Source organism: Rhyacophila brunnea, unplaced genomic scaffold (genome assembly GCF_057557595.1).
Source record: "Rhyacophila brunnea isolate RB1 unplaced genomic scaffold, BYU_Rbru_1.0 scaffold_9, whole genome shotgun sequence".
Lineage (NCBI taxonomy): Eukaryota > Metazoa > Arthropoda > Insecta > Trichoptera > Rhyacophilidae > Rhyacophila > Rhyacophila brunnea.
The window spans coordinates 11,307,584-11,379,672 of record NW_028233361.1 but is presented as its reverse complement, the minus strand read 5'-3'; the positions used below and the strand labels follow the sequence as shown (position 1 = coordinate 11,379,672).

The 72,089-nt window shown below is 32.5% G+C and overlaps 3 protein-coding genes across 6 annotated transcripts; 1 reads left to right on the top strand and 2 right to left on the bottom strand.

The window, feature by feature from the left end:
* Positions 1–19,583: 19,583 nt before the first annotated feature.
* Positions 19,584–22,573, bottom strand: LOC147063260 (mucolipin-3-like). Its single transcript, XM_085959507.1, has one exon. The coding sequence runs from the start codon at positions 22,344–22,346 to the stop codon at positions 20,517–20,519; it is 1,830 nt and encodes a 609-aa protein (XP_085815633.1). The 5' UTR covers positions 22,347–22,573; the 3' UTR covers positions 19,584–20,516.
* A 442-nt stretch (positions 22,574–23,015) lies between these two features.
* On the top strand, positions 23,016–55,691 carry LOC147063259 (lipid droplet-regulating VLDL assembly factor AUP1-like). Of its 2 annotated transcripts, XR_015072166.1 has the most exons (9): positions 23,016–23,165; positions 26,342–26,508; positions 27,364–27,476; positions 31,388–31,485; positions 33,641–33,774; positions 38,289–38,497; positions 39,615–39,837; positions 41,028–41,353; positions 55,330–55,691. XR_015072166.1 is itself a non-coding variant. In XM_085960130.1 (8 exons), exons 1-8 carry the CDS (start codon positions 23,125–23,127, stop codon positions 41,297–41,299), a joined length of 1,257 nt encoding a protein of 418 aa, XP_085816256.1. In that variant the 5' UTR covers positions 23,016–23,124; the 3' UTR covers positions 41,300–43,241. The 2 variants fall into 2 exon arrangements, 1 of the variants encoding a protein (XP_085816256.1); XM_085960130.1 differs by lacking the exon at positions 55,330–55,691 and having other exon boundaries at positions 41,028–43,241.
* On the bottom strand, positions 49,547–69,913 carry PICK1 (protein interacting with PRKCA 1). Of its 3 annotated transcripts, XM_085960129.1 has the most exons (10): positions 64,966–65,066; positions 64,770–64,871; positions 57,861–57,972; positions 56,012–56,140; positions 55,323–55,555; positions 54,313–54,487; positions 53,175–53,368; positions 52,384–52,536; positions 51,002–51,104; positions 49,547–50,144 (listed from the first exon to the last, which is right to left on the bottom strand). In XM_085960129.1, the coding sequence occupies exons 2-10, from the start codon at positions 64,784–64,786 to the stop codon at positions 49,644–49,646; spliced, it is 1,617 nt and encodes a 538-aa protein (XP_085816255.1). In that variant the 5' UTR covers positions 64,787–64,871; positions 64,966–65,066; the 3' UTR covers positions 49,547–49,643. The 3 variants fall into 3 exon arrangements, with proteins under 3 accessions (XP_085816255.1, XP_085816253.1, XP_085816252.1); XM_085960127.1 differs by lacking the exons at positions 64,770–64,871; positions 64,966–65,066 and adding an exon at positions 69,773–69,913; XM_085960126.1 differs by lacking the exons at positions 64,770–64,871; positions 64,966–65,066 and adding an exon at positions 69,448–69,723.
* Positions 69,914–72,089: the final 2,176 nt, after the last annotated feature.

The window sequence follows — 72,089 nt, the reverse complement described above, 5'->3', positions numbered from 1 at the left end:
AATGGTTGGGTGTGCTTTTCAAATACCCCTAAGATGGAAGGGCAAAATACTCTTTCGAATTTAACAAATTAAAAAATAAATACATGAAGTTCTCAGATTTAATAGATTTTTTCTCAAAACTACCTAAAATCGTTTTAGGGGCTTTTGAAACTAGGTGCTTCAGATATTTTTATTATAAAAAGCTTTAAATTACATAAATTGATAGATCCGTACACCACGGGAGCGTAAAATGAAATGATAAATTTGGAGGCGTTCTTCATTTGAAAACAGAAGTGCGATTAGCTGCATTGGAGGGGATTGTTAGTTCACAGTTTTAACACGTGGACAAGAAGTTCTTGTTTGACAATAAGTATTATTACCTAAATTCTAAATGAAAGCAAATAAAAACACTTTGAAGCACGTCTCCATAAAGTATAAATAAAATAATAAACAATGTTTAGTGCGATATTTGTTATTATGCAATAATATATCACAGTCATGTTAGTGAAACCTCAATTAAACGCGATGTTTGTTCTTATACAAGCAGATTTGACCAGCTAAACACACACATTCATAAGAAAAACTGCAAAAATACGATATTTCTGAATTTACAAGAAGATGATATAACCACCCAAAAACACCATGTTGGTGAGAAAGCTGATGACAAGTGATTTACGTTAGATATTTGTCTTATTAGAAACCTAACAATGCTTCATTGAAAATCTATTTAAATGTCATGCATTTACACTTATTATGACCACCCAAAAACCTAACCTCGCCTTGGTTGGAAAAACGGTCCAAAAAGACTTAAGCGCTTTTCACACGATTTTGCTCGTGAGTGTCCATCAGCATTTTGGGCACCCAACACACCTTTGCATACTCCAATTTTTCCCTCAAAATCGTTTGCATGGGTAGACTTACTGACATATGGGATCAAACTTGCGAGCTTACGGTCTGTCAGACGGCTATCTTCATGAAATTTATCATTGATTTTCTTCAACGAACCGTCACCAATTGAAGAACCTCCTTCCTCTCCCTTCCTCATCATGAACACTCGTTCTACCACTCGAAAACTCAGCACACCACTTCCTGATGTGAGACGATGATGGATTTTAACAGAGTGGACTCCCTCCTGGTTGAGAGAGCGAATGATTGAACGCACCTCGCAGGTCGCAAATGTCACACTGAAGCAGCTACCGAGCCGGCTCACCACTCATTCTAGAGAGGGATGTCTGCGCTACACGCCAGTGCTGCCATCTTGAGAAATAACATCCGTGTCGCCGAAAATGAATAAAGGTCTTTAATTCTTGGACAACCCTCGTATATGCAGTACCGTAACTGATTTATAATTCTAATATTATCATTCATAATGTTATATAATGTTTGAGACTTTTACGGTTGTTTTTTCTCATAATAGATTCTTGGGTTTCCACCGCGTGTACTTCTTCCTTCTTTCCTCGACGTTTCGTTGCTCGTTGCAGAGGCCATTATCCAGAAATATGTGTTAATGATAAAGTGTAGTGTAGGTGTAGTGTAGGAATGCCAAAAGGAATTATTCGATTAGCTAAGAGCAAACGTTGCTCAGAATAATGTGTCAATCGTCATAAACAAAGATATCGGATCGAATATTGGATTTTGCTGATAGCGCCGAAAGCCATGACATTTTTAACCGTAATCCATCATCCCTATTAATTTTTTCAGGGTTTCTATGGATTTCGTTGGCCACCTTTACCAATCATGAGAAATATCCCTTATTCCGACCCAGTATCATGGTTTCAAAGTCAAATTTGTGTCCTGTATCCATCGAGTGCTAGGCACTTCATCATAACAAAAATCTCTCGATAATGGCCTCTGCAACAAGTCCGAAACGCCGAGGAAAGAAGGAAGAAGTACACGGTGGAAACCCAAGAATATATTAAAATTCAATATATTGTCTAAGTATTTTTATAATTGATTCTGAGTCAAACATGCTAATTATATCGAATGGCCAATTAATTAGTGTACCATCCGCGTGGAAAGGATTAAATAAGTAAGAAGGTACACAAATTGAATTCATTTATTCATTCAGATTGGCTACGTGTAAACATTAGTTTATAAGTATTGCATGTTTAGAGATGTTTATCTCTTGATCAGCTCAACCTTTGTACATATTGAAATAATATTTTGCTCTATCAATTATATTTTAAATTACGAGATAGTGTTTCAATGTCTTCCTGATATTGTGTAGAATAATTATTGATAACAATACACTGAGATAAGACTTGTCTGCATTACTTAATTTAATTTATCTATCTAGACCAGCGATACTCAACCTGCGGCCCTGTAAGCTTTTATGTGCGGCCCGAAACACATTTATTATCAGGAATTTCGTATATCTTGAGATTCGTTTCGACTTTGACGCACAGATAGTGACACCCGAAAAGGATTGTCATTATGGTCCACATCAGATCTGGTATAAGAGTGTTGCTATTGCACACGATTAATTTAAAAAACACGCATAATTTTTAAAATCTCAAAAATGTTTTGTAAAAAAGGGGGGTTTCATGATTTTTTTCATCACACCAGTAGTGATGCGGCCCGCGTTACTTTACAAATATATGTATTTCGCCCGAAGAAAAAAAAGGTTGAGTATCATTGATCTAGACATTGTCTTTGGCCTACTTATATTATGAGTCTATAATAGAACACTAATTAAGGTATTTACTTAACTCTTTATTATTTACGTTGTGTAGGTATCAATAATATTGACAAAGATTGAAAAATAGATTTAATTACAATGATACAGGTATTCGGTTATCAAAATGAGATTGTTTGATTAAATAGGTCAGTGAATTTTTTGAATGTACAATCTGATATGAATTTTGGCCATCACCCGAAGAGGTTTTTTTATTACCAGCGCATCGAATCTATACACAAGAGTGCTATCGAGGGTAGTTTTGTATCGAAGTATTAGCACTTATTGTAATAATTACAATAAGTAAGTTGTAATTGTTTCAATGAGTGCTATGTTTTAACAGCACCTCTCTTGGGTGTGCTAAATTTTAGAGCGAGATAGATAGTTTTGACTTATTGTAACAATTATAATACTTCGATACAAACATATGAACAACTACCCTCGATAGCAGTCTTGTGTATAAAATAGATGCGCAGAAATGGATGGTAACCACTTGCTCAACCTTTTATGTTTATGCTCTGGATCCAAATACAAATTAGAAAAAAACAAACCTGTGAATTTGCTAGACACTGGATTCAAACGAATCATTGATATATTTAACTTGGATGAATAATATCTATTCAACTGTCAATTCGAAACTATACCACCGACAGAAAAGTACAGGAAGATATAGTTATCTCTTTTACGAATATCATCTTATAATGCATTAACACTCTAGGTCCAAACACACATTGTAAAACAACGAATTCCACAACATTATAAGCCAGCACATTACCACTCGGCCATCGTGTCGACCTTATACCGTTATGATATTATGAAGACTAGCGGCTTGGGCACAAAAAACCTTCTTTGCAAAACTACATTATTATGTAGGTAAAATTTAACCAGTCAGTCAAAACAGTCTATTGCAATTAAATTGTATGTTATTCTCAAGTGTCTTCTGCAAATATCAGTTTTTTATCATGCGTGACTTGCCCATCATGTATGCATGGCGAAGCCATTTAAAGCGACCTAGTTTGACAAGGACGTGCAAACTCCTGTACAAAGCATTCAGCTGTTGGGTCTGGAGATACTGCACAGCACGCGTCACTCAAATGAACCAAATACTCTTTCATTTTTTGGACATACATCAGATTTCTGAGGCATACATGACAACTTGTTTTAATGTGTTTTGTACAAGATATATTTCAAGTGTCGGTTCAATGCCTTGGAACGTAACACCTTCGTTAGACTCAAGCGATATTTGTTGCCAAACACAATAAATTTTTCTCTCAATTTCGATTTTACAACATTTTCACTGTTAATGAAGGATCGCAGCAGTGGCGAAGGGTGACTTTTGGAAAGAGGTAAGCTGTGGAGATCAGAGAAAAAGAGCACACTTGTCAGGTAATGATACACCCCTGTTACAGGTGGGCTTCTCCCGGTGTAAAATAATCATTTAGTAGTCATAAGTCGAAACGTAACCCTGACCTCTAGAAACGGCTTCATAAAACATCTAATCTGATTCCTTGCTCAACTACGTAATTTTTTTTTTATACATAAGTAAAGACCTTCGTCCGGTGTGTGAAAATCATATACTGGGCGGAGGTGTAATTAAGATAAATTTAATTTGATTTAAAAAGTATAAATGATGATGGATGAAAGAGATAATTTTAAGACTCAATATAATGTATAAAATATAAGTATTTAAATCTAAAAAAATTTGCCGGCAACGTTAAAATCTCCACGCGCCTGCGCCGAGGTGGTCCTCGTGATTCGTCAAATCAAAAGGATCACGCGATAAAATTTGGCCAATCACGAGAGTTCTTTTTGCTGGTCGGCGTGGGTACGGGGAATTTAAAAAGAGAAAAAAAAAAGTTAGTAAGCGTCCCTTTTCCAATATGTACGGACCTGCGACTATAATTGTAAAAACCCAGATATAACTTTGTGAAACTAAAAATCAAAAAAAAAATATAAGACAAGACCACGTTGCGAACACAAAAGACCTTGTTTTATTTCCACTCGAAACGTTTAACTTTTTTTGTGAATCCGGGGTTCGATCAACGCTTGAGCTAGCCGCTGGAACCCCGGACATCTCAGTAACTTACGAGAAATAAGAAGATAATACTTACAATATTACTACTGATGAATAGGTGCACAATAATGACAACGACACACTGGTCATAGGTTTCACCGCTGAATTTGCCAAATTATTTAAATCACTTATGGCAATAGAATTCCACGCAGACTTTTCTTCAGCAAACAATACGCATCGCCAACAAAAAAGTTTGTTTAATGTATAACTGCCAGTTAAAAACAAATATTTATCATATAAATTGTTGTGAAAATATCTAATATAAGTTTTTTTGCTGTATTCAAATCTAAATGAACCCTTGGAAGGTAAGCTTTGATAATTTTTAATTTTTGAAGAAACGTCAAACTCGGGAATGATTTCTTTAAAATGCAATCGTTCGCACATCTTCGATTGGGACACTAGAAAATTTAATAAATACTTATATATTTAAAGCACTGGCGAATGATTTCGGCACAATATGAGATAATTTATCCACATTCAAAACACTGAATTTTGTATTAAGATAAAATAAAACTTTATCACCGCTTTGAAATGTCAATATGACATGAACTGTGAATAGCATGTTATGTTTGTCTATGACTGAAGTAACCTAAATAATAATCGCGAATTAATACAATATTTATTTTTAATAACAATTTATAAATTATATGTGATCGAACACAATATTTTTTTTTTTTTTAATCATCCTTATTATTTATTATTTGCTTAAAAAGATAATCATCGACAATAAACAAATCATAGCGCGTAAGCTTGTCCTGTAACGCTTCCAAGTCTGGAACAAAAACGCAGACATGTATGAAGTTGGCAACTGAATTGCGGTAGAAAATTCGGCTTGGATTATGATCGACGTAATTCTAAAAATAGCACTCACGTTGTGACGTTCCATCATTTATTTTTGTTCGAAACTTGACTAAATTAAACACTCTAATTCTAAATACCGACGATAGATGACAATCAATATTTTTATTATAACCTAGTCCTAGACAATATAGATATTTATTTATTTAAATTAAATACTTGAAAATAGAACGTTAGCTTTAAATAATCGCTTAGTATGGAGCCTTCGCCACTGGATCGCAGGTACACGAAATTGTCGACCCTCTCAAAAGTAGTATTAAGAACCCCGAAAGTATCGCAAGGTCTGCTTGACACATATATAGTTGTATTTTTACAGCAAGTCCTAGTGTTGGCGTCATGGCCCCCACATTCTGAAGCAGGTCCCCATGCGAAGATGTTTGGCAGGCTAAGTGCAGTGTGATGTTCTACAGCAGTGTTCCCCACTGGTATTCTGTGGAACCTTAAGGTTCCGCGAGGTGAAATTAGGGTATTTCATGTATTCTTAGCGATTTTTTGTATTTTTAAATAAATCTTGTATTATTGAGTTGTCGCAACTTGACATTGTATTATGAGTACCATGCGACCCTATACCATATTGCATAAATACCCATTGTCTAGTCAGGAAATACAATAAAAATAATTATAAAACAAAATTTTATACTTGAAGTAAAATAGCTGCAGATGACTTTTTTAAACTATTATGGTAAATTTGTGATGTGTTTATCTCACTTAACTGGTCAAATTGCCACGCCGGACCGCCAGGCTAGACCCCAGTCAGCCTCTCTTGCGGGGACCATGGTTGGCAACAACTCATGGCTCACAAATACTTTCCTGACAGCATTTTCGTTCCGACCTGTGATATCAATGTTGTCAGTTCCCTCGCTTGTGAGATTAATTAAACTCACACTAAGTCAATGTGCATAGTCCAGTTAGAAAAAAAAAATGGAAGTAGTTGAATTAAAAACTAATATTACATAGTAAAATAAATGTCATGTTTTTTATACTCCTTTGAAAAGAAGGGAGTTATTGTGCTGATAGATGAATGTTTCACATCATGACAGAAGGAGTCTAGGACGATTTGGCGCCGGGGCGACTGGACGCCACGCAATTCGAAAATAAATAGACGTTAGGTACTTTATATTTAAATTATTATATTATAATTTAATAGTTGGTGAGAATTTAAATATACGCACGTAAATAATGATTTAATCGTGCATATGTTCCAATGAAAAAGGAGTTTTTTCTTTTAATATAAAGCCTTAGGCATGGTAATTCTCAATCCGCAATAAAAAAACATTATGTTAAGAGTAAAGTGAATTAAAACTACTAAGTAGTAGATATAAACTGATTAAAATCCTCATCTACGTTCTGTTTAAGTGTCTACAACAGTGCGGCGTCCAATTGTCCTGGCGTCCAGTTGTTCCATTCGTCACAGAAGTCCTAAATATATAATTATGTAAGGGGAATCCCAAATACCCTATTTTATTACATCTCTGCAAATATTTTTATGTTGTAGCTGATAGTTTGTTTTTGATAAGTTTCTGGAATTAATTTAGAAGCATTTATTTCCTCAACACTAATGAAATAATTAATAGAAACAAGAAAATACCCATTCCACTAGGTAAAATCATGTTACATAATACATTATTAATTTATTACATTCTCAGATAACATAATATGATATAATACATGACAGAGTTTTGAAAATAGATATGTCATTGAGTTCAATTACATTTTAATGAACACATTCAAACAATTAGTTTGTAAAACTTATTTAATATGCAAAATGGATAGATTATGAAATTATCAGGTTTACGCTGACCTAGTCCTTTTGGCATCAGTTTTGATAAGGGCATTATTAAATTCATATAATTTGTATTTTCATAGTGTGATGCATAATGTGGGTAAAGTCTTTGGTACACTAGAAAATGGGGCTTATGGAATACCGATGAAGTATACAGCAAATCCTTAGTAGATTCTGTAACTAAAAAAATTGCAATGGGTGGGCTATATTGAAAGATTGAAGGACAACAATGATCCTGACCAGATGGGCAGTGTTGCCAACTGTCGTTGACAAAAACATGCCATATGGGGTATGAAAATAAGCCATTTGGCAGGAAAAATGCTAGAATTTTTGTAAAAAAATTAATTAAAAAAGTAAATATACTTATTCTACCAAGAACAAAGTCAATACCTATCGAAAAAATGTCGATATGTGTAAAAGCTACAGATTTTAACAGATATATATTTCAAAATTGACAACAAATACTTATATTGTGTCAACGGCGTTCAAGTTTCGTTTCATGTTTAAAGACGAGAGCTTCTTTCTTGTTAAATTATTATTTTTTATATATGCGGAGATTCGGAATAATATAAAGCAACATTAAATAATGTATGAAATTGTTTCGTGTTTTATTTCAAACTAAACTAGGTACTGACCTACCTGCATTAAGAAATTTGATGCACATGAAAATAGAAAATTAAATATCTAGCGTTTTTCAACACATTTAAAGCTGTTGTAGTGATCAAAAAACGCTAGTAAAAACAACCCAGATGCGTTTTTTGCAATCTAGCTGCCTATCGAAAAATGGCACGGAAAACGCCAAATTGCAGGTGGGTATCCCAGTGAAAGTCCCCGCCAAAGTTCCTGGTCTGGGGGCCCGCTTCAGGATATGGGGGTCATGAGTCCAATACTAATGATTAGAAAAAAAAAAAAACCATTGTAACAAAATTGTCACATCGGAGGTTTTAGCTTATTAGAGACAATTATTGGTGTCAATTTGACGCCAGTTGTCTTTAGTAAAAATGTTTTCATTTTTATTTTTAGATATTTCGTAAAACCCTACAAGTGTGCCTACATATTTAAAAAAAGAATATAAATTAATTATTGAAGTATTTTTCAATACCTACAGAAATTTAAAAAAAATATTAAAATCATATACTTAACAAAAAAGTTGTAGCAGTTTTAGTAAACCCTTGTCAAATTTACTACTCAATGTAGAACTTTTTTCTCCTTTTGGGTCAATAGCTATTACAAGCACGGCAATATACAATATATTATCTTATGCTTGTAATTTTAAATAACCTAAGTATGGTTTCTTTATATCAGGATTTCTTAACCTTTTGAGCCACGACTCAGATTAGGGTACCTACCTTATAATTTAAGTTTCGCAACCACAGAAAAAACCAGAACATTTTCTATAGGTTTTCTTCCAAATTTTTATTTCGTTGACTTCTTTTCCCTTTTATTATGTTTACTGTATTAACAATATTAACTCTCTGCGCAGGAATGCGTATACATTTTTATAATTATTTTATTACAGATTGAAAGACAAAAGCTTTTTTTAAGCTCTTCCTTCCACAAGTTTTTAAAATGACTTTGTATATATGTGTCGTATTGTATACTGTTGAAAATATTCCACAACTCACTCAATATGTCACAACTATAATACGTTAAAAACCAATGGAAAAAGTATGTTAAAAATATATATTCATTTATTTCCATATACAATAATATAATATCAATATATTTACATTAAAATCATTTGTCTCTCTGACACAATACACATTGGTACATTTTTATTAAATAATAACATGTATTGTTGGATATGACCTAAACATTATTTTGCACTTTCATTCAGAAAAAGTATGACAACATACATGCTAAGCAAAAATGCAGCAACATTCTTTTTTTCAGAATAAAGGCTTGTTTACACGTGTTTATGGCGCCTGTACACGTGAGTGGATTTACTGGCAGCAATAGTGTGTATTTTAAACCATCGTGCTAATAACTGTTTACACGTAAAAGTGCTCACTGCCTCTCCATTCTCATTCTTCAAGAGTAAGTGAGTTGCGATGTTATTTTATGGTACTATTTGACAGGTCGTAAAAATTGGTTAACCCCAAAATGAGTTTCTTCGCGGCTTAGCAGTTCGAAATCAGATCGAAACTGTCGCATGAAAATTCAGAAGCTTACGAACTTTTTTGATTCATGCATGCAATCTTGCATGAGAATACGTATATGTCGTATTTACATGTGCATTTTCTTGATACAGCCGCGATAATACAAACTGTCAGCAGTAAATCCATGCATGTGTAAACGGGGTATTAGTACTCGATACTCGCACTAATACCGACACGAGTAAAAACCGAATACTATGCTTAATACTAATTTGGTCTATTTACACGTGGCGGTACTAGTGCGAGTAGTGAGTACCTTCTAACGCCTAGCACTACGCCTGTGTAAACAAGACTCAATGCAGCTTATCTATAAACTTTGAAAATAAGTCTATAAGAGACTCAATAATATATACTTATTTAACTACAGTAACTCCGGCTATTAAAATAAATTACTTACTGCTGTTTTGCTTAGAATTTTTTTTTATACTGCAGATATATTTTTTATAATCATGTACATAAATAAGTACTTACTTAAATATGAATTCAAAATAAATATTATGAATTAATTAATTGAAACCAAACAAATTTGTGTCATCTGAGAATTTTGTCTAATGGAGGTACTGGAATTTAGCTTAGCTTTTATACTACATTTTTAAAAGAACAAATATACTTAGAAAATAAAAATAATTACAAATAAACACTCTACTCGTATAATCGCATGAAAATAATGTTAATAAATTTAATATTGTCTGTTTATACCAAAAGAGAAGGGAAGGTTTTGGAAAAACAACCATCTTGGAGTCCAGACCGAGATTCATCTGTCCATGAAGAAATGAACATTGTATGAAAACTGTTTGCAAACATTTGTGTATGAACATTTAAAAATTTTGATATAAATGTCTATGTTTTTTTGTTTCCGCCGTGGAATACTGACAATCAAGCAAGTGTTATCATTTTTGGGGAATAATTTTTTGTATGTCATTATAAGAAGCAATGCGCGGTCTTATGGAATATTGTTTTGATTAAAGTGCGCAAATTTATACGATGTTAACTGCCCAACCACATTTAATTTTATAGCAATATTTGCAGTTGAGAACATGTGTTAATTTCGAACAGGTACGGACATTTGTGTTGGGATAGATGTTTGCAGACATTTGTATAATTTGTTCATGGACAAATGTATCTGGGGATAAAATAAAATGAAGTCTTTGGATGAAATATTTTTTTTTAAATATTACAGTATAACAATGATTATCCGGTTTTCAATAGTCATCAGACGCATCAATAAAATCGTGAAATTTTCCAACAGTACACTATGAAAAATATTATTTAAAAAAAAACTTTTATCCCAGTTATTTCCATCCCCTATTAGTTGGATAATCAAGATTTTACTATATTTAATTCAGTATTATAAAATGTTAATATGTTTGGCACAAAACGATTATCTTTATATTTGAGTGTTTCATGTTTTGATGTAGGTGTTTACAGAATATTGATGTTTGCATTTGTGTATAACATTTTCTTCACAAAATAAAAACACCACCGAAATTATTGCCTAAGCAAAAAAAAACAATAGAAATAGGGTGGATTTGCTGCCCTATAAGACACAAAAGAGGCGTTTACATTTAGATAAGTGTGAGATATCAGCTAATTTTTTTGAATCTATAAAAATATAGATGCAGCAATATATACCTACTTGACGATTCTAAACAGTATACAGAAAGTAAGAGCCTGATGCATAGAATGTTGACAACTAATAACGATCCCTTTGCAAAGATGATATTTTACCAAAACAATCAATATCATAACAACATTGCTTTCTGCGATCAAAATTGTTGCCATTTTTATAAATTGCGGTTTTTTGTGAATCTTGAAATATTTATAAAATTGACAATGGTATAAGTATGAAAACTGCACAATATAAATTGAGAAAAAATACATTAATGGTTAATATATTAAGTTGATGGTTACTTTATCAGTAATTAATTGAATAATAGCACGCACTGCGGACACAAGATATTGAATTGTAAATATTGTAAGTCACTTTACACATGCAAACTATAGATGTCGGTCTGGTTTACATATTTCAAATAATATAATAGACATCTTAAATATCATGCTAGTCTTTCATGTTTGCATAGATAATCGGTACTCAAAACAATCTTATTACTACTATATTTACTCAATTTCTGTTTAGAATATAGGTATTATTAGGTATTTATTAGTTTATATTAGGTAGTCACTTTTGTTCAATTTCGCTGTCAGAAGTGCCACTTGTTTCATGTTATATGTCCGAAAATCAGCTGACCAACGCATTATCCTGCTTATTTATTAACCTATGTACCTACTTATTTATTAGGCCCTTAATTCATAAAAAATATGTAGATACCTCATTTGTGCTTAGTAAGGTATGTAATACAGGATGAACAAGAAGAAATGATATATTATTAGTTTGTGAATTGAATTGCACATTAATTCAATGAGTATTTTAAACAATTTTAAGTCCCATCTTTACTTATCATTACTTATATAGTACAGTTAATAATATATATATTTTTTATACAATCAGTCGTTCCATACAAAATATTTCATCAAAATTTGAAGGCAATATTTAAGGCCCACAAAAAGCTCTTATAGTGCGTAACTGACATCAAGGAAGAACTGCAACAATAGTTCCACGTTAATCGTCTTTCAAGTTGGAAAGAACTCATTGTCCATACTACAAATAAAAAAAAATACAATAATTCGTTTTAAGATTTCTCTTTCCGATGTCAAAGAATGTCGCATTTGTGGGGTACTAATATGCCGGTGCAATGCTGTCCCCATAAGCAAAAAGGCAGCTATTTGCCAAAGTCACATTTTGAGATAATAAGACATTCACGTGTGAATGTGAATGAATCTTTTGATTTATGGTATAAGCAAAAACCAGTATATTTTCAATTGATACTGAGTTTTTGCTTATTAATCTTGTTATACTGTTTTCTTGTTTACAATAACTACTGTTTTCATGTAAAAAAACGAAAAACAATATAGCGATTTTTATACTGTGATAAATTTTATACTGCTTTTGACTTTATGTCAAATTGTTCAGAATTTCACGTAGAGCATAATCTGTACACTAACTCAGTTTGTGATTTTTGTCGAAAAGCTGCCTTTTTTCTTATGGGGGCTTATGTTAGTTAACGTAATTTTCAAATAATAATGAAATATATATTGTCAATTTTCTATGAACCCTAGCAATAATATATTGCATACTATCATATTTGAGCGGCTCAAATGACAATCGTATCAACTTCAAAACATAAACATTAAATGAATGGAATTTAATTTAAAACCATCTTTCACAGTAGATTTACAACTATTGCTAATTATCTACAAAGTTATTGTTAGCGTTAAATTACATATTGACTGAATTGTGTCTTTGAAATTTAAGATGGCACCCTCTAACGGACAGGAATTAAGTGACAAAGATTACAGTTATTTGTGATTCGGAATTTGAGTAAGGTATAAGTAGAAATACAAAATGTTGTGAATTATTCGTTGAATAAATCACTACTGACCTGTTAATTAATACTTAATTACCACATTTAAATATCATGTTAATTATATCTTATGGCCAGGTAATGCAAACGTGCCAGTCGCGTTGGTAGCACTAAATTATTAGCAAGTTCAAGTTATAAAAAAAAATCTTGGAGTGATCCGTGACGCCGGCTAGTAATTAAAGTAATACATACTTTGATTTAAAATACAAAAGCCGATCGCCAATAAATAGCTCAATTTAGAAAGTGCTTCAGTGAGTATTAAGAGCCATTAGTTAAAATTTGTCATAATTAAGTATGACTCCTTCAGCATTGTGGTCAATGTGCGTGGGCGCGATACCCGAGAGATGCAGGTTCAATTCTTGCTGGGGTGTCTTACTTTTTTCAAAAAGATTTTTTCTATTGGTTATAACAGGGTTGGCGAACCTTTTTATGTACGCGTGCCAAAATTTTTCAAATATTATTTTTTGACTGTCTGCCGTGCCGAATAGTTTTTCATCGTATATCATCCATAGTTTATACGAATTCTATTAAAAATGATGATGTACTAGATACTACTCATAGACATAGTACACATATTATGCTTTTATCATTTTCAATTAAGCCATACGTTTCGGTCCACCAATTTTGAAACTATCTACAGAATTACTACTACTAGCTCCTCCAAGTTTTTGTTTCTTATTTGGTGCATCCATTGTTTGTGGGTAGAAATGAAATTGTTTGTTAATCTATTAATTAATTTCATTCTTTACGCACACATTGACACTAGAAATGCTCCGAACAGATTAGGCATACTCTCGTTACAGTGGTATCAAGGCAGCGGCATCCCCCGCCACCTGATAAGGTTAGTGCGATAATATTATATGTGACACATAAAGCCTAAGGACTGACATATGCAATTTTATATTTACATTAAACGTAATGCTTATTCTTGAAGAGTATATGCCTGTTATTTTTTATACAATGCGACCTGTCATTTATTATTAGTATAGGATTTTTTCCTCTTTAAACGCGTGCCATACAAAATCATCTCGCGTGCCATAGGTTCGCCACCACTGGGTTATAATATATTTTCTCAGAAGTGTTATGTATGTTAAAAAATACAAAAATTGTACATTGGGCCGATTGTCATTTTAAGCCCTCATTTTATACACACAATGAAATTCATACATAATAATATCATGCTGGTGAAAAAAATTTCAGCTGAGTCAACTAATAACACAGGCATACATTTTATACAGTTATTTTAATTTTATAAATAGTGTTATCTAATGCAGCTGAGCATGGTAACTAGCAACTATACTAAAATGTGTTTATAATAATATATTATAGGTACACATGATTATATTAAAGAATTAAAAAATAATTTGAGCTGACTTGAAGCTGTTTCCACCATTGGTATAGATGAATTCAGTACTGTGATGGCAAACGGTTATAACTGCTGTTTACACAATTTTACAGGAGAGCAAAAACAAAGTTTTTAAATCAGTCTGACAATAATTAGTTTATGAGATATTTTGAAGTATTTTATATCAAAATAAGCGGAATTAGCATCCCAACACAAACCCCCATGGCCCCCACAAGGGGTGGGCTGACAGAGCTCTAGCGTAGAGGCCCAGGTTCAGGGGGGGTCCAGCGTGGCGGATCGACCACATAATTGAGATAAACACACATCTTAAATTAGCTCAAAAAGTAAAAAAAAGTCGCCAAAGGCGCTATTTTACTTCAGGATTATTAACATTTAAAAATAGGTATATTATTATGGTTGTGCAATGCAATTTTTGGTTATTGTGTGTTCTCCATAATTCGATGTGTTAAAAATCGCTAAAAATACACTGAATTTTTATTGACCTCGAACACCATTTAGAAAACACCACTGTACAGCTTCAGACTGCTTTAAACCTTAGTGATAGGTAGGGGGCCCCGCCAAAGACCCTGGCCTGGGTGCCTGCTTCAGGATGTGGGGGCCATGCAAACCTCAAATTATTTCTTTTAAAAATACTGAAGTTTTATTTATCTTGCATTTTAAGCAGATATATCTTTTTGCCATATTAACTTTTTTTCAAATTTGGTCAGATGCAGATATCTTTTAACGTTACTTTGTGACCAATAAAGTTGCTGCTCTAATATTTTGCCACATCAAAGAATGTATAGTTTGGAACATAGTATGGGAGAAAACTAAAAAAATGAAAAAAACAGTAGTTGTAACTATCCGCTATCACATTACTGAATTACACTTACGAGGACTGTTTAAAAAGTATTTGTTTTTCCCGCGGAAATAAAAGAAGCACAGATCTCCTCCGTTGTGGAGGTGGAACGGAATCTGAGCCCAAAAAAAGCACGGTATGTTTTCCCCGTAACGTCTACTTCCGTGGAGTGGTCTATCAAGAGTACGCATCACAAGGAGAAATCATTAGCAAGAGATCAGATTTGTAGGTGGTTGCATTATGACTAGGGAATCCAATCCCGAGCCAAAATTCTGATCCCGGGATTTCGGGATTACAATTTGACAATCCCGGGATCCCGGGACTGGTCCCGGGATTGGGATTTTTTTCCATTGATAATATAAATTTTTTATATTTACAAATAACATTGATAAAATCGGTCAAAAATAAATCTAGTATAATTTATACTATTTAAGACATTTATTGTTAATATTGTATACGTTAAATCTTGGAAATACACAAGTTTAATGGAGTAAATAATATTGTAATATAAATAATAATGTGAATTTAATATGAGATTGCTATTTCTGATAGTAAAGACATAATGAATAGATCAGCGAGATTTAAAATAGTAAAGCAAATAATCATGGCGTACTTATGGCCTTTCCGCTTCATAAATCTAATTAGTCAGCCAAATATGAAACTGCCGTAAAACGTATGATATCATGGCGGAATTACTTTGTTAAAAGTGCGAAGCATTGTTTTTTTACCAATTTTTCTCATTTTTAATAATCTATGTGAAAAAATAAAATGAATCGGCAACCTACACATCAAACTTCATTCAAACTCAGTTTATTTCTAATGTAGTTATTTTGTATTAAAAGTATTTTTTCTGTTATATTTTCCATAAAAATTGATAAAAAAATCAATCCCGAAATCCCGGGATTATGTTTATCAATCCCGGGATTCATAGGTATCGAAAATAGCTCGGGATCCCGGGATTGGATTCCCTAATTATGACAATGCACACCCATTCATCACATCTGATGAAGGCTTTATTGGCCAAACACACCACTTCTGTAGTATGTCAGGCTCCCAGTGATTTTTGGCAGTTCTTCAAGCAAAATGCCGCTGAAAAGCAGCTGTGAGATGGCCCAGCATTCTGTTTTCAAAGAGACATTTCAGAAATGCTTCCAACAATAACGGGACCACTGTGAGAGTTGCATGTAATCGCAACTATTTTGAAGGGGAATCGAGTTACAGATCTCCGCGTGAATAATTATATTTTTCCTGATCAAAATGTCAGATACTTTTTAAACAGACCGCAAATTCTACTTATTTACAAAGAACTTAGGTATAAAAATAATATGATTGATATTCTTCAGTATGAAGTATGTGATAAGAAGTAGTTACTTCAACCTTAAGTTTATTATGTAGTATAGTATTTAAGAGCGTGGACAATAGTCTACTGGTAGAATACTATAAAACAATAATTGAGGGGCCGAGGATAAAATTAATACAAGTGACATATGAATTAGGAACAGTGTTAGTTATTTTACCACAATACCTATTTATGCGTGAAACAGGATACAAACAAAAACCGATAACTCACACATATTGTCAGAATTTATATTCTATGTATCTAGAACTTCTAATACGCATCAAAAACATATGAAAAAAATGTTTACAAATCCAATGTTTAACAGAAACCAATTGTTTTAACCCTTTACTGCATGTTTTTTTTTTTTTGAAAAATTTTATTTTTTCTTGGTGTCAAAATGCCTTGTGAATGAAGGAAAAATAATAAAAAAAATATTTTTTTAAAATTTCATTAAATTTTGTATGTTACTGCGTGGTGTCGCAGATTTACGACATTTTGAAAACTTACATTTTAGTATGACAAAATACAAAACCAAATGAAAACAATTATAAAAAACTAATGTACACACCTTATTTGATGTGTAGATATTTTTATTCAACCAATTTCGATCTTCCGTATATTTTTTTTTATTTATTTACAAATGTGGATTTTCGCGTACATACGAATTCGTCAACTGTCAAAGCAGAAATGCAGAGACTATAATGCAGAAATGCTTTATTTCTTGAAATGTCCAAACAAAATCGGTAAAGTAGTATGTTTGTGGTAAAACAGTTTTCTAGGCATCGAAAAAGGATATTATTTGATAATTTACACAGATGGCATTGGCTATATCAAAATAGTTTGAAATGTCGCAAATTTGCGACACTATGCAGTAAAGGGTTAATTTCAAAATAAAATAAAATAGAAAAAAGAAACTTAATGTTAAAACCAACCAGCATAATTGACACAGAAATTCATTAAATACTTATCACTAATATAGAATTGTAGACTTATCAGTTTTTGCAATTAGACGTCTCATATAAGTGTTTTGTAAGAAAAGTTATAAGTACATTTTAGTCCTAACATTGGATTACATTCAAGAAAATGTTATTATTTTCATAGCAACCAGAACTGCTTTATCCAAAGGGTCAAGTATACACAGTAACCAAGTTAAAAACTGTTTTGGGGCCTACAATAAAGTTTCAATTATAATATTTTGAACAATTACAATCTCTGTAAATTCAATGATGGAGTGCCAGTTCTAATGTATTAATATTTTGAATTATTATTCATTATTCATGCTAATTTCAATAGTTTCTACATGTGCGTGCATTAAAAAATTACTTGCAATATTGCATCCATAGAAAATATTTTGAACAAAACCCAACCTGCAGACCATAGATAATAGATATTAATTTAATAGAAAATCCAGAGAAAACCACTGAAAACAAAGAACACACGATTTTGACATGAGTCAAGTAGGCATGTAGAAAATGATAAAAAAACGTTCATTGAGTCATGCAGGTGTCGATGAAGCGCGGTACGCGTGAGGTGACCTCATTGTTGTTCTGGTGATTTCGGCGGATTTTGCTAACTGACAATGTTTGTTTAAAGGTTCAAAATGTGCTACGGGATGGGAGCATCATTCTGATAACATTTTAAACACCAAGAAAAATGACATTACACACTTTTTTCCCGTAGCGGTGTTGGGGCCTACAATGAGTATTTGAATTGGAAAAGTAAAAATGGAAGTACATAGGTAAACAAAAGAAAATTTGAAAAATTCAAAATAAGAAAGATATGGTATTTCTTAAAACCTTCATTATTGTACTTAATACATATCGTCGTTGCGCCTGCAAAATCTGACAAACATTTTTTTTGCGTTTTTACATTTTTACGCTATGTGATAGAACAAGACGCGACGGATAGGCCTGTAAAACCCGTTTTCTAATATCAACACTAGTTTAGAAAAATGCAAAATAAGCTATGTATTTTCACTTAAAAAATGGTTTGCAAAATACGCTATGAATATTCCGGTCACATATTGCATTTTAAAGTAAAAAAGTTACTTTTAATTGCGCCTGTTATTGACACATAACGGAGTTTGCACTGACCTTTGCTTCAGAATGCGCCTTTTACTACCAGCGCTAGTGCACATAGCGGATTATTTACGTTTGTCGACAAATAATATTTAAGCAATAAAAGTGTAAAATTACATTACATTGCACAATCATTTGTGTTTACTTAAGGAAGAGTGTTAATTTTAAAAGCCCAATAGGTAGGTAGGTTATTCAACTGTTTATTATAATCTAATGTAACTTTCTTATAATAAAATTGTGTAATTATTTATCCATTCTACTCTGGATATTTTTATTTCCCCTTCGCTCGATAATTATTACTTATTTATATGTCAAATTTTGGCTGGGAAGATAAAGGTTTGTTCGATACAGACTATTGGCTTGGTTAAAGATGTTTTACGCATAAAATTTATATCATTAAATTATGCAATTATCATTTTTTACCTGGGGCAAAATCCGCTATGTCTAAAATACGCGTTAATTTAAATCCGCTATGTGCTGCCTCAACCACAAAACGGATTTAAAGACCCAAATAAAACAAGCTATGTGCCTTTTATCAACAAAAAAAAATTATTACGACTAAAGTGTTAAATATTGTATTATAAAATATCATTTATACTGAATCCGAAGTAATTATCTAATTTTCAGTTTATTTGCTTTGTAAAAAACGTGAGGCGTTGTTGAGTAAATCAGTTTTTTCCTTCTCCTGAAAAGTTGTGTTTTATTACATAGCGGATTTTGCAAGCGCGACGACGATATCTACGTGAAAATGATAAAATTAGCATAAAAAGAAATTTAATAATTACAAGACAAAAAGAACTTTCTATATACAACGTTTTTAAATTTTCTGTTGAATTATTATGCTTAATATGCTCAAACTTGTACTTGATAATATGAAGTAAATAAAAAACAAACAAACAAATAAATATAGAATACTGAAATGTCATTTTGACATTTCATTTTGATTTCCATAGTAATGCACGTATATATTAATAATTTAGTTGCTAGGACCACCCCCTTAGAAACCAATAATAGTGTTTTACATTTTGCGGATTTTTCTGAAATAACTTTCCATACAAAACAGAATTAACTGAAATTGAATTCAATTCTGCTTAAAGATGGCTAAAAGTATTAAAGAATGCATTGGCATTGTGTTCTGATATATTCTAAAAGTTTCAAATGTCTAGCTAGTCAGGAAGTTAGTTAAAAATCGTGTGCATGATTTGTACTGGACAAACAAGAATACGAGCTAATAAAAACGTTGTAAAAAATTGAACAGAGGCCTCTAGAAATAAATAGTGTAGGTCTACGAAGTCTAAAAGTGGCCCTAAGCAACGTAATATGTAATTTGGTCAAATTCTCATTAAAACATTAAAAACAATAATAAACATACAGAATTTTTTTCTTAGAATATTACGTAAGAATGGATCATTCGAGAACATAATCTCATTTACAGAATGTGTATGTAGAATTTACAATCGCATATTTAAATTTGAAGTCGAGTCATTCAAATTGGTCCCTGGCGCACTTGTATTTGTTCAATCCTCAGCACCTAATATTGTATATACTGGTAACCATTACCACATTTACAAATTAAATGGCATAACAAAAACGTATACTGTAATGAGATGCATAATATAAAATAAAAGAGTATGTATAATATAGATAACTAATAGAAATGAGTCATTCTACTAAATGTATGAAGTTTATCAAAATAATAATATGGAAGCTGAGAGATAAAAACAGCTCATTAAATGACCTTAATAAGGAAGGCTATATAGAGCCAATCATACTCTCATCTTTGGATCAATAAGTAACATAATTAATTAAGATAACAAATTGAACTAAGTATGTACCTAATAAAAAATAAAATAATGTTACTTAACGACTATATCTTGGCAAGATTATTCTTATATAAGAATGGCTCCGGTGTTCGAAGACGGTTTGGGGTCTTGTCTGTTTGTTTCAATTTTCGAATAAGGCTGGTTGAGAAATGGACAGCAGCAACACATGGCGTTCATCAAGGTGTTCAGAGATGTGGAGCTGTCCGATCTATATAAACCTGACGAAAGATCTTCAACTGATGTCGTTCCGATAAACTGAAGTAGGTCACTCTTAGGGAAGCCATCTTTGTAACACTTTTTTATTGTATCATACGCGTCCATTATGACGGAAATGAACAAACTTAATACGACGTATATGTACAAACTTATGAATGAATATAGATATATTCTGCTGAACCACCATAGAAGTTGCGATTTTGATGACATAATAGAAAATGTAGCGAACATGTCGTCTCCGTTTACCAATGAGAATAAGCACTCGGAAGTGGTTGCTAAGGATCGAAATTTAATGTGGTAAGGTCCCAATATTAACCAACCGCAGAATGTAAAACCGGCGTAAATCAAAAGAGCGCATAGTAAGAATCGCGAGATTTTAGGAGCTGCACGTTTCAATGTCAGTATAACGACGTTGTAAGTCTTGAAGAATCCCAGATAACGAAGAACGCCGAACCAGACTAGCAAGTTGCCCGTTCCTAGAAATACTGAGCATATGTTCCATTGATCGTTTGCGAATTGCTTCCGTTCGATTTGCTCTTTGAAAGCGGAACCCATAATGATTAGGGTATCGTTCATGATGATCATAACGTACCACAAGTTTAAAAATTCCATTCTACCTTCGGCGCTCAAGTCTTTGTCGTAAACGTTCCGAAAGAAATTAACTGTCACGGTTTTTAGCTGTTGGGCTCTGTAAATTGCTCGACTGCACAATACGAAAGATAATGTACATATTAATATTACAAATATATTCAGAATACTCCGAAGGACTTGGTCTATTTTGGTATCTTTGAAATACTGGACGTCCCCTTTGCAGTACAGCCTGTATGCGTCGGCATCCAAATCCAAAAGCATCTGTCCGTCGTGATCTTGATTATCAAAACTGATCTCAATATCAAATCTGTAGCAGTCCGGAGGTGTAATAGGTCCTGCCGCTTTGAAGTTGACAGTTTTCAGAGAAAAAGTAAGAGAAGCTTTGACTAGAGCGGAAAAATTAATATCGATATCTTTCGATTCTAAGAAATCTTTACTCGAGAAAGTAGAATCAGTCGTGCTGTTAGTCATATTTAAACACGTCTCGTCAATTTCTGGATTGAATATATAACTTTCATTGAATCCGAATATAGTGCCTTCTTTGTAAATATAGAGGCACAGTTTTGGATCCACAATCGAATTGTCTTCATTCGTGTACGAGTAGGTCCCGATTGCGTTCGATAGATTTGAATATCCGGCGTATGCAAAATCCAACGTATCAAAAAACTCGTCCGTCTGGTATAGAGCGAGCGGTCCCGCGCCGGGTGGATACGCGGCGACCTCTCGGGACGGATCCCAACCTTTCAAGAAGAGATGGGAGAACGTCACCCGACTGTCCCAAGTGTAGTTCACGTGGTTGTAACGATTGTGGGCGAATAAACACAGTTGAAACGTCACCAGAATAATTTTAATCACTTGAACGCCGAACTTGTACGGAAATCTTCTTTTCGCTTGCCACTTTTCGATAGGGTTCATGAAGAAGAATTGAAGTTTCCGTCGCATTTTCTGTTCCAGCTGTAGATTGGTCGAAATCGACGCATTTTGATTGATCGCATTGTCCGTAGGGTGCGCCCTCGTAACGTTCGCAGAGTAGAATAAGCGATCGTCGTCACTCGTGTTGTCCTCAGGTGACGAGGTGATATTATCCATTTCTAAATCAGACCCTGGAAGAAGTGGCACCCGTTTGTATGCAATTTTCGAAATGATTAGTGCACCTTAACTGTCTCGTCCGTCTGATCACAATGTCATGTGTCACTGAACAACAAAGAAAGGAGAGAGCCCTTCAATTTTCATCGAATTCCAAAGTACACACTACGCGTTTGGTATAATATGTATACAAGTTTTCTATTGTCCTATGCTTGCAAGTGTTGACTATTTTCAAGGGCTGTCAAATAAAATAGATCACAAAAATCATAAGTTAAAAAGTTGCCTTTCCTCAAAATACAGTATTATTTCCAATTGGATTTCCAGATTTCCAGTGAATTCAGTTCGAAATTAAATTTAATGGAAAAATATTATTAAATAACACATTTTTTTTAATATTGTATTCTGTAATTAGGTATAATAAAATAGTAAAGTTCAGTCTCTTCTGAAACTGTTTTTTTTTTTTTTGAAAAATACAACACATTCCATTTTTATTGAAATTTTAACAAAAAAGGTAGGTAGTTAGGTAGGTACTGTCAAAAATTATTCGTAATGTATTATTTAAATAATGTCAAAAATTAAAGAAAATTAAATCAATTTACCTTTTTTCGAATGAGCATTGTTGTCACGCATGCTGAATGCTGTTGCTGGCAATAATGTTTTGCGAATACGTGCGAAGTAGGTTGATAAAAAAATAAGTACCTTCAATGGTAGAACTGAGATCTTTAATTATATTATTATTTTGGGATTAAAGCAACGAGAGAATTGTATATTTAGTATAGAAATGGCAAATATATTATTAAGTGATCTCGTGAACGATAATAGGTAAGTTTTTATGGAGTGTTATATCCTAAAAATATAGGTTATTTTGAAAAGTATGTCAAACCAACAATAATAATTCGTTCGGTATCAAGACATTAATTATCAATAATAAATTTACTGATTGCTTTTCGTATTATGTGTAATATTATTCGTTTGTCGCAAATTGGTGACAAGTAATATATTATTTAGTACACGTATTACGGTTGCACAACCGTTGCTTTCTCGTAAATGGTTTAAGATCACTTGTCACTATCTGTTAAACTTTTAAAATGTCAAAATATACCTGTTTATTCTTTTAACAATAATTTGCAAACTAAACACATCTACAATGTCAATCGATTAACTGACTATTTTGTAGCAAAGATAGAGTCAAATGAGCAATCTCAAGGCATTTTATTGGCCTCTATTTTTATACACTTGAATTGAGAAGGCGGTTCAGGGATGTTATAAATTTAATCATAGGAGCATAATTCAATTTACAATAAGACTATGACAACCTAACATTTGATTACAATATAGGCATGTATTGTTTTATCAATACAATTATAAGTAGCAGGTCTAGGTAAACAGGAAAACATATATTTTAGTATTACCTATATCCAGTATAGGTACTTAAATACTTTTTAATAAAATTTCAAACATTCACATTAATTCTGACAGATAGAACTTTCATTATTATCTCCTTGCTGGAGTCTTTTTACTGGTTATCCGCCACCGCTCGCTGTCATCCGTCAGTGAGCGCAGTGTTGCCAATCGAACTATAATTATAGTACATTTTGGTTCGCGTACTATTAAAAAAGTATAGTATGTCAAAAATACCACAATTTTGAAAAATGGAATTAATTGAATTCGCCGGTAGTGCGAATATTCTCCATTGCTTATTTCATTGCGTTTAAAAGTTGTCTATATTGTCGATGTTTAAAGTTCCGTGTACTTCAATCACAGCAAATCGTAATAACGTGAAGCGAGGGACGTAGTAAGTATAATCTATATAATATAAATAATATAAGATCTCAGCGTGCGATATTAGTCTATGGACGTAGTTTTGCGTTGTATACTCTAAAAAACTAACGTGACATTTAATGACGGCGGCCGGTGTTAGCATTTTTCGGTCGTAAGAGGTGTTTTAATAAAGCAGGGCATTGGAATTTATCGAATTCTCCGTTATGCTTATGTGACAAACAAAAAACTTACATTTTCAACACGTCCTATAATTTTTGCCGAAATACTATAATGTCTTGGACCGTGTACTATAATTCGATGACAAAAAGATAGCTGAATTCCAAAATGGCGACTGACAGATAAAGACGACGGAGAACCAGTAAAAAGCACCCCTTGCTGTTATGTATTTATATGGGATGTGTTTAGAGAGTATTTTATTTAAGGAGAAAATCAAAGTCAAAGTTGAGTTTTTAAAGAAGCATATTGTGTAGTATCTAGTGGACGGTGAAATTGTAAATTCATTATGGCCCCTTTTCAAGAGTTACAGCGTACGTTTTACTGCGGATAATCGGATAATGCTCACATAATATCCGCCTGTGTGAAATAAAAATGTTGATGTATTTTAATGATGTAAACCGCACCATTTTAGCTGTTGGTAGTCTAGGGAAATGTTCCGTCACACCCTTGGTCTATCTATAATGCAATAATTCTCAAAATATAATATGTACTTACATCCGATGAGAATTTAACTGTAGGTATATAAATTCAATCTCATTTATCAGTCCACTCCCTTGAAATAAAATCACTACTCATAGCTCTCTATCCTCCATTGGAAGGTAATCCGGAAGTCTTAAGGTTACAATAGACTTGCAATATTTGAATCACTATCAGTAGAATAGTCATTAGTTTGTTTGTTAGTGTAATATATTATATTTACAAATAATTATGTTATAGGTAGGATATAAGTAATGGAAAATAATGGTTTTATTTCTGGGAAACCACCTTTTTGTATTCAAAGATTCAGATTTGCCAAGATCAATTATGGCATGCGATGTTCTTTTGGGGCCCTTAAAACTAAAATCTTCCTTTGGTGTACTTAGGGGTGGACAAACTTTTAATCACTATGGGCGATCTGCTTTTGAAATTATTGGCGGCAGTCTACTAACATTAAAAGTAGTAATTTAAAGCCAAAAATAATTCTAAATTGAAAATAAACATAGGTTATCTCAATAACAATTCAATATCAAGTTATTTTAATAATAGCAATTAATGATGACTTCAGACAAACATAAAGATAGTATGTAAATAAAACAAGATTTTCTTTTATTTTACTTTTATTATCGCAAGCAATATGCTTATTATTAGGTTTACAAATTGTAAATATTAACTACAGTACAAAAATATCAAGTTATTTTAATAAGAGAAAATAATGATTTCTTCTCACAAACTAATTAGTTCATAAATAAAACAATAATATGTTCTTTAATTTTTTTATTAATGCGAACAATGTTATTGTAAAGAGCCGAAGGTAGCCGTTTATAGCGGAATGTCACTTCTAAAACCCGAAACGGCCACACACACGTCCGCTATGCGCTATGGTCGCCACGTGAGTTACCTACAAGTCAACTCTTGTTTTACCCTTCGGGTTTTAGAGAGAACACTTGTCGATAATCGGCTAACTTCGAAATTGTAGCGCGTTGTCTCTGTCGCACGGCTTGTCAGAGATATGTACATATCAGACAGGCGGGCGACTAGGAATAGTTACGCGGTCGACGTTTTGGCCACTCCTGTAGGTCTATTCTATACTTATCGAACACTAAAGTGATAAATAGTATCAAACTTAGGGTAGGTTTGTATCAAAATATTAGCACTTATTGTAACAATTACACGAAGTTGGTTTTTATTGTTGCAATAAGTGCGATATTTTAACAGCAGCAAGATAGGTGCTGTTAAAATATAGCACTTATTGCAACAATAAAAACCATTTTCGTGTAATTGTTACAATAAGTGCTAATATTTTGATACAAACCTACCCTAAGTTTGATAATATTTATCATTTTATTACTTTAGCGGTTGATAAGTATAGAATAGACCCACTGGTGTACATTGATAACGCAGATGTGTTGGTGTCGTTGTTTAACTGAAACATAATACAAATATTATCAAATAACTGCTTAATTAATACAATGTTTAATATAATATAATATTTAATGATTGAAATGTCTCTTCTATTCCAGGTTCCCGGATGAAAGTTTATTTAGCATAGTGTTATATTTTCCTATTGGAATTATTCTTGCAATAGTACGGTCAATAATCGGCATACTTGTTTGGTTAGCTTCGGCCATCTTGCCAGAAGTATCTTTTTTGAGATTATTCATTACGAATTTTACATGTTTTACACTAGGTTGGTATTATAAAAACTTCTTATATTATTTCATTTTAATTAAGTTTATAACGCGGTATGAATCTTAGTCAAAAATAGATATTTATTAACAATTTGTCAGACTTGGTAATCGAACTCGAAACCTTTGGTGTCATAAGTGAACATTTTGCCTCTCAACCAAGGCAGGCACAATATTTTTTATCATTCTATAATTTAAAAACACACTTTCATATTGAATAGTGCAGTAAATGAATATTAACAAAGTAATATCGCCTGTACACGTGCATGGATTTACTGGCACCAATAGTGTGTATTTTAAACTATCACGCTATCAACTGTTGTAAAAGTGACGACTGTCTCGCCAACCTCATTCTTCAAATGTAAGCGGGACGCGATGTTGTCATTTTATGGTGCAATTTGACAAGTTGTAAAAATTGGTAAATGTCAAAAATGTTTTGTACAGTAGTTTTTTTTGTGTTTGGTAGGTTTGCTACTATCGTTCCACTGCACTGCCACAGGTATTTCAAAAATTCCAACTGTCGCGTGAAAATTCAGAAACTTCTGAACTTTTTTGACACATGCATGCAATCTTGCACGATAATCGTTTACACGTTCTTTTTCTTTCTATGGCCGCGATAATACGTACTGACAGCAGTTAGTAAATCCATGCACTTTCAAATGTGCTATAAAAGCGAATATGTGGCACCGAAGAACTAGGTACTAAAAGTGTAGAAGGAACTGGAGATGCTACATCCAGCAGTGGACCAATGAATGATGATGAATGACCGAAAAGACGTGTTTAGTGAAACTTAAATTTTTTAAATGACCTTTTCATGAGATAAATTGGATTGCAACTGACTGTAACAATTTTTTCAGGGGTTTATGTTAAAAATAGAGGACAAAGAGATGAGAAGACACGACTCGTTGTAACTAACTGTGTGTCAATAATGGACCCACTAGCGTTGCACGTTGCGACTAGCAGCATTAGTGTAAGTTACATTTGCATTGTATACAGAACACTAAGGGGACAAGTGCTATAAAAACTGTAGAAAATGAAGAATTAAAATTTGTCATTAAATAAAATTTTATAATGTAAAGGTTGTCTTCACTTATTATTCTATAATTTATTAAATGGTAAAAAATAGACCATGCAATAATGATATATAGTCGAACTTGGTTATTATGATCACGGATATAGCAAGAACTCGGATGTAATGAGGAAACATCCGTTGACATTTTAGTTTATGATTTTCTCCATACATTTATTCACTCTTGTAACGAGCAACTTATCGGATATACCGAGCTAAAATATCGTCAAAAATTTTCTTAAAACTGTTAATGTGTCGATCGTTTCAAAACATTTCGACCCTAAGCAATAAAATCCGATCGGACAGGATACCGCCTGAATCGCATTACGTTTATGACACTAGTTAAGTGTCTAAGTACCTACCTAATTGGTGTTTTCGCCGACAATATTGAAAAAGTACCCACCTCGCATATGGTTGAATTAAGTAAAAAATCCAAGGTTTGTGAAGTCAGTAGGTACCTAGCAGCGTTCATTACTATAAACAACTTCTTTTGAAGTTTATGAATGCCATGCTTGTTTCGGGGATTTTACGATGGTTTTCAGATTTTTTATTTTCAACTTTTTGTGTTATGTGACCGCTCATTTAAAAATACCTATTCTCTGATATAACGAGTAATGCAAATCCAGACAAATTCAGTCGGTCCCATCTTCCTCGTAATAACAAAGTTCGACTGTACAAAGAATATGGGTATCATAGAATTTGTAATTTCTTCCTATTTACCAGTCAATTATAAACTCCGATAAGCGATTTTCCTGAATACATTTAACGAGGCAATGTTAAGTTGAAATTAAATTTAATGCCTGACGTATGTGTTCACAAAAGGATAATTCGAAAATGTGCAATAATCGACAATTTTTCATCAAAAATTTTTAAAATGCTATTTTATGGTATAAAATTATGTGTATATAATATTATAAAATGACATTGTGATTGTCACAATTATTCTTCATTTCTGACGTATTAGTTTAGAGCGTCTGTCCCCTTAAAATTAATTATTATTTTCTTTTTCACTCAGTAAACTTAAACACTAATAAAATAATACATTTAAATTTATTCACTTTCCTCTGTCAATATTCATATATATTCATATTTTTAATGCTTGAAATTTGTATGGATATTAATATAATATGCCCAACCCTCAATATACAATCTTTGTGCGTAGGAAATTATATTTGCATACCACAAACCCATATCAACTTTTGTTAATCCACACTATTTACAATAATTTAAAACGATGGTCAAACATTGGAATAATAGTTATCTTTTTATAATGAGGACTTATCAACCTTTTAAATGTTATAATATTTTTATTTAATATATTCGATGGGCACAGATTATATATATATTGTCCAGTTTTGTGTGTTTTGAGAAAATCTAATTTGAGGGTTTCAAATGGATTGGAAATCAAAGACTAAAATAGACATAACGAGGGTATACTGACAGAAAGCATTAAGTCATTAAAACAAATTCTGAGATAATCGCAAAAAGGACTTCATTTTTTTTCAAAGCGTTCTCCCACCTAGATTTTTTCATGATTTAAAAACATTTTTTCTACATTATAAAGGCTAACCTTTATGGCAAACACAATATACGACATGTTACAAGTCCTGTGTTTTGTATATGTTACACCGAATGTGCGAAATTGACTATTACATGAAATGGGCAAAATTTTGGCTAATTCATGTAATAGTCAAGCCTGTTGCCTTATTCATGAATTAGGTAATTTTTCTGCTGAGTACATGAATTCGCCACGGTATGGAATTCTTGAACTGTCAACATGACAGAAGAAAAAGTAAATTTAATACGGATGGTTTTATTAGTTATAATTGGACATAATATAATATTACTAGCTGAGCCAGCTGGCTCTCGCCAGTCTGTCTCGCTAGGTCTTGCAGACAGCTTTTCGTCATAATGACATGATGTTGGATTTTAATAAAATTGCGAAGAAAATCTAATAAAAATTATATGTGTTGATGGTGCGTAGTTTCCACTTGATAGTTTGAAAAATGCCCAACAACTATTTATCCGAAGAGGTTTTGTGAAAACTACCCTGTGTGCTTTGAAATGCTCCGATTAGGAGTGAAAATAGTTATTTTTATCACCACATTAAAATAATAATTTACCTCAGTGGGTCCGATTTCAAACAGTTTTATATGTAACACTGATCGGTACTTCTCGGTGCTACTTGGAAAGCCTGAGCAACACTTTGAAAGTCAATACAGCGTATCACAAAATATGTTATATATTAATATGTACCTACGCACTCTAGAATTAGGTTGGAGAGAACTTCATCTAACAGTTGATTGGTCCAGGATGATGGTGATAATAATAATGAATTGAATAGGTAGGTATATACAGTGGCGTTCTCAAGATTTAATAGGGGTGGGGGAGCCCAAGCAGGATAATGTAAATTAGTTCCTTCTTCATATACTATTTTTACATATTTTCACATTACACGGCGGTATATTTGTACAGTTTCTCCTAGTTTTTATTAAATTGGAGGCATAGTGGCGGTAACCGTTGAGCGTGTCATCAGCGACTGGCGGATTGGAAGTGAATAACAGCAACCTTGCTGGACATGTGCGCCTAGTATGTTAAAACATTACTCAAATAATATCGGCTGTGCTACCCGCTTGGTCTACGTAGAGAGCTACAGTATGTATGCTGAATTCCACTGAAAAAAAATGTTCTTTTGATTTACACCACCACCGACTGTAGTGGGTGTAGTCGCTCTTTTCAAAATATTAATTGAAAACTGACAAAAAAAGTATTATTGCATTAAATTTAACTTATACACAAACCTACTCAACACAACACAGCCTAATTTCTCGTTTATCGGTCTTCTGTCTATTGAACTCAGTGTACCTACACCATGGCCCCCACATCCTGAAACGGGTCCTCGGGCTAGGTTATTTGGCGGGCCCCCTACATATTGCTAATATTAAAGGCAGTGTGAAACACTACATCAACGTTGTTCAAATTGTGTTTTAGTTCAAATTAAGGGTACTTATACAGTGAATTATTGGCGATTTTTAATACATCTACTTTAATAATGAAGCTGTCGAGTATCACAACATATACAATTATATTATTGAAAATGTTCATGGTCATGAAATATAATAGCGCCGTACGCGACTTTTTTTAATACTAAAGCTAATTTATGATGTGTGTTTATCTCACTTATCTGGTCAACCCGACATGCCGCGCCCCCCACAGTCCGGGCCCCCAGGCTAGAGCCCTGTCAGCCCTCCCCAGCCATGACGTACACCACTTCGGAATTCGGGTGGAAACCGAGAATTTTCTGACAATTCCATTAGGGATTGTGTTTCTAAAAAAACCTGACATTAGTGTTTCGAAATTTTTGTGTTAAAAATTAAAATCTACGAAATTTTTCTAAAAAGGGTGCTGGAGAATTATTACAAATCATTTTTTCTGTCTTTATTTGTCTAAGCCCAAAGGTATAGTTTATTGGCTTTCAATTTAAATGTTCAAAATCATTCCTAGAGAAGAGAGCCTATCACAATCGATGAAGTGTGTTTCAGTTTATCATGAGTGCGATTCTTCTATGCAATAAACGATGAATGCCTTTGACTCTGGTGTTTGCATAAAAAATGGTAGACATGCAGTATTGTTTCAGCTTCACTTTCATACATTTAGTCTCCATCTGTATAGAAGAAATATTCTTTAAAATATTCGGTAATACATTATTGCAAAATAAATATTACATAAGATACAGGTCTGTGAGGTCAAACATCATAGCTTTAAAAATGTGAAATGCAGCATATGTTAAGTTGTTATGTTTTGTGTTACAGCCAAGTAAATGGGATTTACCGCCGCCTCTAGCTTGGGCGTTGGGAATCCGACATTTGGGAAACGCTTCATCCAATGAACAGTTGCGGGATGCTGTCAAGTATGTATTGCTCTTAATAGTTTTTAAATAAATAGTTTTAACTACGACTTCAACCTAAAAAATGTAGTATGTCTATGTTTTTATTTAAATGGATCAATAAAGAGTGGCAACTGAATTAAAAAGTGGCATATCTCTTGCTGTTACCATCTTTTAGGCAAGCATTTTTGTTTTTATTGATTTTGCCAATATTACACTTTTTGGAGAACCTTCTTTTGTAAGGATTGTAGAATAAACTATTTTGGATGACTTTGCATGGCTGGTTAGTGTTAGCATTTTACACATGAAATTTTGATGAAACTTTAATGGGTTGCCTTATGGTTTTATTTTTTCTCAGTCTCAATTACATTAGGCATTTGCCGATGAAAACAGTAAGCGTGTTGCAACTAGTGCAGCAAATATCGATTACACACAACTGGTAAAATTTGCCCACTCACTCAGGAGGTTGTTTTCCAAACGATTGTCTATTAATTAAAAAGTTTATGGACAGTAAGTAATCTGTGCTATGGAATATCAAAAATAAAGAGTATTGTTATGTAAAATTAAAATATGAAGTTTTTAAAAAGATTTGCTCAAGGCGATGGACGAAAAACAACCCTGTGGCACAGAGATTTGACTAGCTAGGGAGTAAAATATCGAATGAGTATCGAACAGTAGTGAAGGGTGGAGGTAGGCTGTTAAGATCCGCCATAAATAGTGCACATTAAACATAGGTCATACATATTTATTTTTAGTGAACTAAGTCTACAATTTACAGATGGAGTTAGTTAGTTTTTAAAAATCAATTAAACCTTGCCTAAACCAACCTAAAATAGTTTTGGTATATTTTGGGCTATACGTCAAAAATTTGCACACTTTTTCATTCAAACTTATTTGTTTTCGTTGGATTAAAAATACATATTACACATATTGTTATTTCATTTTTTTTTAAATTTATTAAGCCCTGCCTAAATCAAACTATAATAGATAAAAAATCTATTTATAAAATATCCAAAGTTATGTATTATTTTAATTGCATAATTATAGATATTTTATAGATAGACAAGTATTTTTTGACTATTAGCTATTATGGCTTGGTTTTTGCAGTGTTTAATTGAATTTTAAAAATTAATCCACACCATCTGTAAATTGTTATATTATTTCAATGAAAAAAAATACATATGACTGACAAAGTTTCATCATCATCATCATCAGGGGCGCGACAACCCGGTGTGGGTCCTGGCCTCCTCCAACAGCTCTCTCCACCTGTCCCTCTCCAGTGTGGCCGCTTTCCAATTTGGTATCCCTAGAATACGGCAGTCACTGGCAGCTCCATCTAACCAGCGAATCTTTGGCCTCCCTCTTCTTCTACGTCCTATTGGATTGCTGGACAACATTCTCTTTGCCGGTTCATTGTCATTCATACGGTGCACATGACCTAGCCATTGCAGTCTCCCAATCTTCATTGATTGAACTGCGCTGCAATCTTCGTACAGCCCATAGAACTCAGCATTATATCTTCTCCTCCAATTGGTGCCATCCCTAATCGGTCCATATATACGGCGGAGAAATTTTCTTTCAAAGATGTTCAGGGCTCGTTCATTTCGCAGAGTTTATGTCCAGGTTTAGTGACAAAGTTTAGTGTTCACTATTAATGGCAGATCTTAACAGCCTACTTTCACCCTTCGCCGCTGGTATCGATAATAGTAACCCAGTCTTCGACTTCACTCACAGTAGCCAAACGAGCTTTTAGCAGTGAGTAAATTCACCGGCAAATAGTTATGTAATAAAACTCACCCAACGTAATTGAGGCTTTAAATATAGGTGATAGATAATATCTATGCAATTGGCGTACCGGCTATTATGCAATTTAATGGTTTTACTAATAGGTGTCATTTATTAAATATTACTCTTTATCTATGCATCATCATTTAGTGTTGATATTTGTAAAATAATTGTGTATAGTTAAATTACCAATATTGAAATCTATGTTAAATCATCAAATTGTAATGTTAACTGTTTACTGCTAAACTATTTCAAAATATGCCGGATGTTATAAATACATTTTGGCACACTATACATAAACAAATCTCAGTCGATGAGTGATGACCGTTTAATGGTTTGGTGACTCATGTTGTACGATTGTAGTAATTTGTCATGTGTTTTGTTTTTCTTTCAGGAAAAAATTTGCAGACATTCCTAATGTCCCGATAGCGATACAGCCTGAGGGATGTCCCACTAGCGGAAAAGCTGTACTCAAATTCAGCGAATGGCCCTTTATGCTCTACGATAAAGTGCAGCCTGCCGCTATAGGTAATTAATTTGTCCGCTCTATAACAATATTTTTCGTATAAAAGAAATAATATGCATTTTTAATACATATAGGTACAATAATGTACGATAACATGCAATATGAAATACACATATATATTTTGCAAGTTGAGTACCCCTGCAAAAGAAACACTGAACAGCTCAATTGCCTGATTGCCTTGAGAGCCTGTACTGTAAATCCTCAGCATAGAAATATGGGAACGTCAAATTGGATCATGCCTCCGAAACCTGGACAGTTAAAGATTGAATTAACTGTTTTATACCTAAAAAGACAGTGATTTGATGCCTTGATTTTAATGGTTCGAATTCATTATCATCATGTTATGTCTGTCATAGAAAGCTACCACTACGAGAAAAAAGAGTGTAATGTCGTTTTTCTTGGTATTCAGACTGATGTTTTCTGACCTTAGCACATTTTGAACCTTTAAATGAACATTGTCAGTTCTGCTGAAATGGCCAGGACAACAATGAGGTCATCTCACACGTATCGCGCTACATCGCCAACCGCATGGCTCAGTGAACATTTTTTATTATGTTATTGCATGCCTGCACATTTTCGACTCACGTCAAAACGCGTGCTCTTTGTTTATATTTTTTTCTATGGATTTTCTATTAAATTATTATTTATGTCTGATGTTTACGTCTATAATCTATGGTCTGGCAGTTGGGCTCTGTTCAAAATATTATCTATGAATGCAATATTATAAGTAATTTTAATGTACGCACAGGTAGAAACTGTTAAAATTAATTGAAATTACCATGAATAATTAATAATAATTTAAAGAGTTGGCACTTTTCATAATTGAATTTATTAAGAAAGTGATCATTCAAAATATTCTGCAGAATGACACTGTCAGCATATGACGTGACGTGATCATAATGCACGATGAGTGTAAAACCAAGGCATCTGCAAATTTTTCAATTTCGAGATTAAATGCAAAACAACTGCAAAATTCGTGAACTCGATAATGTAAAAGTGAAGTAACTGAATGAACATGCAATATAATATAGATATAAACCAAATATTATGTTTTTTTTTAGAAACTATTTCTCCTAACCAAACGAAGACTTCAAACCCTAATATATCCAAATATGTCTTTTGCAGATGCCTTGGTTTTATACTCACTGTGAGATAATGTAATCGTAGCTTAAGGCCCTCCTCCCACGGAGCAACTGAAATCCGACAGAACTGAAACTAAAATTCCAACCAATATCTAGCCAACGTATTTCAATGCCGGCTCGCTGACGGCGAGACTGGAATCTTTCAGTTTCAAAGCGGTTGCGAAGAGACGTGACATGCTAGTCGCGCGGTCTCTCAAGTTTCCAGTCACCGTAAAACAGTGGTACCAATATAAGTAGATTTGGTGAAAAATCATATTTTCTTACCAAAATTGGTAGCACTGTGTAACAAGGGTCATGCTATAAAATCCATAACAACCCAAGACGTCAAAAGTACAAGATAAGCAAAATTGAAATAACCTAATTCTAGCGTGCGTGTTGTTGGTTTTTTTTACAAAACAGCTAATGGTCCAGTTTGATAGTTTGAGGTTATGTGATTATTATTTCAAGTGGGTTTCAGTAGCGCCGTGTGCAAAGCATCACGTTGGTCAGTTTATGAGTTCCATCTCCAACCAGTTCCGTCAGATTTCAGTTGCACCGTGGGAGGAGGGCCTAATTGTCAATGAATAAAATCTCAAGTAACAGCTTAAGTTGACGTTCTATGTTTGAAATCATGTGTAAAAATTCATGTTGACATTGTTTGAGTGTGGACCAAATCAGAGAAATGTAGTCCAACAAGTCTATTCTAATAGTTAACACCATAATATCTTTTTGTATGTTGGAAATCATGTGTAAAAATTCATGTTGACATTGTTTGAGTGTGGACCAAATCAGAGAAATGTAGTCCAACAAGTCTATTCTAATAGTTAACACTATAATATCTTTTTGTTATTTTTCTTGATAGGAGATAACCCCAAAATTTTACAGATGTATTCTTTTTACAAGTGGTTACCCAAATTGCAAGTTAGTATCTGCCAAAACAAAAGTACATATTTAAAATCATGCTTATTATTTTTGGAAGTAGGTTTTAGATCCCCTGTTATTCAAAAATGTTATGTATAGATCAACTGAAATGTTGAAAAATGATCACACTAATGATTTTATTTTAACCTAGACAAATTTTTGTGTCAGGCGAAGCATGACATGATTGCATTGTGATCATATTGTGATGGAGGACATTTTTTGACCTTTTCAATTACAGGAAATATCAATAGCCTAGTGAAATCAATGTTTATTTTTGTGATTGTTGTTCATTTGTTTCTAAATTTTCATGAAAATATTGTGCTCCAGTTATTTGGAAAAAAATTATAGTAATCAAATAAATACCTAGTTATTAAATAATAAATTTATCGTATAATTCTCATGGAGTTATTTTACGTATGTATTAGGTTTTGGAGTTAGTTGCTTGTGGAATGAATAATTGAATTTTGTGTTTGTTGTGTTCTGCATTTTTTACTGTTTTCATTAAATTAAGACTACAATTTGCAGATAATGTCAGTTAGTTTTTAAAACTCAATTATACTCTTTAGGGTTTGAACAGGACATAGAGGACATTTTTGCGAATATTGATTATTTATGAGTTGTTTATTGTTTTGAATGTCATCTTTAATGTCCCAGCAAGTGCGTCGGAAGGGGTCATTCTGTAATGAAGTTACAATTATTTTTGATAAGGTTGTTGGTGAAAAATGTGTGATGCGACAAGGCTTTATCTTTCGCTCACGGAAAAACTAAAATCCCCAAAACTGGTTGCTGATGGAACTCATAAACTCATAAAATCATTTGCAATAATTATCTCATAACCTCAAACTGTCAAACCCATTGTCTTTCCTACTTCATTCTAAGCTTTTTTTGTAATATCTTTACAGGAATATTCTGGCAGCCTGTAAATTATACAGGCAGGAGCAGTGGCGCACCCAGGGGGGGGAGGGGCGGGAAAGGGGCCCTGGCACCCCCCAAAAATGAAAATTATCAGAATGATTTTAAACATTGAAATTGAAAGCCAATAAACTATAGCTTTGGGCTTAGACAAATAAAAACACGGCAAAAAAATGATTTGTAATAATTCTCCAGCAGCCTTTTTAGAAAAATTTCTTAGATTTTAATTTCTAACACAAAAATTTCGAAACACTAATGTCAGGTTTTTTTAGAAACACAATCCCTAATGGAACTGTCAAAAAATTCTCGGTGTCCACCCGAATTCCGGAGTGGTGTAGGTCATGGCTGGGGAGGGCTGACAGAGCTCTAGCCTGGGGGCCCGGGCTGTGGGGGGCCTGGCGTGTCGGTTTGACCAGATAAGTGAGATAAACACACATCATAAATTAGCTTTAATAGTAAAAGAAGCTATTATACTTCATGGCCATGAACATTTTCAACTACTTATATAATTGTGCTATATATTTTTTAATTATTATGTGTCGATACTCGACAGCTCCATTATTAAAGTAGATGTATTAAAAATCGCAAATAATTCACTGTATAAGTACCCTTAATTTGAAGAACGTTAATGTAGTGTTTCAAACTGCCTTTAATCTTAGTGGTAGGTAGGGGGCCCACCAAATATCCTAGCCTGAGGGTCCGTTTCAGGATGTAGGGACCATGGTGTAGGTACACCGAGTGCAATAGACAAAAGACCAATAAACGAGAAATTAGGCTGTGAAGAAGAAAAGGGACTAAATTACATTCTCCTCCTTGGGCCCACCCAATATTAAATCCTGGGTGCGCCACTGGGCAGGAGTATTTCTCAACTTCTGCGACAAATTTTAAATTAAAAACCGGTTCGCCCATCCTTAACTTTTGACGTCTAGATATGTCACTGCTGGTTCAGTTCAGTTCAGTGTTACCAATTTTGGTAAGAAAATATGATTTTTCATCGAATCTAGTGATTTTGGCACCACTGTTTTATGAAACTGAGAGATTAGCATGTCGCGTCTGTTCAGTTTAGTAGCGAACGTTTTGAAACAGAGATTCTAGTCTTGCCGTGAGCGAACCGCCATTGAAATACAATTTAGATACTGGCTGGAATTTTAGTTTCAGTCTCGTCTTTTTTGAGTATTCTCGTGAGCGGAAGGCCTACCCAATAAAAAAAATATTTATAATTCTTCTGTTACATGTCACTACAACTCTATGTGGGTCTTAGTCTACTCCAGCATCTGCCTCCATTCAAGTCTGTCCAAAGCCGCTTCTATCCAGTTTTGGACACCCACGGTTTTTAAACCCCTTTCGACACTTGTATATTGTCGACCAGGTCTTCAATTACTTTCTGGCAGTGTCTATGTCATGCGTGACTCGTCGATTTTGTGTACATGGCCCACCTATTTAAGGCGACTCGGTTTTATGAACTGTCAAAATGCTTTTCTATGAAGTTGCATATTGTTATATTATTTGATATTATGTTTTTCCAATTTTAGTAAGATAACAATATATTTTATCTGTTTCAGAGGTGAAACGTTGGTTCGGGAATGTGACCACTGGAACCAGTAATCATTGGGTCCACAACAGCATAGCTTGGTATGATTTGTTTTGGTTCTTATGGAGTCCTTACACCGTTATCACGGTCGATATGCTTCCTACAATGGAACGAAACGATAAAGAAACAAATGAGGAATTCGCCAGTAGAGTCCAGAAAAGCATCGCCGATTATTTAAAGGTAATTCGTTGCTTTTCTATATTTTATAATTTTAAATATATATTTTATTTCAAAATCCTGTAGATATATGATTAATATTTATATTATTATTATTTATTTATGAACTAACTTTTTTGGGGGTGATGAGGTGGGTGGAGAGAGAAGGTCGTTGTTGCTTGGATATTTCGAGGGGAGAGTTTATTTAATGCTACAATAATAAAGATGACAGCGTGAGGTTATAATCACGAGCACGGGTGTACTGGTGACGATAGTGCATTGCGTGACGGACTCGATGAGCGAGTGAGTGAGGTTTTATGGATTGTCCTTCCTATCTATAAAAAAGCAGTCCATATATTATAAGAGACATTGTCGCAATTACAAATCATAATAGACCCTACTGATCTAGTTATGATTGAGGAAATGCTGACAATTATTGTCGCTTTATTGCTTTGTTTTGACAACAACACATACAGTACACTCTCAGTAATCCGCCGCTCGCTTATCCGACAACTACTATAATCCGCCGTTATTTTTACTGGTTGAAAGCACAAAATCAAGCTCTATAATCCGCCGGTGTGCATATGTCAAATTCAGTAGTCCGCCGCGTGCCAATATTATGACTTACGACTCTTATGACCTGTCCGCCGTCTAGCCCAGTTCCGTTGACCATTAAATTGAACCTTAGTCAATAATATTATCGTTTTCTTTCAGTTAGTCCCATAGGTTAGTCCTGAAGTTTGTTTTGACTGCGTTTACTGAATTTAGTTTTTAAAAATATTCATGAGAGAAGCAAAGAGAATTGTAGAAAAACTGGAAATATATATATAAAAGGAGTTGAATAAAGTGGCTGAACTAAGCTAACTAAGTGTACGCTAACTAAGTGTCGCCGTGACAGTACTCGACATGCATCTCAATATAATCACAACTTTACAGCCACATAAACATGTAGGCTGATCAGCAACTCCCAGTTTCTTTACCTGCATATGATACTATAGTTTCCTCTATTTTATCCTGAAGAAGAAAATATTTTTTGCAAGCATCGGATATTCTGTTCCATGAGATTTCTAGTAATAATTGCCAAAATAATAAATATATTGTACCTTTCACAGTAAATTAAATTTGATTATAATTATTTCAGATCGAGGCTACAGAGCACACGAGTAGTCAGCTGAAAGAGCTGGTGGTCAACCGAGAGTTGGCTGCAGCCGCTGCCCGTAGACTGGCGCCGCCCGCCACACCCACCACGCCTACCACTCCTCAGGGCGGCGGACGTTTCCTCCGTCCTGAGATGCAGCGCATGGCTGCGCAGGTCAAGGAAGTCCTACCGGCCGTGCCCTGGAATGTCATCCTCAATGACCTCGGTGAGTGTTCTAGTGTTCTTCAGATGCGTCACAATTAGAGGATATCCGTATTCTATGAGAGCCCTTATCAGATGTTGTATGTCCAGTTCTGTAATTTTTTGAGAAAATCTTTTTTGAAAGATTTGAATCGATAGAAAATCAAAGAGGAAATGAACATTAGTATTATGAGTTGTTAATTTCTAAAATTGGTGTTACCTTTTACAGGTATCTCCTTTGGAGAATTATTTATTTTTATTTATTTAAGAAAACAAAACATTGTGGACGTAAAATATCAAAATTCAAGACGTTCACAAAATGAGATTTACATTATAACAAATATTACTCTCACAAGAGAGAAGAAGAAGAATAATAATAATAATAATAATAATATAATAATAAAAAAAACATTAACAATTTTATACAATAAAATAAAGTTTCAAAAACAAAATGCAAAGTACATCATTGAAAATGTCCATGTCTGTAGGGAGCGCATTTACTAATCTTGCACCCCTCGCTAATGGTGCCTGATAGGCTTGACTCGAGAAAACAGTTCTGACCCAGAATAGGTCATGGCTGCGCTGCGACCACGTATGTAGTTGACAGGCGCATATAAATTTAAATTCTTTAGGACGCCAGGATTAGAAACCATCCCTCGTGATAGCAGGCAAAAATGTTTCAAGAGCAGACGTGACTTACAAGATTCAAGAGAGTGAGAAGTGAGCATGCTTTGTAGAAAGGCAGTCGGAAAGTAATCGTTTGACAAATTATTAAAAGGAAAATAGCTATATGTCTTAAAATAAAGACATCGAAGAAATTTCTTTTGGACGCACTCTAAAATAAGCTTGTAGGAAACTTCATAAGGATTCCAGATAATAGACCCATATTTAAGAATACTACGCGCTAGCGAAACGTATGACATTCAGATTCTTGAATGGTTTGGCTTGAACGAGTTTTTATCTGTCTTATAGCAATATACTCAGAGTTGGCAAGTACCTACAAGCAAATGCTAATAATATGTCCTATTTAATTTTTTTTATATTTAGTGCAGGCATGGATTGATCGATTAATAAAAATGGGCAAGCACAATATAATGGAAAAAAGAAATTAGTATTAAAACCAAAATTTTATACTTGAAACACAAAAATGTCATTTACCACATAATATTGAATTATTGACTTACCTATTCTAACAATGTTATTTTACTTCTGCAGCTAAAACACGCAGTGTCGACATAACATTGTCAAACATCCTCGAAGGGGTTGTTCCTTACACCCCCGAAGAAGTGGTTCAGCCCTCGCCGTCGAAGGAGAGAGAAGTCCCGGCGGGCCCTTCGAAACCCGCCGCTCCTCTCAGCACGGCGGCGTCTACCTTCCCGAGGACGGCTCACGACCGCCAGCTCAGCTACCAGGAGAGGAAGGCGCAGCTCATTCAGGCTGCCCGACAGCGCTTCATACAGAAACATAACCTCACCCATCTCCTATGATCCGCCACACGTCTGCCGCGCCACGAGAGGTTTCCATCTGTTTTACTGAGCCAGGTGAATAACTTAATCAGCACGGAGATATCTAGCCGTCGTGATGAGTAACTAATGTCAATATAATATTCCTATCCTCACGAATACTATACTTTTAGGAAAATTTGCAACACATTGCAACTGGTGCTTGGAATAAACCAATCATTATATTAACGTTTCTCTTCATGGAAAAACATCATATGAAAATAAATTAAGGTGGAGTGTAATAGGTATAATTTATTGTAGAATTATTTTTTTAAATCAATGATAAAATATCGGTAGTGTGATGGCAAACGGCTACAACTGCTGTTTACACAATTTTACAGGAGAGCAAAAACAATGTTTTTAAATCAGACTTACAAGAAGTTAGTTTATAATATATTTTAAAGTGTTTTATTTCAAAATAGGGGAATTTGCATCCCAACATAAAACTTCTTAAAAGTCTTGCATTTTAGGCAGATATATATTTTTGCCTTTTGACCCTTTTTTCACATTTGGCCAGATGCAGATATCTTTTAACATTACTTTGTGACCAATAAAGTTGCAGCTCTTAAATTTTGCCATAAGTCCCGTTTACATGATTCACTTTTGACGATCATCGTGGAGGAATCATCCCCAGTGACCCGTGTTAACGCACATTCATCAACAAATCATCGAAAGTGATCATCCAGAATCAAAAGTGAATGAAGTTCAACTGGTTCTACTTTTTGATCATTTTGTGTTCACAGCGGATGATTCCAAAAGCCCTGCACGTGCGCACTGTGCCCCTGAGTACTGTCATCATATTCCCCATGATATTACGTCGCATTACCCATGTATATCAGTATATTAGTCTATGGTTTTATCCACCAACGACTCTTTTTTCCTATTCCTCTTTCTCGATGAAATTTCTGCATTCATATAACAAACAATCACAAATTGTACCTGCAGCGTAATTTCACTTGACGCCATTTTGGATGAATTATGTATTTCACTTTCAGTGACACGTGTAAACAAAAAATGAACGCCTGCATTCAATTCACTGCGGATGATCATCCGCAGCGACTCATCTAAATGAGCCTATATCAAAGAATGTACAATTTGGAACATATTATGGAATAAAACATAAAAAGTGAACACAGTTATAACTGTCTGCCATCACAGTACTGATATATGAAATGAGCATTTACTTGTTTTGATTATTTTTATCAATGAAATGTAGTGAGATCTCTCCGCTATGGTGGTTTTTTTTTAATGAATACTTGCTTATTGTGACATGTGGAATAGTTTCATATACCTATCTGCTAATTATATTGAAAATTAACGTTGAAATTTTTCATAATACCCAAATATAAAGAAATTTATATTATTTTCCTGCGATGACATGTCAAATGTAATTTTTCAATGAATCGTATGTCATGAAATTATGTCACCAGATGTTTCTAATGCCGATTACACTTTCCCTTAATAATAAATTTAATCTATTGCAACCTTAATACTTACACATTGTGTTAGTTTTTGCAAATGGTTTCGTCTCATAAATAGACATTGTCAACCTTCCTTTCCTGTGGCACATTTAAACAAAAAAATCGCCCTTTATTTACTATTAATAAATCTTTCCATCAACGAATAATTCATTATTCTTAATTTACTAAGATAAATGTCACCTAATAGATTATTAACATAATGTTAACATATTTTATGTTCGATTGAAGTCTTAAAATCAAACAATGTTTTTGAGATGAGCAAAATTTTGTAGGGAAAAATTAAAAAGACATTTATTAAACTATATCTGTTTGTGAATTTAAAACCTTAGAAAACCAAATAAAAAAATATTGTTACTCAACAAATAACCAGCGACAAAAAACATGTTTTATGTTGATACGGTTGTTTGACTTTTAGTCCTTGAAATGTCCTGTGATTTTGATATCTTAAAATTAAAAAAAATATTTCGTACTTCTTTTTTGTATAGGCTTAATAAAACAATGCTTCCTTTGTTAGAAAATATTTTTATAAGGCCTATTTAATATCCCTCACAATCGACAAAACTGTCAGATAAATCTTTTAATAAATTAATTTTTAGTAAATTTTTTCAATCAGAAATATTTATTTATTATGTTGATTTTGCCACGCCACATTTTCTACAAAACCCCCCTATCCCCACCGCTGCAAATCATCACGTTATATCAGGCCCCTTCCCACTTAGGGCATGATGTCATCTACGAACGGCTCCTGGTGATTTATAAAAAAATATTTTATACACTATATCATCGCCTTGTTGGTGAACTGACCATGTCCACGTATATTATTTAAAACATGATTTTATTTAACAACTTTAAAAGTGAAGAATTGACTGAAGACGAGAGATCTAAGTGATATTTTTACGTTTTGTTGTAGAAATATATTATTCATTGAAGTTATTGTACAAAAACATGTGTTTAGTATGACAACATTCTTTCAAACCTTCTCTCTGATATCCAAATATGGAACAAGTCAGTGTTCACCACCAAGGTGACAATATAATATATTTTTTTTTGTGGATAAATATTGGCTACACTGCTTGTCAATGATTACATCTGGATAAAGTAAATAGAATGATGGATAAAACTAGGATTTGTTTCTTACCGTATTCCATAGCCTTTAGAATATTTTTTATTGATTGAGCTTACATTACTTATTAAATTACATATATGATAAATCAACAAAAAAATAAAATGATTAATCTCATATTTTACATTTTGACCTGTCGCAGTAAGAGAAATCTTGTTTACACATAAGTAAGTCATCGGTATCTCAATTTTTATAACTGCTTATCTAAATCAAAATATTATTACTAGCTTTGATTAAGGGTTACAATGGAATTTGAATTTAAATGCTAATTGATTTAAGTTTTGTAGTCAAATGGAATAGTATAAAACTTAAATCAATTAGAAAATATTTATGCAACATTTTAATGTCAATTTATGACATTTATCTAACTATTACTGTCAATTTTTTTCTTCGTTTCTTGGATTTTCTTATGATTGTAGTTATTACAATATTTCGGTTTGCATTATGATGAATCTAATCAAAAAAATCTACATTGTTTAATTGATTGTCCAGTAGATCTATTCCAACACCATAACAATTTTTCATTATATTTCTGGTTCTGAGATAACACCTTTGTGTTATGTATGTATGTATTCACAGAGCACTAAGGTTATCTTTTGTTGGTATCTAGTGGTGTACACAGTGTCACTGACTTGTTAATTGGCTGTCAAAGTGAAGTTTGACTAACCTAAAAAATTATGGTGCATGCGACATTTAACCAAGAAACCGGCCAGTCTATGTAAGCAATTGTGTGTTGCAATGCCGTCATTTTGTTCAAGTTGTTGCAATTTTAATGGAGTTGATCTGACAGATTCCGATGTCGCGTATAGGTAATAATTCCACATAAGGTAAATCGATTTTCTAATTTATTGAAAATTTGTTGTGAAATGATACTAATAATAATTTGCGCCAAAAAAGTGTTAACGTGGTCAGTTACGTATTGAAAACTATTATTATTATTGTACTCCCCTCCTGTTGAACTAAATTGCAGCATCTCCGTAATAGAAATATCTTGTTCAATGGTGATACTACATTTTAACTTAGTTTAGGAGCATTGTTATAAAAGATTCACTGCCAATTTCAATACGAACAAGAAGCAAAATTGTTGCAATTTACTGCAAATAAGCTTCTTGTAACACTCAAATTAAAAAATGTTTGGAATAATGTATGGAAACATTGCATTATTGCTTAGTATTTCAAGGGTAAATATCATTTGATATCGATGATTGCAAAAAACTTCAAGCTTAGTGATAATTATATTTAACAGCTGAGTTTAAAAAATAACTGTGTTGTGATCATTATGTATCTACAGAAAATGCATTTTTGTACCCCTTTTTAAAGGCCTCTGATTCATATTAATTTTTATTGGCACTCTCTCTAATTATCATTTTTAAACTGTTGATGTCGACATATCGATGTTTTAATGTCAATACCCCATATCTGACCTATATGACGAAAATTACTTTTTGATGTACTAAAAACAACAAAAATACTGCCCATCGACTGTGAAATTCCCATATCTGTAGTTATTTTAACAAAAATGATACACCCAATTTAGTAATTTCCCGTATACGAACATTGCAGAAATAAACCTGTGTCTTGCCTCTAAGCTGTCAAGTGTGTTGCATGACGTGTGTTGAATTCAGCTTCAAAATGTCACTTTCGAATTATTTAAAAGGTAAATCAGTAAGTAATATAACAAATTCGGATGTTTATCTTTATATATAATATATGTCACATTTTATTGGATGTTATCATTATATTAGGTGTTATGTGCTTTGCTTTATAATTTTTTACGTTACGGGTTATTGGCATGCTATGTAGTTACAACACGTGTGAACTATTAACAGTCAGATACGGGATATTAAATATTTAGTTTTTTTAGCTTCCTGCACAATTTGTAAAAAGTCACTTATGGGATATTGATATTGATATCGATATATCAATGGCATGAAACTGTCTCCCATGTAACAGGACTATTATTATATTATAATATGTATTAATATTCCTACAATATGAATTTTTTTCAATATTTCGCTCATACAAACATTCAATGAATATTTTGAAGCATCGGTGTAGATAACCTAGTTAAATCCAATTTGAATTTACTGTAGATTATTCTGTTATATTTTCTGAAAATAAATGTAATATGTATGAAGTTTAATTCATTAGTAGAACTTATTTAATCACTATGTTATCAATCACCCTTGATGTATTATTTAATTTTAATGTTAACTCACAGAAATCAAATTATGTCATACGTACGTAATACCAAAAGACTAAAAGTTCATAAGACTCCCTTTAGTTATAGTCCAATATCTTTAAGTTGACACCTTTTGTGTAAACATTGTTTATTGTCAGTAGACTTAGTCTAACTCATGAATATACTGAAGCTAAAATGACAAATATTGCTATTGTAATACAGAATGTATATTCACTTCACTTAGATGCTAATTTCTGCTTTAAGAGCTGCATTACCTGATAAGAGTAGACCTCCAGCGCATCTATTCTATACACAAGGCTGCTACCGACGGCTATCAAGGGTAGTTTATCATATTTATGTATTCAGGTATAATAATTGTTACAATAAGTTAGCCGTCTAAACTGTCAAAACTGATTATCTCGCTCTAAAAGTTAACACAGCCAAGAGAGGTGCTGTTAAAACATAGCACTTTTTGACAGTTGAGACGGTTAACTTATTGTAACAATTAACCGCCTCAATATATAAATATGATAAACTACCCTCTATAGCTATAGCTGCCAATAGCAGCCTTGTGTATAGAATAGATGCGCCGATGATGTAAAAACATACTCTAAAACTTAAATGTCCATTACAGTAAAACCTTGATTTGAGTCACCGGTGCATGATAATCATGTGATCACACAACATTGCATGGCGTGTCTTTTTGCAGCAATTTTAACGGGTGTCAACCGATGTTCTGATGTGTAAAGTTTATTTCTCTGTACTTTTATTCATTAATTTAAAGTTTGTTTTGTAAGAACAATGTTTCTTTGGTCAGTTGATCATCAGGCCTATTCTAACATATCACTTATCATCAAAAACGAGCTAATTGTAAATATACTATATTTAACACTTTACGTATTCTGGCGGTTAATTATGTAAAAAAGTTAACTGTCTCAACTGTCAAAAGGTGATATCTTTTAACAGCCCCTCTCTTGGCCGTGCTAACTTTGAGAATGATACAGAATATCTCAATTTTACATATTGAGAATTGAGATGTAAAATCCAATTGTTTTGAAATATGATTACATCACGGCCGCCGTCTTTATTTATAATTCTCTGCGAGTTGTCAAATATCAAATGGCTAGTAGCAGCTAGTAGTAACATAATATTGGTTTTACTGTAATCGCAATGACTTGACTAATCAAATTGTAGGTTATGTTGATGTGTCTGACGTGTCAATACAAAATTCTTGTGTTCAGCTCATTACCGACTAGATGGCGCTGGTTCGGCTTTATCTGCTTGTGTTTGGTAACATATCCGAATACGACCGACATATCTACCAACCTAAATTTTCGCCGTATTACGAATTCGAGATAGCCACCGATAACCATTTGGTGTATTGAATGCCTTCCGTGTTAATTTGGACCAATGAAAATAACGGAAACGTGCTAAAGTGATAACCATTAAGAATAGAACTGTATATACATAATCAAAAACAGGTAAAATAACTATTTTGTCAATTTTTATCATATTTTTACTACTTACTTTACTACCATAGAGGTATTAAATAAAAAGAGGGGCAAGTAATCGGCTTTCTCATACAACTGAATGAAGCAGGCCAACAATAGCCGACAACTTACGAGAAATAGCGACGCAATGAAAAAAATGCAGGGCATCATGGAGCATTTACTTTGGTCATTATAATTTACCCATATAATATAATGTTAACTTGGAAATTTTGCCGCAAATTGATTATCAGCCTGCCTCACCATACTTGCCTGCTTCACCATACTTTCATATAACCTGCCGCCCCTAGTTTACTACGTACCTACGGAGTTTCATCTTTAACGGACCCCCCTTTACCTGAATTATTTCATTGTTGCATTGAGGTTTTACTGTATTAGTGATGAGAAATTTATTATAAAGTGATAAGAACGTTCTTGGGAATATGTATCACATTATAATATAATATATATTACAATATCTTTTTTCCATAATATATTATGTATGTATTGGGTAATTGATTACACCTTTTTGACATTAGTCTTTCGATAGAAACCTAACCCATATTTTTTCCATTACAGTGTATATTATATTATTATTATATTTTAGTGTATTCGAATTTTGTAAATTATATTATTATGTATGTACAGTTGAATATACTGGAGAAATTATTCCATTAATTCCTAGGTACTATATTAGACGGCTTTGATAATTTTACTGATTCTTTCGAAATTTTATCATTATCATGAATAAAAATATGCGCACATCACGTTGTTATCCAAGCTATGACATAATATAATATTGTCTCTTATAAAAATATATGATTATTTCATGTTTAAAATTTTTACAATGTTGAGTAATAGTAATATATTTGTCATCTCTCACACTGTAAGCATAGAGAAAATTCACGTTTGTATCTATGAAAACATCTTCCCCTTTGGACTATATTTAACAGAGAACAACAAATTCACCTGTAATGCATATTACAAATAACTGTTAATATTTTTCGAAAATGACACTTAGAAACCTCAGTACAATGCGGCAAATTAGTTATAAATTGTTTTTGTACAGGTGGTGTAAAATTATTATTAAGTATTTATAAAGATCTCTAATTTTTTAAAACTTTGGATTGTCTTGTATTCTGTTAAATACTGGCCAAGTAACAATATTATCTGCGAGTGTGTAAAATATACTTAAAACAGAATATTTTTAATAAAAAAAATTGAAAAATCAATAAATCTTGTTTCACTTTAACCGGATTTATGGCACACACTACAAATCTGTGCATACAAGGCCGGCCATAGAAAATGAGCGTGTATACACGCTGTACTTTACACTCGTTACACTAGCCCCGGTCGGTTGTTTTAAATAAATTAATAATATTATATTGTACACAATATAATGCCATCTTTTGTAATCATGGTGACATTCTTAATCGATATACAAGTCTTTATGACATACTTTCTAAATAATGATGTTCCTTCATTCGTAATGTCCAAGGTTCCACCCCATACAAGAAAATGGAAAACACGAAGGACGAAGCTTGAGATGTCCTCTAAAATCAGGTATAATGCTAATTTCTTTATGCTTTATGTGCCATATTTTCTATATATCGGATTACCTTGAACTTTTTTTCTAGCATACATTCATATAATATAGAGAGATAATCCGTTGTTAACTGTAAATACCTAAATTATCGACTTACCAACTTTTGGTAGCAAACCCACAAATGTTTTAAAAGGATTTTACAAAATAAAACAATCTTAGGAATTCAGGGGTTTCTAGGTAAATTTCGAAGATGCTGAGTATCTTCAAATTGGGCCTTAGGATATGCCGATGTTCATGATTTTATATAAAAGTGCATAATTTTTCAGCTATGACTCCTGGCTATGCTCCGGACTACTATGGAATTTGGCAATTAGGCAGAATATTAACAAAGAGAAAAAAATAAAAAAAGTCACTTCACAAACATTGGTATATAATATTTATAATTTTAAAAAATCACACAGAAGAAAGCAACAATATTTATATATTTAATCATATTATATAATACACAAATTAATCAAAACCAAATAACAAATTACTGCTGGAATTACTTTTCTCATTTAAATTACTCGAACTTAACTCGTTTTTATTGTCTTTGTGACTAAAGAACTGCGTAAAAGCGTTATCACCATTTTGGACGTTGTCTTGTTGCGTTGCACCGTACAAAGCATCATTCTTACTTAAGTCTATATTAAAGAAATCATTAGACGCATCGTTCTTATACTCGGACATGCTGAACGGAGAGTTTGACGACATGAGGTTGGCATCGAATGGCGAGGTCTCTGTCCCTGCTAACCCCAGCTCTGCCAGAAGGCTCGTGTTTTCCGAGATATCGATGTCCAGAGGATCGCTGGGTTCGTCCAGATTGGGCAGGAGGCTAGCCGTGGCCGATGCGTCGCCGGCTTTTCCATTGTGGCTTTCATATTTCTTTCGCATTCTCGCATTCATATCGTAATGCTCTGTTATTTCTCTACCGATTTCTTCAAGAGTGGCCTCATCATCATCATCATTGTCCTAAAAAAATATAAATATATATATACTTTATTTTTACAGTGTTCGATTGTAACAAGATCATAATTTGGGCCTGTGCAGATGTTTGCTTTTACGAGAAATATATGTTGCCACTTGCTCAACCTATTAGGTCCATACTCTGGGTTCAAACACATATTGAAAAATAACGTGAATTTGTTAGACCCGGGATTCGAAACCGGGGACCCACAACATTACAACATTATAAATCGGACGCGTAACCGCTCGGCCTCCTTGAGCGTATATATTTAGAGTTGGTTTTTTTATAAAAACAATTATAAAATCTGTAAAGAATTTTGAATATAATGTATATGTTTTGAATAATAAATAATAATTTCATTAATAGTTTTTGGCAAGTAAGTGCAAGTACGTCACAACTAAAAAGGTTGAGTACTGACGCTTGCTATTAATCATGTTAGTAATATTATACCTACCATTGATTTAAATTATAAAGTAAGTCAGTCATTTCTTGGTGGAGGAACTTACTTAAATTGCATAGTTATTTATTATTAGAATGATAAATGGATCAGTAGCTTAATGGATAAAAGAGCCATCATTCGGAAAGTGAAAGATGTGAGTTTGAACCTCACTCGGTACAAACTTTTTAAAAATACGTATTTTCATCATCAAGTTTGAGAGCATTATCAATTCACCCACCTCTGAAGCCATGGGTTGCATATTCAATTCTACCACCTAACTATTGACAGTTATACTATATTGAAATACTACAAAAAAACAACTATAGAGACCAAAATAAGTATGAAAACACTATCAATGTCAGTGAAGATGAGTGGAATTATCATACAAATGTTTGATGAGAACAATATTAAGTTTATTAGTACCTGTATAATACCCATTGTGGACTTGTATTGGAATGCATTCTGTGTCAAATCAACTTCGACTGGAAATAGGTTATTGTTGTTCTTCAAAAGTTCAAGGGTTTCACTGTAATGTAAAAGGAATCATTAGAAAGTCAATGAAGTTATAGATACTACAGTCGAAAAATCTTTTACCCTTTTAAAAGTTATAGTTTTCCTCTAGTTTACCTATACTTTGGGTTTTGTTTGGGCATAACCTGATAACTGCTTTTTTGGTAAATCTATGTTAAGAGTAAAAATTGGGTCATTATATAGATAGTATTTATTATCTTCCATTTGGTAATAGCATGATATCTGTTTTTCATTTGAAAATACTCAAAACCCTAATGATATGTGTACAAACAATGGTTAGTTTGGTCAAAACATAACCTTATCATATTATTTTGATCACCGATAAGACTGACATTATTTTCCTAATTAGTGGAATATTTAAAAATCTAATTATTGTAATATTCTTATTCATTCATTTATTTTAAAATATATTCTCAATGTAAAAGCCCATTTACATGATTCACTTTTGACATTCATTGTGGAGGAACCATCCCTAGTGACACATGTAAACGCACATTTATCAACGAATCATCGAAAATGATCATCCGGAATCAAAAGTAAATCAAGTTCAACTGGTTCTAATTTTTTGATCACGGATGATGATACCCACGCCACGTATGCGCACTACGCCCCTGAGTACTGTCATCATCATATTATACCGACATTCTCAGATGATTTTTGTACATATCTTGATCTTCTGCAGGCCATTAAGTTACCAGCCCTACTTATGCTCCTATGATATTACGTCGTATTACCCATGGTTTTATCCGCCAATGCCACTTTTTCCTATTCCTCTTTCTCTCGATTAAATTTCTGCATTCATGTAACAAATAATCACTAATCGTTTGAATTCCAACCTGCACCGCAATTTCACTTGACGCCATTTTGGAATGAATTGAGTATTTCACTTTCGGTGACACGTGTAAACGAAAAGTAAATGCCTGGATTCAATTCCCCTGGAGCCTTTAGACAAAAAAATTGTACTGGGATTTAAGGGGCAATTTTATTCAAAGTTTAAATTGCTCTCCTGTAAACCTTTGAAAGTTTTGCCCAAACACCACTAACTTATATCTCATAATACGGCTTTTTGCTATAATATCCTTTTTAAATTATTGTGCAATTTTTTTGGTTCGCAGCCCAATTTTTTTCAATATATAGCTCTAAAAATATAGGTATTATGTATATTTTTATGCAGAACAGTAACAAAATCGTGAAAGAGCTCGTCATCATTGGCACTCAAATGGTAGAAATCAAAAACTACTTATATCGTGGACAACAAATGCCTAGTATCTTACTCGTGGAATGTAGCTAGACCTGAAATGAACCTCTGCAGCTGGAATACCACATCTTGGACATGCTTATTATCGAGAAGTTCCATTTTGACTAAAACATCGGACCTCAGTCTAGCAAATCTATTCCTCGCGTCCTGTCGGCATCGTAGTATTAGCCTATCAAATAGAAAAAAGACATTTATTTAAAACCCTATAACACAAATGTCGAGAATTCCTCACTCTCATTCAAGTGGAAAATATCTGGACTCAATAGGTAAGGTGGGTTAATCTATTGTTTTTATTCGCCATTCATTTATTTATTCCTGTAAATAGGCTGAATTAAAATTACTTGTGTTTTAATACTTTGGACCCGGAAGACGCACCCGGCGCGTAATGACCAGGCGGCCGATCGATGTAATTAACGTGCATTTTAAAGGTGCTAATTAAAAAAACATCTACTCAGCAGCGAATGAGTTAAATAAGATAATTTACATACACATAAGTAACACTTTTTTAAACCATTTCTATGTATACTTTACATCCATAAATGTTTAAAAATTAAATAACAACATAATAATTAAAAAATCCGTTAATGTAACTCATGAGTGGAATTATTAAAACTTCTACAGTACATAGACTCTCTAATCAGTATTATTAAAAATCAATTATGGTGAAACATGGTGATTGTTAACTTATCAACATTGAGTAGGTGATTATAACTTGCGATTATATCTGCACAATCAATTATTTGTCTAGGTATTCTTAGGTATTGATACCAATTTGTATTGTTCAGGGAAAAACCCCTCCTTATTCACCTATATTCATAGTTGCCCGTCTCAACCCGGTAAAGTGGTTCTTGCAATGCACTATAGCTGTATTCCTCATCGTCCATCTCTTTCACTTTGAGGCAGTACGACAGATATTCAAATTTCGTATCGGCATATTTTTTTATCGTCAACTTAGTGTCCGGTATTGCCTTGTGTAAATATGTTCCCATGTCTGACAATATCTAAAACAGTAAACACACAAATTATTTCATTAATACTTTAATTATGCGTTGGCAAACTCTTCCATTATACATAATATAATTAAAAAACCCAATCGTCATTGCAGATATTTTTTAGATTATAGTTATTCGCAGGTCTTGGCTTCCCCCATCCCGGATGATGTAATAGTGCCACTTCTCAATTGCTTAAATCCAACCATCTCAGTTGATGCCATCCAGTTACTCTTAAGGTCCACTTTGCTGGTAACTTTTTCAGTATTCTATAAACGTGGCCGATCCAGCGCAGTCTGTGATGTCCTTAGACAAAGTCCTGCCCTTAGGCTGACAGAATGTTGCCCCCTTTCATTTTTCGTCTCAAATTTAATGCAAATTATAAGGGTATATTTTAACTTCTTTTTTTTCTCGACCATGTCCGATCCTAATAGGATCATATGGGCCTCCAAAGAGTGGAGGTTGTATTAACCGATTTTTTATTTTTACGAGAAACGGATGTCAGCCACTTGCTCAACCTATTAGGTCCATACTCTGACTCATACACAAATTGAAAAACAATGTGTACTTGCCAGACCCAGGATTCGAATCTGGGACCCACGACACTTTAGACCGGCGCTTAAGCATCGTGGCTATCGGCTTAACTTTTTACAGTGACAATTAATAATTGATAATCAGCTTAAATTTCGAGGTAATTTAGAGTTGTAGCGTAGTTAAATCATGTATCTAGTTCAATCGAATAGGTCACTTGATTCTTAGGGCGTACGGGATACCATATTTATCCGTTTTTAGTATGCAAGCAAGGCTACTGTAGTGAACTAGGCGAATTAGATGTTTAGACGGAGCTAAACTTGATTCAATTCAAATTGATAATTGAAGTTCAAACGTCGCTTTATAGATATATAGATAGATATAGAGAAACAATTACACAGAGAAAAAATATTGCTAGTACCTACCGGTTTAACAGCTTTCAACATTTTGATCCCGTCTTTTTCCATTTGTCTATGGTAACCTCCAAATTGACTGAATGCTTCGGAAGCACGTGGTTGTGGTTCTCTAACGCCAATTGACGCAAATGCATCTCCAAAGTTTTTGTATGTTTGTAAAAGATCAAAATAGGCTTTTAGCATCCTGAAAATACAGTAATATGTAGTAACATGTAAATTGTACGTATTACATTTTACCGTAGCACAGTTCGCCGTGAGCTTTCTTATCGGAAAGAGATGAGCGTATATTAGACGGTCATCTCTGATTTTGGCAAAATTCAAGAATGAAAACCTAAACTAACTTAACTTAATATAATCTAACCTAACAAATAATCCAGCATATCGGCTATTTTCAAAATTTGTTTACCGCGGCTTCCTATAAGTAAACCGACAAGAACCGTGTTTTATTTAGACATGAATTTTATCTCTGTACTATAAGACCGAAAGATGTTGGACGGTCTTTAATATATGGCCATATATTTCCGATACAACACTTCACGGTAAAGTGTGATACGGCGAACTGCATATGTACAAATTTCCGGACACGATAATAATATGTATCATTAGTTTCAAATTTCTGTTGGGGTCATCCATATATGACATCATGCCCTGTAGAGTGTCAGGGGGTCTGCAATAATGTAAAGATTTAGAATGAGTGCCGGGGTGGGGGTTATAGAAAAACTGTAACATGCCACTAAACTGACTAAACTAATAAATTGAGAACACCGTTAAGAAATCATTAATTTTTTTTAGGAGAGCTAAAAAAGTATGATAACAGTGGGGTTAAAGATTTTGTGACGATGGGTAGAGGGGGGTGGATCAAACATTACTCTTAATTAAGGGGTCACTATTTTTCCTAATGACAATGTACAGGTGAGTTAAACCTGAAAGTGGCTTTGTACATATTTTGCTAGTACGGCCATCTCCATCAGCGCAGTGCAAAAATTCAAATCTCATTGATAGAAATAGTCTTTTATCACCTTTTAGCATGTTCAACTAAGCCATGGTACATCTGCTCCGTATTCTGAAGTTCCTGCAGCTTCTTGACGAGAGTGTCGTTGCAGAGGATGGCACGAGACAAGCCTAAAGCGTCTGCCGTGCTAGTGGACATGTTTTCTACAAACCGGTGCTTCACTTTCTTCATGATGATGTCCAGAGACTTGCCTTGCTGAGGGTCCGCGTGCAGTTTGTTGTAATTTATGTTCACTTCTTCCTATTAAAATATGTAAGAATTTTTACTGTAAATCAATAATTATCACTGATTATATTTTATTGTAAGCTAACAGGTGGCGAAGAATATCCGTCGAACGGAGGTAAACAATTAATAAATGAAAAGAATACTAATACACAAAAGAAAATAATTTGTAGGGAAAGTAGTTTAGCGACAGGTGTAAGTTTGTTCAATGAATGAGGTGGACTATTATTTTATTTATGTTATACCACGGATGGGTGGTTTTTGAGTTAAACATGACAAACTAAAAAATATCTTAATCATAAGTTTCACTAACACACAACATTTTTTCTATAGAAATTGATCCTAAATGTATTATGAAAGTAATACAAATTTAACAAACTTTTGAAAATAGAGTATTCGCCACTTGTTAAGTATTTTGAAATACTTTTATATGAATAATAAATATAATATCACATAAAATTATTTATGACTAACTTTGGCCGATTGAATCATCTTGGCAACTTCAACTTTAGTTTTCCCTTTTACCGATTGTCCATTCACTCCGACCAATTCATCACCGCTTTGAAGAGTTCCTTCTTTAGAAGCTGGCGTATTGTCAAATACCTATGTATGAAAAAAAAAATGTTAAGAATGTTAGTGTTAACATAGTATTCACTTGATGGGATTTCATTACATAAAACAAAATATAATAATTACAGTGACATCTAGTTAAGATGCCTTGAAGGTAATATGTATTGGAATACATTTTAATCTTATGTGAGGGTGTATTTCGTAATTCGGATAATAAATGGCTTTATGAAATTGCAACTTTCTATGTGATAATTTTATGAAATGTAATGCTATAATTTTTTATTCAAGGCTGAATACACATAAGATTTAAGAATGTAACATTTTCCTTTGAAATCTTTTTCTAATAGGTGTGTAATATCGTCGCCCCAAAAGCAAAAGGGCACTTGTGCATAAATTGAGTTTTGAGAAAAACGCATTTTAAGTGTTTTTGGAGTGAAAAAAAATCGTGGAGAGGTTATTACTTAATATTTTGAAATGAAATTTGGAACACATGTGACCTACTCAAGATTGAAATGCAATTTTTATTTTTTTCATAATTTGTCAATTTTTGATTTTTAAGAGGTTTTAAGTCACATGTTACCTTTTTCCTATATGCATTTATGAATAGCTTTATCTTCATCTTTTGATTTGCGAGCGTCCACTTTACGCTTATTGTGATCTTACAAAATATTTATTTGGGCCTCTTTGTCCGCTGCCAACATGTTTTTAAATTTTTCACAAATTTCACAAGTGCCCTTTTTCTGCAACGAAATTTTTTTTTTGTACAAAACCCCTTACTCACTTTTAAATAATTACACTTGTTACCTTTTTCCTACACATTAAATGAAGGTCAGTTTACAAATACACAAGTAACCTTTATTTTCTTTGCTCAATTGTTAATTCATGGGTTTTGCTTCACAAATCACGTTTTGCCCGTTACTGTTACGTTTTTGCACGTTAATGTATAGAAAAAAATTACGAAAAAAACTGCATTCATAACTCAAAACCGTCAAAATTGCACATGTGCCCTTTTGCTTTTGGGGCGACGATATGTTCCTGAAACTCTTCCAAGTTATTTGTTTAGTCTTGAATGAATAATAATTAAATTAATACTAAAAGTACGTCAAAACTAAATTTGGAGTTGTCCTAATACCATCTATGAATAAAATTGAGTTATTAATGTTATTACCTTGATTAAAATTACAAAGATAGTAGGTAGCCATTATTGAAGAAATTTGGATACACCTTAAATAGTGTAGTTATTAGATAATGTCTGCGAGGTTAGTACTTGGGTCAGTAGCATAATGATAAGAGCCATCGACCCATAATCAAAAAACCTGTGTACAAATCTCACGAGGTCAAAGATTTTTTCTAGGATTTTGCCAATAGGTGTGTTTATGAGGCTTTTCGAATTTAATATTATTATTAATAGTGTGATTTATTATGTACTTAACTAATTTAAATGTTGACACGGTGAGCTTTATAACTTAGCCTTTTTCGGTAAACAGTGTTATCGGTGTGGTTTTATGGCGTTATTACGATAATACTACTTTTCACGAATTTTAAATGACACCATACATTTTTTCTACAATATTATTATTTTATCTTGACAACAGATGTCACTAGAAAGATTGGTGATGCCTAGGACGTATCATATATTTTTAAAACTGACATGTCGTGTTTAATTATCATTAACTAAGAAAATCACTACTTTTCTAGAGAAGTGTTCTGTAATTCTTGTAATTTTTAAATCAATGTTACGAGTGGTACTTACTTGTACAATGTATAAACATGGGCAAAGTGGGGCTCCTCCACCTATACTGATCCCAATTAAGTTTGATTCATCTTTCATGATGGTCACACTCCCAGATGTTATCGTCATCCCCCTATTTTAATAATCAGATCAGACGTTATATTAATGAGAGTCAAATAATTGTATGTTATACCATTTTCATTATGTAATATTATTTACAGACATAGGTAGGGTATAAATAAGTATGTACATTATTTACAAAATAATAAGCATTGGAAAAGGGGTAAAACGGATTAAATGGTTGGTAATAATAATAATAATAATAATAAATAAATAAATTAGGAGCAGACACAATTTCTAGAAAAGATTTTTAACATTATATAAAACACACTATATTAAGGATTCTAATAATTCACATTGGTACGTTACATTAAAACCGAAAATCAGAACAAATTGCTATAATTTATTCTTGACACATTACTAAATGTCACTTTTGTTCCATATTTGAATTTAAGCTTGTCAAAACTATATTCATTTGTTAATAATGGTTAAGTTAGTAATAAAAATGGCGTTCTATCACACTGATATGCTATTTTTTTGTCTATGGTGCACAACAAACTGTTGATATAAGTTCTACAAATATTATACAGGACATCCTTGTTCATCGCGACCCCAGCGAGTAAGGATTCGTATCGATATCACGAATATTTTTTTTTGTCCCACACTTGTTTTGACATGTGCCACTTGACAGCAATCAACATAATAAGCGGAATCACATACGTATGATCTTTCTCGCTCAACATAAAAGTAAGCCGACAGGCCAAGCATCGTAAATTACATTAATCTTCAGAGGAAAATGAATGTTATTTTATCAGTTTATCGCAAATATACATAATATATATATATGTATTATAATGATACTTTTAATTTATGTATGTCGTTTATTTTGTTATTAAGTTTATAAATAAATTGATTTTTATTATTTTTGCACTATAATCCGCCGCTTTCACTAATTGGACACTTTTCTAGTTTTTGGGGTTGCGGATTACTAAGAGAGTACTGTACATACATCGTACAGTACAGACGTCAAGTAAATTTCTAACGCGTATTGAAAGTGACTAAAATGTATAGTATATTGTTTGAAGCAAACATAATGAAGTATTATGTTTTATTTACAATTTTAATATTCCAAAGTATCGTCACACACAATTCATATTATGAGAATCAAGAAACTTAACAAGAAATAATTGCAAGAAAATACTTTGACCATGTCCAATTTTAATAAGATCATAATATTGGCCTCCACAGAGTGGAGGTATGAATTGACAGATTTTTCTTTTAACGAGAAATGGATGTCAGCCACTTGCTCAACCTATTAGGTCCATACTCTGACTCATACACAAATTGAAAAACAATATGTGTACTTGCTAGTTCGTTACTGATTTTTGGTTTTAAAGTTGATAATATTATACATTCGTCAGTCATAACGTTGGTTTATAATAATGTGGGTTAAATATAAAAAACCATGGGCTATTTTTAATTATATTATTATAAACACTATTTCAATCAAAAATATATTATCACTAGCAATGCTTAACATACAAAATTCACACGCAGTAAATAACATTATTTTATTACATTTCAGGTCAGTAACATATTATTATTAGTCATTTAGTCATAGTAAATTCATTCTATAATCTGTATTTTATAAGAAACAACTGAGGAACTTCAATGTCTCCTTACCATATGCGTGCAAACACCCTATCACCATTTCAACCATCCACCGCCTATTAGGGTATGGCAATCTTTATCGCACATACTTAAGTCTAATGCGAATCTATGTCTTCCATTCAGATTAGCAACATCGAGGTTTTCGTTTTGAACTTGAGTAGGTATGGGTGGCACATCTCAAGTGTCATAAAACTTAAGTGCTAAATTATTGTATGGCTTAGTATTTTACAACGTTTTTATTAGGTCGTATTCTTATTTGTCCGGTACAAATCCTGCAATCGATTTTTAACTAACTTCCCGACTAACTAGACATTTGAAACTTTTAGAATATATCAGAACACGATGCCAATGCATTTTTTAATACTTTTAGCCATCTTTAAGTAGAATTAAATTCATTTTCAGTTAATTCTGTTTTGTAGGAAAAGTTATTTCGGAAGAAATCCGGGTCTGGGGTCCTAGCAACTAAATTATTAATATATAATAATGTTATAATTAACGTGCGTAACTATGGAAATCAATGAGTGTCAAAATTACATTTCAGTATTATTTCTATCAAATACAAATTTTTTTGATCGTTTAAGCTAGTCAAGTCAAGTTTATATGATTCAACAGAAAATTTAAAAACGTTGTATATAAAAGGATTGATGTTGATGATCTAAATAAGCGAATAGAAATATAATAAATATGTAAGAGAAATATAATTTATATTTTTTATAGAATTACTGTAATCATTCAATGTGATGGTCTGGTTATTGTATGTATTTAAAAGTACATACAGTGAATCTGTTTTATAGTGTTGTGATTATAACAAAGTTTTACTGTGGATTGAATTTATTTGGTTAATCACTGTAATGCCATAGTATTTTTGTCTGAATACATACTTACATATGTTTTCATTAAATATTTATAAGAATCACAATGTACAAGTTACATTAATCCATGAGTATGTAAATAAAATATGTAGTCACATTTAATGGCATAATAATATGATATATCAGTACTCAATATACTCTGCATATTAACGTTTTCTATGCCTAACAATATTACTATGAAAGTATCTAATAGGCCGCAGATTTTTAACAACACTCGTTAAATGTAGAGCGAAGCCTTACTAAAATCGCTGTAATACTGATAATTTGTGGCTTAGTATTTCATAATTATTCAAACAGATGTCAGTGAGTGTTTAATTTTTTAGATTATGCAAATCAATCGACAGTGGCTAGTAATTTGAGTTTAAAGTTAAGCTGATAACTCGCGAAATTTGTATTTGATCGCGGCCTCATAGAGCGAGATAACTCGCTGAAGGCATAAAACCGGACTGAAAAACAATATGTGTATTTGCCAGACCCAGGATTCAAACCTGGGACCCACGGAATTACAAGCCACTCAGCCATCGTGGGCTGCTGACCTATGCTTGATAAAAAAATCTGATATAAGACGTACTATGTGTGATGTTGAAATATGGTCGCCAAACTATATTTGATTTCAGAATGAAAATTCTCACAGTCTATTATGTGGTACGAACAGAAGACATAAGCTGGCATTACTCTTTAGTATGAGAAATATACAAATTACTATACACTTGAGTTCAGAACAAAACCCCCTTGGTTTGAATAATTTGAAGGTATAGATTTGGCATGGATTATTATTAACAGTATTATCACAGTTGTTTCTTATAAAAAACAGAGTCAGACGATTAATAAAAATATCTAGGGCAGTCATGAGAGTAAAATTTTGAAAGCCAATAGGTGCAAAGCATCATGCAGCACTAAAAAACAATCCAATGGTGAGATTTGTTAAGTGCCTCATTCTAAATAATAAAATTCATAATGGCTTATTAAAAAAGTATTGTTGTAATTTTTTGTTATGTGTTCTAAGTTTTAGCTGCTTGCTACAGTTGAGCATGATGACATGCTATCTAGTCGCTAGTCGAACCTCGCTAGCCATATAAAAATCTGAAATACATACAATAATATACATTTCACATACATTATTTTAGCTAATCTTAAAATATTGTTATTAAAAGTTGTGGTAATTGTATAAAGTACATATTGTATTTTAATAATATGTGTATATATGCTGTTTTAATGCTGCTAATGTTTTATAATTATTTAAAAATAGGTACAAAAAATACTTTTAAAAACGTGTTAACCCGATCCATGTAAAAAATAACTTTAAGTCAGTATCTGCCAAACTTTTTCACCTGACGGCACACTAGAAAAGGGGAATTTGTTTCGTGGAACATCAAATAAAAATCCCTTAACAAATCTATGCTTTTTATTAATACAAAAAAAAAAAAAAATGGTGTGTGTACTTATGTACGCGCGTTACAAGTTATACTTCTTTGGCGTAACAAAACAAAAACAAAACTTGTAATAATATCGATTCTTCGACTAGCTCTTAATTATCTTGTTAAATTACACACTCAAGAAAAAGGACCGCTTATTGGAACGCCGTTTGTTTATTTCTATACATTTTAACTTATATTACTAAATCATATAAATTTTTAATGTTGTTTTTATTTTTAAAGTAACAACTGCCACTATGCTGTTTAATAGTTTGTTAACGTAAGGAATTGCAACTGGCCAACAATAATAAATTCGTTTCCTAGGCAACGGAATAATTCTTCGTACATATAATAATAAATTCGCTGCCTAGGTAACGGAACAATTCAAAACTATAATATTATACTGTATAATCGTCACCATTGCATTATTATACTGTGGCATAAAGGCAGTGCGTTCGGCTGATAACCAAACAATCGTGGTTCGAATCCAATCGAGTGCAATTTTTTTCGTGTGAAAAAATAAATTATGTGTTATTTATCACACGCCACAAATACACTCTGATCTGATTTTCCAAACGCGCCTAAAGAAGTATAACTTCAAAAATCTCAGTGTAGGTAACAATAAAATAATATTGTTTTATCAACATATTATATCATGATTGTATATAGGTACATATATATAGGTAGGTAGATGATAATCTGATTATTGAAAAGGATGGAATTGATTTTGAGAAAGAATAATTATTATTGAACATAGGTACACAGAACATAGGTGACAAAACAGAACAAGACAAAACAGAACACGACAAAACAGAACACGACAAAACAGAACATGACAAAACAGAACAGTGACAAAACAGAACAATGATAAATATAACTATGACATTTCAGGAAAAATATAAATTTAATATTGAAATTGTCCTACCTCTATTATGTTGATAGATTTTTAATAGCAGAGATTTTCAATACGCCATAATAAATCAAATTATATACCTAATTTCTGCATTACTAATCGCTAGAAAGCCTAAAATAAACTTAACTCGGTGTTGCCGGCAAGCTTAGGATGGGTTTGGGTCGAAATCCCGAAAAATAATTAAGAAAGATAAAAAAAATGCTTTTTTGTCTCTCCTGAAAAAATTGCGCAATCGTAACGCGTAGCTTGAATTGCGCAATTTTTACAAAATGTATGATTTTTTGACTCTCTTGTAAAATATGTGCAATTCAAAATAAGTGTTAAGGTTGCGCAATTTTTCACAGGAGAGACAAAAACCCATTTTTTTCGTGATTTTTGATTTCGTCCGGCACCCCGATTTTTATTAGCTAGTGCTCATACAGTTCGCCTTGAAGTTATAAAGAAAAAGTATGAAACACTTAGTAATCGAGTGGCAATAGTCGTGCATGATTATCAAAATCAAACAGATAAATTGAGGTACCTATTTACGCCAAATGGCCAACATGCAGTGATTACATTATACAATTTTATATACTCTATACATAAAAAATGCATTATTTTCAAAATAACGGTATTGTAAAAAAAATGAAAGTATAATTATTATATCTTGATAATTTCACTTAAAAATTGTTTTATTTTTTAAATATTAATATATAAATCTATGTATTTCGTTTAAAATTTAATTAATAAATAGATTCCATAAAAATTAATGTTTCATTTTTCCCCTGGCTGTTCTGTTTTGTCGTGTTCTGTTTTGTCTTGACATTTTGACGATATTTTGACCTGTCATAAATAATTATAGAATATTTTGTGTAGACTTATTTACATTTTAACTATGACAATTTATTTTACTTTTAGAATGATACTTATTATTATAATATTATAATATATACTAATATTGTTTTGAAAAACGTTTCGTTGACCAGTATTTATGTATTAAATTATCGTTAATAATTATTAATTGTCGACATGCGAAGATGTCAAATTTTAATTTTGAGAGTCCAACGAAACTCCACTTGAAGCGCCTAGTTTCAAAGCCCCTAAAACGATTTTACGTAGTTCTGAGAAAAAATGAAAAAAACTATTTTAGGTAGTTTTGAGAAAAATGAGAGAAAATCATATCTATTAAATCTGTGAACTTTATGTATTTATTTTTTAATTCGTTACATTCTAATGAGTATTTTGGCTTTCCATTTTAGGGGTATTTGAAAAGCACACCCAACCATTTTAGCAGGTTTTGAAATTTACCCTAATTTTTAATCATACGTATTGACGGTTTTTACGTTTTTTAAAGTTCAATCTTTGGCCATCATATAGGTAACAAAAATATCCATCTAAATACATATCTAACTCAAAAATTTTCAAAAACCGTTTTAAGGGCTTTTGAAACTAGGCGCTTCACTTCTGCGTTCCTATTCAGGTGTAATAATCGTGGTTGGTTTATGAAATCGATTAATATGGCTTGATTTTAAACTTTACAAAACATGATGATTTTTATCGTTATAAAATATAGTGACATAAATATCTTTTCAACTAACGACACTTGCCACCGTATATTGTATTCAAATAAATTGTCGAAAAATCCAAAGACATATTATTTTACTATCCAAACTAAAAGACTGATAATAATTTCCCTAAAAGGCTTCAATGCAAACAGTACAACGACTATCTAAACAAAGGAGGTATTTTTAGGGGGATATTCTCATTATAGGTTAAGGCTGTAAAGCTTTTAATGGCTTTGACATATTGCATAAAATGGAATGAAAATTCTACAGTAAAGTTTTATCACTCATTTAGAAATATTAGCAGTTACTTCTACATACATGGAAAGGGTTGATAGTGTGTATACGTGAAAGCTATAATTATTAAATATATTTTGTGATTGTGTGGTATATTTATATTATAATTAATGAGTTGTTAAACAATATTACAATAAGTTAAAAATTTAATCACAACTTACAGCAGATTTTGATACATGAGTTGGTATCTTTCTTGCCTCAGATCATTCAATACACATTCGGTAGATGTATCGTCTTGTACTTCAACTTCCAGTATTTCATCTCTGATAATAAAAAAAATATTTATATAAATACACTATGTTTAAAATTTTAAATACAATATTATTAATGAATGAAAGTTGCTAAGTTAATACTTACGATGGTTCTTCTTTAGCGGGTTCTTTATCGTCAGAGTTTTTATCGCTCGTGGAACAATCTTTTGGCACAACACTTGGTTTAGAAGCGTCACTACAAAACTCAATTTAAATGGACATTTATTATGTATTTCTAAAAATGTAATTAGGTACTTAAATAGAAAAAAATATGTCTATGGTATATTAATTATTAAATACTTACGTGTCAAAATCAACGGAGACTAATAGATTAATGTTTGATGTATTTTTTGTTTTGTCTTTTCCTGGCTTTGAATAGTTATGTTTGCTTGTTGATAAAGGAAAATAAACAAATAAATAAAAATTAAAACGAAAGAAATATAATAATATAAAATTAGTAAAATATTTTTTAGTTAATAAAGAAAAACAAACGAAATAAATTTGTAATTAAAATAACTAAAAACTAAGAAATAAGTAGAATAATAATTGAGGTGCTGAAGATTAAAGAAGTGCAAGTAATATATACATGCCATCATGGCCCCCACATCCCGAAGCAGGCCCCTAGGCTAGGAACTTTGGCGGCCACCCTACCTATCGCTAAGGTTAAAGGCGGTGTGACAATCTACAGTTGCATATTCCAAATGGTGTTCGAGGTAAAATTAAGGGTATTTTTAGCGATTTTTTTGTATTTTCAATACACCTACTTTTGTGTTGCTATGTAGAAATATGGACTTCTCGAATATCGACAATAATCAAAAATTGCATCGCACAATCCTAATAAATATATTATTATATGTTAGTATGCTTGAAGTGAAGTTTTTTTTACTATTAGTGCAATTTTGTGATGTGTGTTTATCTCACTTGGCTGGTCGATCTGCCACGCCGGCCCCCAGGCTAAAGTCCTGTCAGCCCCCCCCCCCTTGTGGGAGGCCATAAATGACATATGAGTGGTTCACAAGCATAGTGAACCAATGTTTGAACCTAGCTTACTCAAAAATAACCAGAATGGACTTGATTCACTATGCTTGTGAAGCACTCATATTATCTTCCATAAATACTTTCTATATTTTTTTTTTAATTTTATGACGCCCCCAGTGCACAAAGGTTTTTCCACCTACCTACAATGTATATCTGCGAATTGCGATTTTTTCTAAAAAAAAAATCTTCATTCGTGTCCAATTTTTCCGACCGGATATCCTGGAGAGACTGGTGGTTTTGGATAGTCTCCAGGGAAGCTGAAGACCGAGTAAAGGAGGTTACTGTGGCCAGCCTTCACTCTGCTCTGAGAGAAGAAGAGAGAAGTTTTACGCACTTATTCCTTCAAACATTAAAAATACCAATAAACATAAAGAGATGTTTATATATTTGTTTAATATTAATAATGAAACATTTGAGAATGATATTATACCTACATAACTTTAAAACACTTCAGATATATATATATATATACTAGATTTTTTTTTAAAATACGACCCCCGACGGGACTTGAACCTATAACCATTGGATTCGCGCCAATGTGCTTTACCAATTAAGCTACGGGCATCCTACTTAATCACGACGAAATAAACAAGTAGTTCTTACATGAGTTGACTATCGGTTTTCGTGTTTTTAAATCAAGGTATCAACTAAGTGTCCAAATTAACCTCATTTACTTTATGCTGAAAAGAGTTATGTGGAATTTTTAACTTTTGAGTAAATTTATTCATCTTCAGTATCTTATACACTTGTATTCTCTTAATCTTCAGCTCCCCCAATAATTTAGATTTATATTATAATTACAAAGATAAATAATATTAAATATAACGTAAGTTTAAAAACTATACAAAATAGTTTTATAATGCATTGTTAATGTTAGTAATGTTAAAACTTACCCAAATAAAGAATTTTACATATTTTACAACTAATAATAATATTATATAAACAACTACATTTAGTTAGTATGTGGGAATAATGTTCATTGTTACAAAATACTATCTATAAAATATTATAATAATTTTATAGCCAAAGCGCATTTTAGCATAAAAGCACTGCTATTATGACGTGTCATGATATTAAATTTGACGAGATGAAAGCACTGCTAAGTATGATGTATATCTTATGATATTATAAAGTACAGCTAAATATTATGAAGTTTAATGGGATTTGAATATTTTTTTACTAATCAAAATTGTTACGAACTAATAGTTTTACATTATTGTTAGCGATAATTATTATTAAAATAATATATCCCTTTTCTGATAGTATCACGTTTCAATGTACAATTATTGTTCTTAAGATGTCTTTTTTTACCGTTTTTTTCGTTCCGGTTCAAGTAAATACATATATCGGTTCTGTTCCGGTTTTTGATCCGAAAAAAATACGGTTTTCCGGTTATCGGTTTCCGGTTCAGTTCCGAGTGATTAATTTTTAAACGTTTTTAATTGTATTAACAAATTATTTTATAACACAATTTAGAACATTTAATAGTACTTGTATGATAGCCCGATTGTGCTGCACCGCACGGCCATAGCCATACAATAATATATTATAAATTATGAGAAATATATCGAGATGCGTCACATAATCGTGAATGATTTCTTTGCACCTTTTTGACACATATATAATTTCCAAATTAAAAACAACAGCATATTTACAAAAAAAACTGAAGTGGTGAGTAATATCATGTTAACGTGCGTGTTTAAACTTTTTCCGAATAGAAAAAACCGATTTCTTCCGGTTCGGTCCTGGGTTTCGTTCCGACAAAAATAACGGTTTTCCGGTTTTCGGTTCAGTTCTGGTTCGAAACCCTGTTCGAAAGGGATCAATATGAAAGTTAACGAATGACTATACATAATAATATATTATAATATATTATGATCGTAGACATTATAAAACTCAGTTAACGAATTTATAATTTACCTTGACATTGTTATTCAATATTTTACCTTCCTGCTAAGGCAAAAATACGTCTTAGTTTTCTTAAAAATTTAAATCGAGTCAGCTCGAATCTGACATTAAATTTTAATCTATATGCATTAAATTTTAACGGTTTTTAAGTACATTTTGTTAGGTAGGTACGCTATGTACATAATCGATAATCAATCAGTGGAAAATATTAACAAATTAAAAAGAAAAAAACCTAAAATAATCAAATTTATGTAGTCAAAAAAAAATGAATAATAGGTATGTAGTGTTTTACATTACCTACTAAGCTACGTGTATAATATTAATTTTAACTGTTAAGTTTTGAGGTAGGTACGTATTCAAATTCAAATTTGAATATATTGTAACTTTTTAGTATGTTTCTTTTTACTGTTAATTGTTGATGGAACGATAATAATGTTATTAGAAATAGTAAACACTTAAAAACGTTTAATTCAAAGTTTTATGGGTATTTAATCTACAATAATTATTGTTGACTGATTGAAAATATCGGATTGGATGAAACTGGTCATGGGTGTATAATTAGTAATATTACTTGTAATCAGAGTGTGATTTAAAGTTTCCATGTGAAAATGCGTTCAATAAATTTAAATAATAAGAATTCAAATAAAACATAACATAGCGGATACTTATTTACATTATGTTTAAATGACCAGAAACATTTTTCCGTGTAGAAGGACATTGATAAAGTTATATACAAATAGGTATTTCAAAAATTGTGAAAACGTGCGTAATGTTGATATTATTTTTTGGAAAGTGATATAACACCATATATAACAAACAACTTCCCGATTTTAACTCTGCTTTGACAATATAAACGTGAGTTAAAGCAGAATCATGTAGGAATATAATTATATATCGTCACCTCAATACTACAACTAGATAACTCTGGTTTGGTCATTGTTGGGAAAATTGTGCTTGTCTAATTGGGAACAATTAAATAATGTTCAATTGTATGAAAAAAATAATTTTATTTATTTAATGCATTTATGGTTTTAAAGTTATTTAATATTTTCAAACACAAAATTAATATAGTTCCCATTCATTTCTGACTTACCTAGTTTTATCGTTTTGTAGAGAAGGAAATGTAGAATCATATTAAATAGCTATCTCAAAAACAGTGAAAATCAAGACAAGTTACGAGTATCTATTTGTAGTATTGAGGTGACGATATAATATAATATATACATTTTAACTGATACTGTACAAAAATATAATTATTATTTTTTTAACTGTTGATTGTCTATCTAATTATTACATTATTTAGAATACACATTTTCGATGGTAAAGTGGTTAATTAGAACATTTAAGGGAAATAATTCTGTGATAGTTATCGTTTACGTAGGTGCCTACTATTATTTGTTTATATTAGGTATCTTATTATAGATAAGAGAAGTATCGATTATTTTCCAAAAATAATCAGGAAAAGCTTTATTACAACATCTGGAGGTAAGCTGTAATCGTTAATTATTATGTATATTAAGCGAAGTCATTTTTAAATGTTTACAATATGTAAATTTATGAATATGATTTTTTAAGAGTATTTCAATTATGGTCGTGTGAACTTTTCGATATGTTTACATTATATTAAAGGACGATGTATTACTTTTTATCTTCATACTGCTGCGTTTGATTAGGCCATGGCGAGGAGTACAAGTCCCCATAATAATAACGATCGTATTCTCTGTACGTGAAGTTATAAAATGGGGGACCGTTCCACCAGGTGGCCATTGTAGAAAACACACACACGAAATGCACTAATGAACGGCACATATAACCAAGCCCAACTGAACCGTATTGAAACACAGCAAAGGAAGTAAGCGAACGCAAATTAGTGATAAGAATTATTCAAATGTGGGTGATATAAGCAACGATAAGAATGAAATAAAATTAGTAAGCAATGAATATCCGTAGGCTACATTTCTACGTACATTTTGTCCTCTTCAAAGAAGAAATCTTCATCGTATTCCTGCATTTTAAAACGTCAAATTATAAAAAATCGATCGATATTAAATGCCTGTAATTTTTATATTGTAACTGTTTATTGAATCGTATGTTTGACAGCAAGTTGTGTGTAGACATAATATTTTAATTAAAAAGCCAGCTGTCGGACCCTTTGCGCATGTCCTTTGTCATGCGCACATCTTTAGAGAGAAAGTTGCCACATCTGACACTAAAGTTTTCTATCCTCGTTTGGGGTTAGAACATTTTTCTGACATCCGGTGTTTCCGGGAATTCGAATGGCGTTTTCATTTGCGCGGGAAGAGTTTATCTAAATAAAGAATACGAAACAAAATAACTTTACTAATAGTGACCGGACGATTGGGAGAAATAAGTTAAGGGTAGTTTTCACATCACTACATACAATTTATTTATGTGTGAAACATATATGTTATCTTATTATATTATGTACATATAAAAATATTCATATTCCCGTGCCTTCATAAAATGTCCACATTTTATGTTATTAGTACCTAGTGACTAAAATGAGTGTAGTATAATTCTATTCATGATAATTTTTTTTAAATTTGCTTTTAAGATTTCGGTTAAATTTTATGTCCACTTAATTTAATGGTAACCTTTATAATAACTAGGGATTGCAATACCGAATATATTATCAATACCGGTATTTCTTATTGAATACCTGCCGATGTTCGAAGAAGTACTTATCAATTAATATAACTATTATAATCTATTTAAAAAACTATTTTATAGCAACCTGAAGTACATACCTACATTTATTATGTATAAATCAAAATATTTTAGAACTGATATTTTTTACAAAACTCCGAGTGCAGAAAAAAATCTGTGAAATTCAACGTTTGTTGGATGTAGGTACTCGAAATATCAATATTGGATCAATACTTATAGAATAATTGGAAATATTTGGCACGATTTTTTTCTTTTTCGAGATATGTTAATTCATCGCGACAATTATTCTATAAGTATATTTGAGGGATTTTGTTTTAATGTTATTTAATTATTATTGGTTTCGGTTAATATATTTGTGTTTTGGCAGCAGTAAACTTATACACTAAATTTAACAAGACGTATAGAATATAGTAGTAAGAAATGGAAAAATAACATTAATATTTTAAATACGTGTATGCTTTCTTAATACCGAAAATATCGATATTTGGATTTTAAAAACTGGTATTTCGGTATCGATAAATAATTAAATACCGATTTTGAAATAACGGTATTGTAATCCCCAATAATAACTTAATATTTAAATAATCCTGGCATTATTAAAAATATATTTTCAAAAAATATTCATTACCTAATTTAAATATTAGAAAATTATGTTAAAATCCCGGAAGTTACAACATTTTAGATTTATTATCCATTTTTGGAACATCTGGATGAATACTTGTTTATTCAACTGTTACAAAAATTTGTTGTCAACCTCACCTTCTTCTTATAGTTCGGTCTGACTTATTTAGATTTTGACAACGTCGAGTTTTAGCTATCTGTTGGGAGGTTTACCGAGAGTATGACAGCCAACTTCTAATGTTTAATTATGATAACGGTACTTTCAATAATTGACTGCTCAGAAAAGCTAAAAAAATATACCAACTGAAGGATTATTTTCTACCCAAAACAAACAGATTTTGAAGACAACGTATTTTATCACGTTTTTCTTAGCTCGTATTCTTGTTTGTCCGGTGGTGGTTTATCCAGTAAGTACAAATCTTGCAATCGATTTTTAACTAACTTCCCGACTAGCTAGACATTTGTAACTTTTAGAATATTTCATAACACGATGCCAATGCATTCTTTTAATACTTTTAGCATTCTTTAAGTTGAATTGAATTCTTTTCAGTTAATAATTCTGTTTTGTATAAAAAGTTATATCGTAAGAAATCCGTAATCCAATCCACCATTATTGGTTGTTAAGGGGATGGTCATAGCAACTAAAGTATTAATATATACGTGCGTTACTATGGAAATCAAAATGACATTTCACTATTCTATATTAATTTGTTTGTTTGTTGCAAAATAGCTGACAATTGCCTTATGTGTCCTAAATTATTAATATATATAATTGTCAAGTTTATATGATTCAACAGAAAATTTAAAAACGCTGTATATAAAAAGTTCTTTTTTTATCTAGTAATTATTTTTTTTATGCAGTAAAGGCACTGAGAAATATTTTTTTAAAACCACTAACATAATAAAGTATCATCATGGATCAAATAATCGTTTAAAAAATATTAGGTATGTAATTGATGGCAGACTAGCAGGTGC

What these genes read in the sequence shown, in the direction of transcription:
- PICK1 (XM_085960126.1), bottom strand. Translation starts at nt 69,614, where the DNA reads ATGTGCCGTTCATTAGTGCATTTCGTGTGTGTGTTTTCTACAATGGCC. An exon ending in TGTTGAAAGCTGTTAAACCG is followed by an intron (nt 53,369 to 54,312) that starts GTAGGTACTAGC and finishes TTACTGTTTTAG; the next exon opens with ATATTGTCAGACATGGGAAC. An exon ending in CCACAATGGGTATTATACAG is followed by an intron (nt 50,145 to 51,001) that starts GTACTAATAAAC and finishes ATATTTTTTTAG; the next exon opens with GACAATGATGATGATGATGA.
- LOC147063260 (XM_085959507.1), bottom strand. Translation starts at nt 22,346, where the DNA reads ATGGATAATATCACCTCGTCACCTGAGGACAACACGAGTGACGACGAT.
- LOC147063259 (XM_085960130.1), top strand. Translation starts at nt 23,125, where the DNA reads ATGGCAAATATATTATTAAGTGATCTCGTGAACGATAATAG. An exon ending in TTGCGACTAGCAGCATTAGT is followed by an intron (nt 27,477 to 31,387) that starts GTAAGTTACATT and finishes TTTGTGTTACAG; the next exon opens with CCAAGTAAATGGGATTTACC. An exon ending in AGTGCAGCCTGCCGCTATAG is followed by an intron (nt 33,775 to 38,288) that starts GTAATTAATTTG and finishes TATCTGTTTCAG; the next exon opens with AGGTGAAACGTTGGTTCGGG.